General features: G+C 45.2%; 1 protein-coding gene and 1 long non-coding RNA gene across 2 annotated transcripts; one reads left to right on the forward strand and one right to left on the reverse strand.

Annotated features, from left to right (window-relative positions):
- Positions 1-28,766: 28,766 nt before the first annotated feature.
- Positions 28,767-34,318, reverse strand: ARRDC4 (arrestin domain containing 4). The gene is made up of 5 exons (XM_054272902.1): positions 33,929-34,318; positions 32,974-33,230; positions 32,152-32,314; positions 31,517-31,671; positions 28,767-31,402 (listed from the first exon to the last, which is right to left on the reverse strand). Exons 1-5 carry the CDS (start codon positions 34,002-34,004, stop codon positions 31,346-31,348), a joined length of 708 nt encoding a protein of 235 aa, XP_054128877.1. The 5' UTR covers positions 34,005-34,318; the 3' UTR covers positions 28,767-31,345.
- LOC128934953 (uncharacterized) lies at positions 31,375-35,764 on the forward strand. Its single transcript, XR_008482910.1, has 3 exons — positions 31,375-31,452; positions 33,059-33,141; positions 34,828-35,764. It is a non-coding gene; the product is annotated as an uncharacterized LOC128934953 (long non-coding RNA).
- The last annotated feature ends 35,737 nt before the right edge of the window (positions 35,765-71,501 follow it).

Consider the following 71,501-nt stretch of genomic DNA (forward strand, 5'->3'; position numbering starts at 1 on the left):
GGCATGGGGAACAGGCCAGGGGCTGTGCCCATCAGCTGGTTTTTCTGTGATAGGTGGGGGTACTTTTAATGACAGAAATTAAGTTTGCACAGCAGGTGCAGGGTAGCAAAAGGTGGAGTGCTCAGTTTATTTTATCTGTGTGAAGTCCTGTACCGAGTACAAATCAAATCCTTCTGAACTCCAGATTCTTGTGAACTAATATTTTATGCATTTTATTTCTCTACTAGAAATGATTTCTCACTGTGTGAGCATTCTTGCTCCCAGTTCCCAGCACAGCAAGGAGGGAAAGGGATGATCAGACAGGATTAGGATGAGGAGTAGCCATGTGATGAGAGCAGACCAGAGAATTTCTCCTGTGTTTAAATAAGTGGAAGTACTCCAATGGAAAGAGTTTGGGATGGCTGGCAGGAGGCATTATGGATGGCATTATGTACAGGAGGAAGTTGGAGGGTGGAAAATCTCTTATTGAGGGCATGGAGAGAAGAGGAATAATCTGTCCTCTGTGAGGAAGTGATGGGAGTTGTGTTTGGTGGCCTCTGCCAAAGGAAAGGCTTTGAAATGGAAATCTGCAGATCAGCATGACCTCCCAAAGTGGCACAAACAAGCAGCATTTTGGTCCCTTTCCTATGTGGTGGCAGCTTTCTGAGCTGGGGGAACACAGCCCTGGCCATCTCCAGCACCCCAGTGTGACAGACACGGGAAACGTGTTTATTGAAGGATCTGTCTTTTGCATGTTGTACACCCATGTATCTATTTCAGGCTAGAGCAGCTTCATTTAAACTGCCTGGGAAGATTAAATGATGTTATTCTCCTGCCATGACAAGAGGGTGACAGAGCCCTGCTTCTCTGCAGAGCGGGGCACAGCCAAGCGGAACTGGGAGCGTGTTCCTGCTCCTGCCTGGGGAGGAGCCAATCGATCCGAGAGCCCCGGGGTGCATTACAGCATGAGAAAGCAGGGATTCATTTCAGCAGCCTGATGTAAAACATGAGCATCCCCTCCTCGAGATAAATCACAAAGAGAGGTTCTGGGCCTGTCAGGTGTCACTGCACAGGCAGAGCAGGGGACTCCGTGGTGCTGAGGGGGTGGAAGAGCAGCAGAGGAACAGCTTTGGGTTTTTTAATCTTATTTTGTTGTCAGCTTCTGACCCCACAACAAATACATGCAACTCTGCATAAATAATCCATCCTCTTTTTCCAGATGGGAGCAGTAACAGTCCCTTGTGTGAGGACTAGCTGAGGGAACTAACAGAATTTTGCTTCTCCCTGTCTTTTGGCAGACTTGCGTTGCTAAATTTTGATTTTGATCAAAGTCTTGCAAAGATCATCTCTGTGCCTCCTTTTCTTGTTAGCAAACCATAATTTCCCTGCCTCACAGGAATGTTTGACAGTTCATGCATTGAAGACTGTGAGAGGCTCAGGTTTGGGGCTAAGACACATCTTTCAAATCCCTCCAGGGATGGTCACTCCAATGCTACCCTGTGCAGCCTGTTCCAATGCTTGACAACCCTTTTGGTGATTAAATTTTCCCCAATATCCAATCAAACATTTCTTGGCACAACTTGAGGCCACTTCTTCCTTCCCTCTTCACCTGGGAGAAGAGGCCAGTCCCCATCTGGCTGCAGTCTTCTTTCAGGGAGCTGTAGAGGGTGGAAAGGTGTCCCCTGAGCCTCCTTCTCTCAAGTCTAAACAAATCCTTGCCCGTCTCTGTTTCTCTTCTCTGGACATCCTCCAGCACCCTCCAGCCTTTCCTGCAATGAGGGCCCCAAAACTGAACACAGGATTCCTGGGCTGTTTCCTCTCTGCTGTGCTGCATTTTCAGGTGTCTGCTAAGTTAGTAACAAGTCTCCAGCTCCTCCTGTTTTCTGCCCAGATTTATCTCCTCATCTTCAACTAAGCTATTGATGTCATCACCTTTTTGTGGGGAGAACTGTTTAATTCCTCTGTGACCATTCTCAGGCAGGTCTGAGGTTTCTAGCACATCAATAACCCTTGTGTCTTTGCTGCCACTGTTACCAAAGCTCTGGGAAAAATTCATATTTGGCTTGAAAATCTGTCAGTTCTCCTCAGTTTTGGCAGGACCTTTAAGCCTCTCAAGCTTTGCTCTAACAACATAACAAAGTCTTTCCAGTGCAAGTTTTCACATGTGCTGAGGAAATATTTATTCTGCTGTGAAGAAACTTTGGGGCTGTGCTGATGGCTTAAGCTCCTTAAGGCATCCATACAGAGGGAAAATCAGGCCCTAAGTTATCTCTGACAGTAAATCCTGCAGATTCTCACAGCTTTTATCAGAGGTTCTCTAGACTTTCTTATATCCCCTGTTGCTTTCTGCTTACAGTTCTTTAAGGAGCAGGAACACCAAAGGCTGGCTCATACACAGTCACTTTGATGCTGGAATAAGCTCTTGCTCAGCACTGAAGGGACCCAGTTGCTCTGGGATGCTCTCTCATTTAGATGTTTGATTTGTTCTCAGGAGGAGGAGGAAGAGGGGGGTTTTTCCTTGCTGCTTCTTTCACAACCAGCTTTAACAACTTCACACCAGCCCTCTGTGTGCTTCCTCACAGGTGAACACATCAGGGTCTGACTGTCTGGGACAACTGCAAACTGGCAGAGCTTGGAGTGGGAAATATTTAGGAGTAATGAGACCTCTTTCTGTATTTCCTTACTCAGGGTCACTTCATGGCATCAGGAGAATTCTGCTTTAAAACCTGACATCCCAACTTTGCTCAGCCACTGCTGCCTTGACTAAGTAACTACCACGGGTCCACGTGAAAGCCAGTTTGTTTTGGGGGCTTGAATTCCTAAATACTCAAATCTTCCACCCAAGTGCTTACACAGAGGATTAGTTATGCTTAGTTCACTCACAAGGTTTATGTGTGCACTGTGCTAAAGGCAGGGAGAGCAAACTCTGCCACCAGAGCTGCTCTCTGACATTGGGTGCTGGGGATTCCTCACAAGGGCTTGACAATTTAACAACACTTCAGGTAGATTTACTCTCACTCTGAGCTAGAAGTTCCTCACTCTCTTATGTTCTAGAAATGCTCCTCTGGTGGGGCCTGGTGGCTGGGAAGCTGCCTCAAAGATGTAATGGGCCTCACTCATGGCCATCATTGAATTGAAAATTGTTCCTTTAAGATTCAGGCTGCAAGACTCTAATGCCACCAAGGTGTTTTTGTTGGTAGGGAAAAATCTCCCTCTTGACGTTCAGCAGTTTCTTTATGGAGTTGTTTGGTCTATAGACATGGGAGAATCCTGGCAATTTTGATCAGTTAAAGAGAATGAGTAATGCCTGGTGCTTGGTACAGTGTGTCACTCTGCACATCAATGATTATGCTTTATTTTCTATTATGTTGAATGGAGTGATTCTATTATGGACCACCATTTTCTCTTTTTACTGTGGTTTGTTTCAAGGATTCCTGCTGGAGCCCTATCTACAGAACATTTCTAAATTACAATGGACTATCTAAGACTGTTTCAGGAATACTTAATAGGCCAACTTGAATTAGCCAATCTGAAAAAGTGAATTTCTGCCTTGAGAGCTCTCTGAACATGTGCCATTCTGCTAGCAAAGGGAAAGGGCTGTCTGCTGTCAAAGTTTCAGTAGGTGTCAGTGTGGATTTTAAGCTGGATGCTCAGCCTGACTATTTAAGTCCCTTTCTTTGTGAATTTACCATGGTCCTGTTCTGTTACCAGCCTTTAGTTCAGTTTAACCTCCTGTTTCCACACCCTGATTCAAGATTGCTGCTGATAGGTGATCACTAACTGAGATAACAGCCGGGACTCAGAGGTGAGTGGTCATGAGTCTCCACAAACCCAAATATCCTGCTGGGGTAGCTGGGGGCTGTAAGAGACACACATCTGGGTGAGACACAGGCTTCACATCAGTCCTGATGTGACCTTCAAAGTCCTTATCAGGCAGGAATTGCCAGGCCTGCATGGGAAGATCAAAAGAGCTCATCTCCTTCAGCTCATCAACATTTGGGCCTGACTCTGGCTGCTGTCAGGAGCACATCAAAGATAAACAAATAATGAGAACAAATAAGCAAATAATGGCCAAGGAGAAGGATGGGCTGCCAGCAAGAAGCCATCTAATCCTCCAGAAATGATATTCCCAAAGAGCCTTCAGAGAGGACCTTGGGATGGGTTAAAGCAAACACTGTGCAAAGTAGAAGGCAGCAAGGGGTCAGTTTCTGGCAGATAAATCCTGATTTTGGGCAGTGTTTCAGCACGTTTTTTCTTTGATCATTAGTAAAATACTGAGGAATAATTAGTTTCCTGTCTGTACGGTTTCATTTTCTTATCTGCTTGAGGCACAATTGTTTGTGTGTTTTTAAGTCACAGCTGAAGATGCACTGAGCACTCAGGGTCTGGGAGGGAAAAATGCCAAAGCCTTTCTGAGCTGTTTTTAGGTGGTCTTATTTGAGTGGCATTTATCACGTAGAGAGAGCACCAGAAGATTGATATCCATTCTGGGGCAATGCAGAGGTCCCAGGAAAATGGGACAGCAAGTTCAGAAAGAGAGATACATCCTGGCCAGGGCTCTTTATATTAAATTTCTGAGCCCTGCAGAGGAGTGTGGGTTGGGCTGGGGGACCAGCAAGGTCCATCTGACAGCTGCTCACCATGAGAGTGAATCCAACCCACAGCCTGGGGTGTGCTTCCCTCTCCTCTCTGCTTCCCAGAGCTGTTGTGCCTTCCACTGGTGTCTTTTGCTCCAGAGATGGTGAATTTCAGGGCTGGTTTTGGCACTGGATCTTCTCTTTGAGGAAGGGCATTTATTTCAGTAACGGTGTGAAGCAAAGCCTTTTTGTTTGTTTGCCTGTTTAAATGAAGAAGGAGTTAAGTGCATGCTTAAGTGATTTCCTGGTGGAGGATCCAAGTTAGAGCTTGGTTATGGTAATTAAGAAGCCATTAGCAACAGAAAATTAAAAAGAGAAAGGTTTGCCATTATTTTACAGCAGCCCAGAGAAGAATGTGAGTGCCCCTCTTACTATTAAAATATTGCAGTGCTTTCCCTGGTCGTGCTTTCTTTGGGAAACATCACTTCACAGAGAGGCCTCAATGTGTGTACCTGCAAAATCTCTGGTGTGTTTGATGCTGGCACTTCTCTGAAGATGTGTTCTTCCAACACAAGCCTGAGTCAGTAACAGACAGCTCAGAGGAAAGGCTGGGCTCCAGGAACAAACAGAGCTTTTCTCTCCTCCCTTTGAGGGCTTTGGATGGCAAAAAGAAGTGTAACCTGGCTGTTCAGTGTGTTTCTGTGCCACCTTCAAAAGTCTGACGTGGAGGAGAGCAGGAGCTGTAATTGGTATTGAGTTAATTCCTGCCTTCATCCTCGCTGCCTTGCAAACTTCAAAGCAGCAAAGCTCCTCTCTTTACACCTCCCAGCATCACTCCCAGGGCTGAGCAGGGTAATTTTCACATGCAAATTCAAGAGGGGAGCTGGCCTTATCTGAGAGGGTGGACATGCAGCTTAATGGGACAACAACACCTCCTTGTCTTCCCAGAAGGGGAGCAAGGCAGCAGAAATAAGATTTCCTTTTGCTGTTGTTTTAGGGGAAAAATCCACCTTGTGCTTTGTTTTTATGCCTTGAATTATGTTGAGTGCTGGAAAAATAGAGTACAGTTTGCCATCTAGAGCTTTGTAGTACATCTTTCATAAGCTGTTGGAAGCATAATGCAGGAATCAAAGACTTGGCAAAGATACAGGTCAGCTTTACTACTCCTCTCATCCTCAGGCATTTGAAATACTCAGATGTGTGGACATTAATCTTAATATTACTGATGTAGTGGGAAAACAGGGAGCAAATTTATGGTATGTACAGTACTCACTGTTGGTTTTTTGCCATATTCTCTTTGGGACAGTAATTTCTGTCATTTGTTATTTCAAAAGCTGCCTCCTTGAATTTTGGTGGTTTTTTATTTTTTCATTGATGGAACAGCAGAAGTGTTGGGAAGCTATTCAAACCAGACAGAAGTGAGTGTCAGGGGACCAGGCAGGACAATAACTGATGTGATGATTTAGGCAGGTCACTCTGCCTCTGCTGCTAAGGCATCTAAGAAATTGACCTCTGGGTTTGAGATGCTCAGCTTCTGAAAACAGTTGTAGCTTGTGGTGGGTTTTTTTTTGTTGTTTTTGTTTTTTTTTTTTTTGGTTTTTTTTTTAGCAGTTCCACAAAGCCTGCTGGGATTTTTCAGTGCCGAAGTGTGACTCTCATGCTTTCTTTTCTTGATTCTGCCCCCAGCTGTGCTGTCTGTCTGTGGCACATTGAGCAGGTTAAGTGTGGCCTCAGGTGTGCATTGACTCTGCAGCACAAACCTGGGTGCAGGATGCTGTGTATAAACACACAAACACAGCTAAAGCTCACAAGCACTTGGGAAGTTTCATTTTCACTGCGGAGATTCCCTGCATCAGTTCCCTGTGTGGGTGATCAGACTGTGTGCTCAGGGAACCACCCCAGCACAGGGTGTTTTTGGTGAGGGTAACACTTTTCACTGAATTGACCATTTCTGAGGCTTGCTGCCCTCAGGCAGGGTGCAGGGAGTGTGTGGTGCTCCCTGATGCAGGCACACAGGCCAGCCTGGGTTGCTGCCACCTCCCTGCACCCCCACATCTCACCCAGCTGTCTGTGAGAGACACCACTGACGACCTCTGCAGAAACGGAGGCCTTAATTGCTAATTGCTGTGAGCTCTAAGTCTGATTAAAATCAGCCATTATTAAATGAAATAAACTCCATCTGTCAGTAGAGTGAGTGCCCTTCCACCAGAGACAGAGAAAGCAATTCAAAGGATCATCTTCCAGATGATATTCCTGTTTCAGGTAAGGTGCAGAACAGAGAAGTGGCTCAGTCCTAAAATCTAAGCCAGGTGTTGTGTCTCTAATGGATCAAACCCAGCTGCAGGTGCTGTGTGAAATGGGAATAAAAATCCATTCAGTGGAGTGAACCCAGTGGTGTGGGCCTCCCTCTCCAGTGTTGATAATAAATGAGAGCCAGGAACTTGCCTGGAGTCACACTATGGGTGAAACAGACTTGCAGTTTCACTCTCATTCTTGGTTTTAAGATTTAGTTTGGGATGATATTTTTCCTGGGGTTTTCATGTACCCCTGTGGGTATTTTAGCGTGAAGACAGATGTGATCTGGCTGGATGCTTTACTGCCATGGTTTTGCTCTGCTCTTTCATGCCACTCAGATCCCAAAGTCAATGTAGTACAGAGGACTTGACATTTGTTTTTGCACGTATGCACCTCCCTTCCCCATGCAGCTTTTGACTCACCCTTTGATATGCAACCAAAATGATGCAGAACTGAGGCCTAAGTATGGAGAAACCTTGGTAGTAAACCCTAAGAAAGGAAGCTTAGCAGAATTACAACAGGGCTGATAAGATAATGATGCCTGTGCTCCAAATCTCCTTTCCCTTCCTCAAACAGGAATACCCTTCTTGGGGTATTTGGGCTCTGGGTCTGAAAGGGTTGTTTGTCATCATTTCTAAATCAGCCCAGATGAATTGCTGATAAGGGTGAGCCCTGGCCAGATTTCTGATAGACCTGATTTGATAAAAAGCTCTGGATGGTAAAAAGAGAGCTCTGGAGAGCAAGAGACATCTCTGGGCAGTGATCCTGTCACCTACATCCTGTCACCTCTCTTTCTGTGGCAGTGGGAAAGCAAGGTGGAGACTTTGTAATGCAATATCCACAAAGGGGCTGTGTGGTACCTGGGGCAGGTCATATTGCTTAAATGCAATATGGATATTGTGGGTATTGCAAAGTTACTTTGGCCTTTGGTGGACTTCTGTGGAGGGAGAAGAGAAAAATCCCAACCAATGCACACAAATACCTCTTTCAGTTGTAGTTTCTGTTGCCAGGCCTATATTCCAGAGCTGAAAAATGTCATGCCTGAGATGTCCATCTCTATTTTAAAGGTTCCTCAGCCTCATTGGAGTTTTGGTGAAGTTCAGAGATAATTCAGCAGTTTCCCAGGGCTCTGAGGGAAGGCTTGGATGTTGGCAGAGAGATTGCCTGGAGGAGCTGGAGCTGCCCCTGGATCCCTGGCAGTGCCCAAGGCCAGGCTGGACAGGGCTTGGAGCCACCTGGGGCAGTGGAAGGTGTCCCTGCCCATGGCAGGGGGTGGAACAAGATGGTCTGTAAGGTCCCTCCCAACCCAAAACAGTCAGTGATTCTATAAGAAACCAAAAGCAGTGAGCTTTGGGGAGAAAATGGGGAACCAATCCTAGATTTCTTTGAGCCAGGCCTGACCAGCAGTTGGATAGATGGGAAAACAATATTTCGGAAGAATTTGGGAAAGATAATTTATCCCAAGGAGGCTTTTGGATGCTTGCTTGCAATTACAGTTGTTTTAACAAAGTGACTAGAGTTTGCTCTTTGGATTTTCATTTCCATGCCCAGAGTTTAGAGTTGCAGGTACCACCTGTTAACACTGTGCAAACAAAATATAATTGACTCCCGCAGGAATCCCTCTGAAAGGCAGCACCTTGGGATTAAAGTTGCAGAGCCATCTATCTAAAATGATGAGGCAGATTTAATTAACGTGTCTAAAAATACACAGGCTGCAATCAAGCCTTTGCTTCTGCCTGTGTCTGTTCCCTGAAGAGGAATGCACATAATTTTCAAAATCTTGGGTTCTGTCAGCCACCTGTGAGTTGAATTTATTGATGCATGAGATTATCATAAAATTAATTTGGACACTGCTGAATTATGAGGTTGAAAACAGGTTGAGAAGTAGCTGCTCGCCCAGTTTAAGCAATATGCTGTCAATAATGCTCTCTCAAGCCCGTATGCAGAGCATTAGCAGACAGCTCCAGTTACACACTGTAAATGTCTGGAGATGGGATGCACACAGCCCCTGGTGGCAGGGACACAGCTCCAGAGTGTGGAGCTGGGAATCATTGGGAATGACTTGAATGTGAGTGGCAGAAAACCACAGGCATCAAATGGATCTCACTTCTTGCCACACAGATCTTTGCTATAGAGTCAGAAAGGGGCACAGCCATGAACCTGAGGACCCTTCAGTCAGAATGTCTGTCTGTCTGTCTGTCCATTACTTAGGGTTTCAGGCTTTGTAGCCACTTTTTAATTAAAATAACTTGGGTTTTTTTACAGCTGTAGTGGGCAGTGAGGAAATGCAGTCTGCTGAGGCAGCAGTGAAGGTGTTAAAAGAAAGAACAAACAACATTTGTTACAGAGCTAACGTGGTCTGCTTAGGAGCTGTTCCCTTCTTGTGCTGGCAGGTTCTGGCATGGCTTTTTGCCAGTCCTTCACAGGCTTATTGTCACTCCCTCAAGCCTTCAGGGTGCAATAGAGGGCTGGAGTTAGATGCCCGTGGTCTGGCTGAATTATTGGCATTGCTCAGAAGCCCAGATGGGTGATTTCAGGTGACATTTTTTCCTCTGGCAGAGCTTCAGTGAGTTCAGTGACACTATCTAACCTAACCAGCAGTAATAATCCTTGGAACTGAAATAATACTCTTCACCCAGAAACTTTTGCAACACATGCATGGAAATGGAGTGGGAAAGAGAGTGCAAAGAATGGGCACAGACATCCTTGGTCAAATTTTAAAGATCCTTGTGGTGCTGCACGCAGTCCCATGGGGCTTAAAGAATTCAGGATGTGAAGCTTCTAACTCAAGCTCTCAGCAGAGCCAAGGAGATATTTCCTGATATATTTCCTTCATATTTCAAGGTTATATTACAGTCTTGAGGTTGAAAAAGCCACTTTTGAGTAGCTGAAAAATGGGGATCTGCTGGATCCAGTGGCTCTTGGAAGCAGGACTGCAGTGCACAGACCTTACATTTTCAGCTGCCTCACTGCCTGCTGATGATCTGCCCTCCTTAGCACAGCAGTGTCACAGGCTGGCAGTGTCCTGGTGGCCTCCCCAGCCATTTCTATAACTACACTTGAGCAAACAGAGGTGGGTGCCAAGGTGACTGTTCAGCTTTAAAGCCCAGCAAGATAAGATGCTTGAGAAAGCTTTAAATAAAAGGTAACCTGTGGCAATCCCTTGACAAATCATCCGTTTGTGAACTTTTACTTCCTTAATCTCCTCCGTCAGACAGGCTAAAGAAAGTCCAAGGGTAAAAGGGAACTATTCTAATTTAGACCATCAACCTCATCCCCATTAACTCCTGGGGTTGGCTGCAAAGGCCTTCTGTACGTGGGATAGCATGCGTCAGAGGGCTGGAACTCCTTCAAAATGGAGTTAAAATTAAAATGAAAAACTGTAAAATATTTCCTTCTGATAAAGGGGGGAGCAGAGAACTCTTGTGTGATGAAAATGTAAATTCATGTCTCTGCTGCTGGATTCTTTGCCATCAACAGAGGCCTGTGCTAAAATTTAAAAGTACATTTATATCTCTGTCATTGCCAGCAATTGTTTTGCTCTGTGTTTGGGATCAGTGGGATTTCTCAGGTATTTTAGGGTGCCTGCAATTATGTGAACTAATCTAATGAGGTCTGGTGAGGAGCTGCCATCCCCATTACCTGATCAGGGCTGCGCACTCGGTGCTGTGAGGCTTAATGACTTTGCACAATGTTAAATTGTGCATCCTCTTGCAGAGAGGGTTCTGGCTCTTTTTCAAGCTCTATAAATACTCTGGGAGCTGGCCTGGTTTCTTGTGGAGGGCTGTGGGCACTGGGTGTGTGTGTGTGTGAGCACACGTGTGCTCTGCAGGGAGCTCCTCCCCAGCCAGCCGAGCAGAGCAAACCACCACAGAGAGAAACATCCCCAGGCACCAGGGCTTTATTTGCTTTTTCACCTTTCCAATTGCCTCACAAAAATGTCAGGAGGCCATTACACAGCTCATCTGTCCCCCAGTGGGTGTCCTCCCCTGAGGTGGAGAGGAAAATGTTCAGAGCTGAGCTGGATGTAAGCAAGCTGAGTCTTTCAGAGAAGGGCTGGGGATGTAAAGATGGGGAAAGCAGCCGGGATTGTGACTAACAGGGTGAGCTATGAGATGTAACAGCCCTTGTGTCACCCAATCTGCCTGGGGACATGCACAAAGGACACATGGAAGGCGACTGTGACTCTGCAGGGTGATGTGATAAGATAGAAACAGCCCTTGTATGAGGGATTTACCTACTGCAGCTCTGAGGGGAAGAAATTATTGCTGCAGCTTCCAGGAAATGCACTTGATTAATTTATTTTCCTGCTTTTCCCCTCATGAGCAGGGGACTGAGAGCCAGCAACAGCTGATGGCTGAGTACCATGGGCTGGTCTGTCTGTGGGTCTTTTGGGTTTGTGGCTCTGTCTGCAGCAGCAGGGGGCACAGGGAAGCACACCAAGGTGACCACCAGCTCTCATAAATAAATTCTCAAAATTATTTTTATAGCAGTTTCTGAATAAGTCTTTTGGACTCCAAAGTAAATGCTGCTTCTGGAACTTCTCAGTGGATTTTTATTGGAGCTGGATGAGGCTGGAGGAAACAGCCCCTCTGACGTCAGGGGTTTTATATCAGGCTGCTTCCATTTTTATCCTGTGCTCCTCTGGGCATTTAAGGTATTTCCTCTACAAAGCAGATCTGCATGGAACTGCTTCATTCTCTTTTGCTCCGATTTACGGCAGATAAAAGTTCCTGCCCTGCTGCAAATCACTAGGACCTGTTTCAGTCTGATTGCAGGTATCCCTGGGGGTTATGTCAGTGGATATTTAGCTCTTTGGAGCACGAACCTTGGGCAGAAGAGGTCTCCCATAAATAAAGGAGAAGAGATGCTGAGCCTGTTGCTGGGGATGCAGGGCCATGCTCTCTGTCCCCGTGTGCTGCATCTGCTGCTCCCACCCGGGGGGCTGAGGCTGTTTGGCTGAGGCCAGACTTGTTGCATGTGTTCTCCATTCATCACAAGCCGTGCTGGGCTTGGCAGGGGCAGCCCTGGCACCTGTGCCAGGTGAGCCATTAGGGCTGGGCTGGGCTGGAGCTGCCTCCCTGCAGTCTGGAGCGCAGCAGTGGGGACAGCCTGACAGCCAGTCACCAGTGTCACCTCGTTCAGCCAGCCGCTCTTGGCTCAGAGAGAGCCTGGGCTTGTGCTCGGACCTGCAGGAGAGCAGATGGCTAATGTGGTCATCAGCCACTGTGCTGCAATCCTACAGCCAAACTTGGCTTTGCACGGGAGCAGGAGTGAAATGTGGAGTGTTAAATACAAAGCAAAGCAGAACCACTCCAGTGTAACCTGCAGTGATGGGAATTCAGGGCTGCTTTTAAGCAGCAGGGTTCCTAACTCCAGGCGTTTTCTATCTGGTTTTATTTCCCAAACCCTGCATTATCTTTTGTTGTAGTTTAATCCAGGACATCTTGTTAGGAGAAACATTATTTCCCTTTGGCAGTTTCTCTTCTTTTCCTCAACTCTCCCACATTTTTTAAGCTCACAGTGGGGACATTAATATTTATACTTGTTGGAGCTCTGTCTGCTTTTATTTCCCCCTTTCCTAATTCTTTAACTCATCATGTTCAAATAGCACTAATTAAATCTGTTCTCACTTAAAATGCAGTCCTGCCTTCAGCAGCCAAAATTACACCTGGACTTTTCTGAACTGGTCTGACCTTGGCAGGATTTCAGCAGGAATCAGTGGCTGGGGCAGAGTTGGTGTCCATAGCTCAGAGTCAGGGATTGATTCTTTGAGTTGTAGTATATATATAATATAATATATGTATACTACATTATATATATATATATAGTGTGTGTGTATATATATACACATTATATATATAATGTATATATACACACATTATATATATAATATCATGTAATGTATATTTTATGATATACATTACATGAAAACTATACTAAAAATAATAGAAGGAAAAGTTTCACCTCAGAAGGCTGGCAAAGCTAAGAATAGAAAGGAATGAATAATAAAGGTTTGTGTCTCAGACAGAGGGTCCAAGCTAACTGGGCTGTGATTGGCCATTAATTGTAAACATCCAAGATGGGCCAATCACAGATGCACCTGTTGCATCTCACAGCAGCAGATAACCATTGTTTACATTTTGTTCTTGAAGCCTCTCAGCTTCTTAGCAGGAAAAAATCCTAATGAAAGGATTTTGATGAAAAGATGTCTGCGACAGGTTCCTGTGCCAGCCTGTGGCTGGTGTGAACAGGACAGTGGGGTCACCTCTTGGGCCAGTCTCTGGTGTGGATTCTGCCCAGCCACCTGCATTCAACAAGTGCTTCCAGCTGCCTGGGGCACTTTTTCTCATGGTCTGTCCTGGGCTCCTGAGTTTCTGTGCACAGCTGGCTTTCAGAAGTGGCTGGATTTAATGGCATGGGAATTTTTTTTTACCCTCCTTCAAGAGGTTTTGGTACCAACCATTGCATTACTTCCCAAAGAAGAGCCAGAGACTGAAACTCCCCATGAGACTTCGTGGTTGCAACTGGCCCAAGATGGAGCAGCAATTTCATATGCAGAGATAGATATGCAGGTAGTAAATAGCTCTGAGAATAAAAGATACATATCCCATATAAATGTAATAGAACTAATTATTTTTATTGCTAGGACTGTGCTGTTCTATTTCTCTTGGGATAGGAGACTTGCTCAGACCCAAGAAAAACTGCTGCTGCCTCTGTGCCTGCCTCAGATTCCTGCTGCACAGATAAATACCATGGGAAAGCACTTGTAATACAAACACTTGTTTATAGGCAGACATTTAATTATCATATTACAGAATTCTGGAGACCAGCTGCCACATGAGATTTCTGGCTGGGACACTGAACATAAAATTAAAACAGTGTCACATGCCCGTGGAGCTGAAAAGCTCAGCATAGTATTTGCACATTCCCTGCGCTCTGTGAAGAGCTTCCTGGATGATATTTCTGTGCAGATTATTCACGAGGAGTTGGAGTGCTGTGAGCCTGATGACGTCTTTGTGACTGGATCAGAGAACAAATATCGTGATCTTTTCAGCATCCGCTCCTGGGAGTGATTAAATTTCTCCTCCAAGGAATCTGGGTCATTTGCCAGGACTGGGGCATCTACAGAAAGGACAGACAAAGCGGATTGGTTTTGTGCTTTTGAATCCTCAGTTTTATTGATAGTCCTGAATCTTTTGGGGAAATGCATGATAGTGCAATATGGAGAATGATGCTACATGTAAGTGTCTCTGTGTAAAGGAAAGTCTGGAAGCTCCTTCTAATCCTCATTTGGTTTGCAAGATTGAATCATTTTCTCAGGCAAGTAAGGATTGTATTTGTGACTAAGAGTCTTCAGGGCTGTGTTTTCTCTACTCATCCCTCTCTGCTTTTTCCTGCACCCACCATGGCTGTCTGCTGAGTCCCATTCCTGTCTCCAATGCTCCCTGTGCCCAAAGCAATTGTTCCCTTCCCTTCTTTTCCTGCCAGTTCAGTTTAGTCCCAGTGTCCAGGTCGAGATGTGCTTCCAGCAAGGGCTCACTAATGGTGGGGAAACTCACCAGGAGAGCCTCAGGAACTTGCAAATGTGCAGGGATTCTGAAGCAGTCAGTCATTCTCTGTCCTCTTTTGGTGCTCACCTGTCACAGTGGCTAGGGGAGTGAGATGCTCAGGTTTCTAAAATAGTGGCACTGGAAAACACAGTGATGGCAGCAAAGAAATTTCTTCCCTACAGGTAGAACCAGAAGGAGAAATCTGTTGGTTTCCTGGTCTGTTTCAGTGTGAGTTGTCAGGAAATCAGCCCACATCTTCCTACTCTGAGAACAGGAGATGAACTAGCAGGAATATTTCACTAACATATTTTTGGAACACAAAATCCCTTTTATCCTGCAGTGGAAGTGTGTCTTAAATGCCACCTGAAATATTCAAAGTGAGACTGCCTTGCCACTGTGCTGTATTCACACTGTAAATGAGGCTTTACCAAACTGCAATGCCTGAGCTTGCCAGAGACCTGAGAACATCCAAGTGCAAAACTGAAAGTGGAAAAAAGAGCAGGGGAAGGAGGATCCCACAGCTTAGGGGAGGGGTTGTGTCATTTGTTTGCTGTAGTTTTTGTAAGATCCTCCCCCCTTTATCCTGAGGTCATGAAATGTTTTTATTCCAGCAGTGTCATAGCATGAAGAAACAAAACCACAGAGTCCTGTTGCAATATAATCTGTTGGTGGAAATCATGTGTGTGTTTTGAAAGACCATAAGTTTCTTCACAGATCCCACTGATTAGTGTGTCTGAGCTGTAAGCAGAGTTCTGGGCATCTGCCCTGCATTGCCACATTGGACATGATGAAAAATGACCCATCATCCACCAGGACATAATTCATTCTGTGACATGCTGGGCAAGTGTCTTGGGGTTTTGAGGAAAACACTTTAGAGATGGGGGAGAGGGAAGGAAGATAAAAAAAGGTAGAAAATACCCCATTAAGTACCAGTGAGAGGGCTTTGGAAAAATAGTCCAGGGACAATCTTCACAGCTGCTTTTGGTGAGGTTAGAGCTGGAATATCCCTGGCACACACCCTGGCACAGCAAAAAGTTCTGCATTGGAAGCAGAAACCTCATTTCCACTGTGCTCCCTGGGGAACCCTGAGGGCTCTGAGAGAAGGGACAAGGGCTGTGGCCTCACAGGCTGTGTCAGGAGGAGGATGTGCAGCCTGTGCAGGGGTGCTGCTGTTGCCATCCCTGATGGAAGCAGAAGCCCCAGGAAGAGCTGGGTGCAGGTGGTGAGATTGGACCCTCAGGTGTCTCAGGGACAGTCTGTCCTGTGTCTTTGGGCTGCTTTATTTGAGAAGAGAAAGAGCCAGTGCTGGTGTTTCTGGGATGCTGGCTGGGAAGGAGGGGGTTCTCACTGTGCTGCTGTGGATGGTTTATTCGTCCTAGCTCTTTCCAGGAGTGAAAACATTGGACTTTCCAGAATTCAGGCTCTTACTTGCAATGACTAAGGTATTTGTCTTGCTGGGGCTGGCCAAGATACTGCCCAGAAAACCTCTTCTGGGCAGTGACCTCACAGATGTGCCTTGTGAGGAGGAAATGCTTTTTTCCCAGTCATCACCGCTGGTTCCCGTTTTGCTGTCCCTGCTGTGGGCCCTGTCTGAGCTTGTGTGAGATCTCTGATGTCCCCAGGCTGGCAGGAGCCACATGGCCACAAGGGCTGGTGGCCACCAGAGGTTCCAGCCACGTGTCCAAGAGCATGGCTGGATCAGCCACACAGGCACGGTGTGAGTGAATGAGCAACCTCAACATGTGAGGTTGGTGCAGACACTTGTGGCTTTCTGCATCTCTGAGTCTCGCTGTGGGGTTTGGTGCAATTCTGCTTCACTTTTTTTTTTTTTTTAAGGTTTTTTTTCCTCCCAAAGTCTTGAATTAGTGTAGCCTCACAAATGAAATTATTAAGGAGAACTATTTGAGACCAGCACCAAGTGGCGCAGGATCAGGGGTTCAAGTGTGCTTCCAGGAGAATCTCTTAAAATTACTCAAAATCAGAAGCTTATTTTTATTTTGACACTTTATTTAACATTGAAATTCTTGTGAGTTTTGGGTTTTTTTTAACAGAATAACTAAAACTGCTACAGAGAATTTAAGACATAATTAAGAATTTCTTTAGGGATTATATTTTGTAGCATTCAGAAGTGTTCTACAAAAGATTATGCTGCTCAGTTGTATCTAAATCCCAAACAACTTTTGGACCAAGCAATGTTATTTCAACAATTCACATATTTTCAGAAAAATCTCATCTCAGTATTTTCAGCCAGTCAGAAAAGACTTCACATCAGACCCTGTCAAATCTGGGAGATTTGCAGTCCCTCACTCTGCTCTGTCAGGTCCTTCTGTTTTCAGCTGACTGCATTTAATAATGATAATATTGAGAGCTAATGACTGGGGAAGTGTTTCTTGTTTTCCAAAGGTGTTTTTGGCACTTGGGGGATTAATCCAGCTGGGATTCTCTCTAAACCCTGTGAGCCCAAACGGGACCTCCTGGACCTCTTTGCTTTGTGCAGAGCCGTGGAATTTCCACTGTGAAATATTTGTGGCTTCTCAGCTAACCTGTGTGACTCTGACAGCATTAACAGGGCAGTTAAAGGATGTTTAAGCCACCTGAGGGTTCAGGTGGTGCAGAAGTGAAACCCCATGGGCTCCCCCATGCTGCAGCACAGAGCCATGGAGCAGCTCATGGCGATGGAAAAGCAAACAAGCTGTCAGGACATTTCTGCCCAAAGGTCACTGGCAAATGACAGACACTTAAATGCTGTTTTGTCTCTGTTCCACAAGCTGGAAAATCATAGGATTTTTTTTGGATTTTGATCAAGAGCTCTGTTTTATTCCCTCCAGTCATCAGCTTTGTGGTGTCCTGAACACTAAGATGAAGCGTAGCTGATGGTAAAGGGAGGAGAGCTCTGAGGGTTCATCTGGTTTTGGATTATTTTGGAGTTCAGCTGTTTATATACAGTGATCCTTTGGGACATGGTCTGCTTTTTCAGATGCTTTCCAACCTGAGGCTGCTGGCCCCAGGCTGGCTGGTTGCTGGGCTGGCCCTTGTGACACCCCAGCTCCCCAGGTGCAGAACAACACACAGCCAGTGAATATCTGGGTTCTCTGATCATTTGATATGAGGGCAAAGCACAGCTCTTCTGCTGGGGGCAGTTTCTGTTCCAACAGAGAGCCTTGGGTGATCCTCACCCCTCTGAGATGGGGAGAGCAATCTCCTGGCCAGCAGGATTGGGAGCAGAGTCATGGTAGCTGTGGGTTGAACATGTGGGAATGTGATCATGACGTGCAGAATTGCGAGGTCCTTACTATTATGTTCCCAACTATTTAAAATTAATATTTCCTGAACCCTTGTGCAGCCCAGTGTCCCCCCTTGAAGGGAACAATGGAGTGCCGTGTGTAATTAAAGGCTGCTGCTGTCAGTCCTCAGCCAGCAATGTACCCTATGCTCAATGTGCCTCAGTGGATGGAGACTTCACCCTGTGTTGGAGCATTGTTTGGTCATTTAATTTCATTTCTAATACTCTTTCCACTTCCATTATATCCCCTGAATAATTCCTGTATGGAGGACAGTGCAGTAAGTGACTTCTCCCTAATCTGATTTCTGATTCTTAGTGGCCTGGATAGACCAGCATTAGTTTGCTATTTCAATCTGATCCATCAGAGTCCTCTGCTGTACAGGGCTGCTCTTTTATATCACGTAGGTGGCAAAACCACAGCCTGATGCAGCTGGTGTCCAACACAGAGCCAAGCAGGTCATGTGTGTGTGGAGCAGAGAGGATTATCAGCCTCCCCCTGTGCCAAAACCAGGGCAGGGGCTGAGCACAGAGGTCTGGTGTTGACCAGAGTTGCTGAGGAGAAAAGGGGACTCTGCAGCCTGAGAACAGGGTGTGTGAGGCAATGCAATGATAACTTTATGTATCAAATCCAGACTTTGTTGTCTGGATGCTGGAAAGGTTCATTTGACCCCCTTTGTTGCCCCAGTTCTGCAGATAATGGACTGTTCTGGAGTGTAACTGGAAATAGCAATGCCCCTCAAAGCATTGGTTTAATGTGCCTGGTGGAAGGTGCAGTTCAGCCACTCATCAGTCATGGCTGCACAAGGATTGGCGTGGACTTTGGGATGGGAAGCCATTCCACCCTCCTTTATGACGTGCCACACTGCTCCTTGCTGTCCAAACCCTTCTGATGGATTCTGGACTGGAAAGAGAGAAAACAGAAAGGAGGGAGGTACAGCAGTCTTCTGAATTAAGGGACCAGCGTGTGGTAGAAAGAAGCTGCATCTGTCATTCCACTGGAAAATCCTTTCTGAGAATTGTGTGGGGTTGGGAATGCTCTGGGGATATGCCAGGCTTGTGGGCTCCCTCACTGTCTGTTGCAGTCAGATGTAGTTATGGGCTCACACCTCTGCTCCAGAGCACCTGGCTCAGGAAAAGCCCAATGGGCAAATCACTGACAGGGTAATGAGGAGAGGGTCAGGGTGGGAAGAGCTTTGGGACCAGTGATTGATTCTGGAAAAGAACTCCATGAGTCTTATGGAGTTTGACTATGTTCCTCATCCTTTTGGAGTTTCTCTTTCTCCTGGCACCCTGCCAGACACGTTCATTGCTCAAACCCAATGAGATTTCTGGACTTGGCATTGCGAGGCTGCGTGTCCAAACCCAATCTGAAATTCCACCATCCTCCCTAGCTCTCTCCACCAGCCTCAACCTGCAGGAGAGCACATGATCCTCCTCACATCTCTCAGACTGTGGTTAGCAGGGCAGGATGAAGAAAACAGCCCCTTTTTCCACAGTCCAGCATGTGACCAAAGTGACGTTTTGATTTTTTTGCCAGCAAGTAACAGCGACATGTAGTTGAGCTGATTTTTCAAGGGCTGCAATTCTCAAAGGCCTCTTGCTGCTTTGCAAACTCTTTTTGCAAAATCCCAAAGCTTTGGAAACTGCTGGGTGCGATTGCACAAATCCCAGAGCAGCATGTGCACAAGTCAGTTGTTCTGCTGCCTGTGCCACCAGTTTAGATAAACTGAGCAGCAGCTGTGCCTGCCCCCAGGCAGAGGTGGCAGTGGGAAAAGGTGCACTCTGGGACAGGCTGGATGTTCCCAGGAACTGTTCAATGTCTCTCTCTAACGTGCACCACCGTCACAGGTTTCTGCTGTCACCTTTTGCCATGGTTTAGCCCCAGCTGGCAGCAGAGTACAGCACGCCCTCTCTCTCATTCTCTCTCTCAGGTGGGGAGGAGCACCAGAAAGAAAAGTGAAACTTGTGGGTTGAGATATTACATTTTATTAATTGAAATAAAATGTAATATATTCATGCTGATTGTAATAATAGTAATTGTAAGGACAAGGAGAGAGAGAGGAATAAAATCCAACACAATTGAGCATCATTGTGCTGATCCATGCCCAGCCTGTCCCCAGGCATTTCCCAGCCCACTCCCCCCAGTTTACATGGATTCTCTGAGATTCTCTATCTAAGAATATCCCTTTGGTCACTTCTCTTCCCCCCAGTTTCTTGTGTACCTGCTCACTGGCAGAGCATGGGAAACTGAAAGTCCTTGATTCGGGGTAAGCATTTGTAAGTAACAATTAAAACATCAGGGTGTTATCTACATTATTCCCATGCTAAATCCAAAACACAGCACTGTACCAGCTAATAACATGAAAATTAACTCTATCCCAGCTAGAAACAGGGCACATTTGAGAAGGGCTGAATTTAGAATGAGGGTGAAACTACAACTGAGAGAAATGTCCCTGTGAGCTGCATCCTGCTGCTCTGGTGGTCAGAGTGCTGAGGGGGCCATTCCAGCAGGGTCAGGGTAAGCTGGTTTAAGTCACAAGCTTTCTGAGTGCCTCCTCCACTGAGGTTTCCTCCAGCTTGGCAGCTTCCAGTGTTCCTGAAATGTGCCTGATGTAGGCACAGGGTGAAATGGTTCCTTGAGTGCACAGAAACTATTGCAGCTCCTGGCCTGTCCCCTGTCTCCTCTGGTGTTAGAGAGCAGGCAGGGATTTAGGAGTCCACTGACTCCTGAATCCCCCAGGAAAACTGCTCTGATGAGTACAGATTGGAGGCTGACTGCAGGATGGATATGTATTATGAGGATTACTGTAGTGATTATGGAGTGTTTGGAGATTTTGGTATAAAGGCTTAAATATTTTATTCTTATGAAGGGTTTGAGTGTTTGGAGCTAAAAGCAGAAGTTTCTGCTCTCTGAAATAAACAGCTATGAGGTAGGTAAAGTGGGAGCAGGTTTGTGTGCTTGGTGAATTCAGCACAAAGAGCAGGATGTGATAAAGACTGATGGGTCAGTAGCATTTGGAGAGTTTTCCAGGACAAGCTTATTGGAAGTACAGAGTGATTGGCAGCTACAGCTTTGACTCTGCCTGGTGGGAAATGTTTTCTCATGCTGGTTGTGGGCACAGAGATGGGTAACCCTCTGTCCTTTCTACATCATGTTGAATCCAGCCATGGCTGAATTCCAGACAGATGTTAAAATCTTTGTCCCTTTTTTGTGCCTGTCCCTGACACCAAGAGTTTTGGGGTGGGGTGAAAATGTGCATGAATCTTGTGGTGCTCGCTAGGTCTGGAGCCAAGGTCTAAGCAGGGAGCATTCCTCCATCATATCCTGCTTTTCTTCCCCAAAACTCCTGTATCTGTTGCCTCCAGTCAGAGGTAATGAGAAGAGCATCCAGTATCCTCCAAAGCAGCATGGTCTGTTCTCCATTTCCAAACCTTTGTGGCTGTTGTTCTACTTATGGGCGGATCACAAAAATAATTACCTAAGTGAACCAGGTGCCGAAACACCGTAAGGGATCGTGTACTCCACAGAATAACAATGATTAGGTCACCCTCCTTGCTTATCTCAGGTTCCCACCCTTAAAATAAGGGCAGCAATATTTTTGCTTTTAAAAGAGCAGGATTAACTTGTTCATGTGTGAAGTATTAATCGTTGTTATTATTATTACTCATATGGATGGCGGGGAAGCACCTAATGAATTCTGGTAATGTTACAATAGACTGTGGCTGCTATTGGCATGAGTAACCCTGGATAAATGTACTGGGCTGCCTGTTTATCCTAAAGCAAACTGCACCATGTCCTTGTGGTCCCTCACTAGAGATCTCTGTGGCCATGAGGTCTGTGTGTGGTGCTGATGGTTTTGTGTTGCGTCTCCATCCTTGCCAGCCTGGCTCATTCAATGCAGTGTCTCAGATGTGCTTCTCCAAACAGGAGCTGCCCAGGGTGTTTCCTTGCTGCCCAGCAGCGGCAGGGTCTCTCCAGAGCCATTCCTTCCCTTCTGCTTTAAAAGACAGAGAGAAGGAACTCAGACTTCCAGCTGTGGATTTTGGATGCTTTCCAAAAAGCAAATCCTTTGGCTATCAGAGAATCAATGCAGAAAAACCAATTCCTTCCAAGTGTGTCCTTGATGGAGACTAAATGTTTTCTCACCCTTTTTTCTTCATAGTGTTTGTAATTACATTCCTTAAAAATCTGCCAGAAGTGCCCTGGGGTGCATGGGGTAAGAGAACGGGATGCCACGTGTGTTTTTTTGGGTAGGTTGGAGTGAGAGTTGTCTCTGCTGCTGGCTCTCAGGCAGGTGTGACACCATTCACCCCCGTCACAGCCATCACCCAGGGAAGGAGCAGCATTCCAAGTGAGCTGTCCTGCCCGGGAGCTCTGCCTAATCCTCCACGAGGCTGTGGAAGCCACACACCCCTTTCTGGTTGGGGCCACCTCTTCCCGGCTGCCGCTGGCCCGGAGCCCACACCATCCCCACAGATGCTTTTGGTGCTCACCTCTGCCTCCTCCCAGGGAATTTTCAGCCAAAGGCCACCTCTGGAAGTTGACTGTGGGGTGTGTTGTGTCACTCCCTGTGCAGCTCATGACTCAGCAGTTGTACAGGTTTCGTACCTGTCAAGGACACGCCAGAAACCACAAATGTTCCTAAGCCAGCAGCAGCAAAAGCATCTGGGAGTTTCCACTCAGCTGAAGACAACAATGTCTGCAGTAGATTTTCTTGCAAATTGGTTTCATTTCATTGCCAAGAGATGAGAGCGGGAAAAGGGGGATTCCAAGGGATGAGGGCAGGAAAGCCAACATCTGGATTACCAGAGCCCGGAAAGGCCAAGATCACCAAGAGAACAAGTGACACATCACTGTGCACTGCAGTCTGTTGAAGGGAAAGCAAGGCCATGAAACCACTGAATATTTTAGGAAAATCTCAGGCTGTGAGATCAATTAAAACACTGAGGTGCAAGAGAGCAAATTGCAAACATCTCTGCAGTTGCCAGGATGAAAATGCCATTATTCAAACAAGCACTGGCACAGGAGCAGGCCCGTGGTGTGTGAGCCGTGTCCTGGTGCCTGACCCCGGGCAGGAGGGCTGCCCTGCTCCTCCTGCAATGGTGGCTCACCAAGCAAGGGCATCTCCTGGCATCCCAGAGTGCCTCCCAGAGCCCTGCCAGCCAGAGAGCCAGGAACACGTGCCAGCCATGGCAGCATCAGCACAGCAGGGCTGGGGCACAGCCTTGATGGTTCCATTGCTCGGCTCACAGGAGCTCAGCTGGCAAGGAGAACTGTGACGGCAAGAGCACAGCAAAGCCCTGCTCCCTGCCCTCCTCTGCCACCCCCTGCCCTGGGCAGGGATGTGAGGATCCCTGTGATTTGGGTGTGAGGGCAGGGAAGGGTTGAACAGTGAGGTCTGGGGATAGAACAGCTCCTCTTTGCTCAGGGATTGGAGCTGTGATGCAGCCAAGATAACAGTGATTGGCATGCCCTTGTCTGGGAAGGAGGGAGCAGTTAGGGTGCAGTAGAAGGAGTGGGAGGAATCCCTGCCTGCTCAGGCCTGTGGGTGATGGCTGAGGCCTGGGAAAAGTGGCACCGCTGTAATGGATGGAGAGCGTGGGTGGGGGAGAGAAAGAGGGGATGGTAAACAACCCAGCCTGGTCCATCCTGGGTTTCCATCCTGCATTACATTAAAACATGCCAAGGCTGATGTTGAACTCCATGTCAGGCATTCTCTGTCATGCTTTTCCCTCCCCAAAGGAAAATGTTCTGGGCAGCATGTGTTTAACAGTGTGTGTTGCAGGCAGAGATGGAGATCCCCTTGAGCTGTTGTAGGCATGGGAACGTCTCTAAACAGCCTTGAAGTCATTTTCCCAACATGCCTGGATCCCAAGTGTGTGCCAGATCCCCATAGGACAGTTTGGGATCAAACAGGAGATTGCTGTGATTGCTGGGTGAAGCCCATCTGAGCAGAAGGGGAGGCTGAGTCCTCATGGAAATTCTCTGCTTTGGACTGGCCTGAGGCAGGGGTTGGAGTGGGGCTGAGGGAGGATTCAGCCTGTGATGTTACAAATGCATCAGGAGGTGACAGAATGGCTCAGCTGACCATGGGGGCAAAATATCTGTGCATGGCTTGAGCACTGCTCAGAGTGTTTGGTGTGGATGGCAGAAAGTTGCATTTCATAAATGACTTTAAGTAGATAAATTACTTGATGGTGCTCTAAGCACTGCTTGAGCTTTCCTACTAGCTCACACAATGCACAACCAGCAGATCCTCTCTCTCTGTCCCTGTCCTGTTGTGCCATGTTTGATAGTCAAGTGTTTCACTGATACGTTTGGGCTTCTGCCTGGAAAAAATACATCCCTGGCATCCACCCAAGACCTATTTATAGCAGGAGCTCCTAGAAGACAGTGTGACAACTTCAGAAAACAAGGAATTGCAAAATCATCCTGCAGTGAGCAGCAAATGAACCCCTGGCCACACACACCCGTGGGAGCCACGCGTGCCCAGAGCCCCAAACCCTGCTGAGGATTGGTACCGGGTGACCTCACGAAGGAAATGCTGAGAAGAATCAACAAGGACAGCTTAAGATTCCTGCAGAAAATGCCATGCCATGAGCCCATGAGGTTTTTGTTCTTCTGTCAAGTCCCATGGAAACAAACCCTGAGGACACAATGAGCTGGCTCTCCAGTGACACGGCACACACGGTGTCTGCAAAATCACCTGCACTGCAGAAATACTGATCTCTCCAGCCCCCAAGCTGCTCTTGGCTTTGCTGCACACCTTAAAAAAAGGATGTTCTGAAGAAGGCACCACCTCTGCAGTGTGACCAGGGACAGGTACCTGCACAGCTTGTTCCAATCGGGTAGATGCAATTTTTGCATTGAAAGTTGTTTCCCCTTTCATAACTCCCCAAGAGCAGATGTTTATTCTGCCCTCTCAGGAGCAGGTGGCCCTGCAGGACCATCCAGGCTTTTCTTGCCTCTGTCTTTCTGGCCATTGCAAAGGGGGTGACCTTGACCCTCCTTGGCTGAAGGGAGTTCAATGTATGATTGAGCACTGAGCCCAAATCCATGAAAAACAACAACAACGACAACAACAGAACCCCAAGGCAGAAATTACCCAACTTCCGTGTGGAGCAGAGTGTCCTGTCCAGTGTATCATCCTGCCTCCTTCCTCATCCTTCTCTGTAAACACCATTTACGTGTGGGTTTATACAATCCATGTGTTCCCTGCAGTTCTGGGATCCCTTCACTTGTTCCACCCACTGGACTAGTTGTAACAGGTACTAAATTATGGGGGTTTTGTTGCTTGCTTATTTTACACACCTGCAGTTTCCTGGTTTATATGTCCAGAGGTTTTAGCCTTTAATTTAATATTATTCATAGATTTTATTGAGTATTAGTTCACTTTGTAAAGCACCTTAATGGGCAGTGTCTGTTTAATTATATATGGCAAAACCTATAGAAACAAAGGAGAATTGACCCAATTTGTTACAGCTGGTTTACAAAGATTCCCTGAGGTGATTGAGCATTGCTTTTCCTTTTTACTGTACTCCACACATTTCCAAACTCGTGTCAGCTCAGTTCTCATCCAGCCTCTCCCTCTGAAGCAGCCTCAGCGTGGCTGCTCCTCCTCCCTGCAGCCCCAAGCCCAAACCCAACATTTGTCAGCTGGCTGAGGCAGGAGGAAGGAGATGACACACTTCTGTGGGTTGTTTTTTCCTGCTGCTACTGGAAACATGCAAAATTCTGATCACATCTATAGTGGAGATGAGATCAAGAAGAATTTTTCTACAAGTAAACCACGACTAAATGTCTCTGTATTGGTTAAAGTGCCCTCTTTATGCAGTAGGAGCTGCCACAGGCGCTGGGATGGGGTGTGCCCTTGTGGAGGTGCTCAGCACAGGCTGGCAGGGTGGTGTGTGAGCTGCAACTCTGGTTTGTGTTGCTGGAATCTGTTGGAGCATCAGCTCCTGGATGCAGCATTAATTAAACAGAATGGCCCTGCTCCAGGCCCCCGGTGGACAGGCATCCACATGGCAACTGTGAGCCTTGTCAGCAGCAAGAGATTAAGGAATTAATTGGCAGGGTTAATCTTCATGTCAGGGTTGGAAATGAATTGTTAATTTGTTTGGATGAGTGTAGAGTCCTCTCGCAGTGATGGCAGGTGGGATCACATGAAGGAAAGCCTGCAAACTGCCCTTCCTGGGGACCTCTATTTCACACCTCTGCTAACAGACATCTCCAGCTCTGTGCCCCCGACGTGTGAGACTCCCAGGTGGGGCTGGAGCAGCTCCTCGTGTCACTGCCATCCTTGCAGGTGACAGCACAGCTGCTCCAGCCCGGGATGTGGGAGAAGGTCTGGCTGCAGCTTGGGAGGGATCCCTGAATTCCAGCCTTTCTGATCTTGCTCCTGGTGCTAAGCTGTTGTCTGTTCCTTGTGTCTGTGCATGGCAGGTACTGGATTGATGGATGAGGCCACCTGCTCCAGGATCCGAGTGAGGGAGAGTTGTGCTCACACCAAAATGCCACTTTTGGGGCACAGAGTGCAGAATTGACTGGACTATGTGGACACAAACCCTCTCAGATACTTCTCTTCTCCTCCAGGACACTGCAGAAAGAGAATCTGTCAGGTCAGTCAATGCTTTTCCCTTTCTGCTTTCATTTTACACTCAGGATAGCAAAATATTTCCTTTAGTATCATTTTAATTTCTTAAGGCTACTGAATTGTTCACATCACATCAAGACATAGGAGAAAAGCACTTCAGGCCTTAATAGATTTAAATGAAATTCTAACTTTTGTCACTTGTACTCTCTTTTGTGCATTGATTAGTCTAATTAGTTCAGCAATAAGAATCACTTTCTCCTCCTGCTGGGGTCTGATAATGTTGTGACCAACACAACCTGATTCTAGACATTACATCAAACAGGACTGGCCTATACAGAGAACTGGAATCTTTCTGGGTGTGCAACAACCCTCTTTAAGACCTTGCAGTCAAAATCTTGCTTCTGTTCTCATCTCTATCAATGCCCAGTGCCTCATTTATGGGGAGGCTGATGCTGTTCCAGTGCTGTAAAAAACAGATTTTCATTGCCAGAAATCGGCTGGGTTTAGCCTACCTGCTCCAACTTTCACCCTGTCTTTAATTTTTCTCCTCACCTTACAGGCAGCCAGGTGGCTGAATGTCAGCCAAAACTAAGAAGGATCTCCTTTCTTTTGAAGGGATGGGTGTTTGGAGATTTATCAGCAGCACAGCTGAATCTGTAGCTAAGAAGGACCACGGCACGTTTCTGGCATGAACAGCCACTCCAGTCAACTCCCACCTGAGTTACCATTTTCTATTCCACATAAAACCACCCTTCAGTCTTTTGACTTAAAATTATTATTAGTAATTTGTCCTAAAATGTCAATAATGCAGTGATATTCTAGCAGAGCTTTTCTGTACTGTCATTTCCTATTAATTGCTTAGAAATAACGACAACATAATCTGGAACAAGACTGTCACCTTGTCTATGCCATATATAAAATGTTAATACTGAAAGTGGACTGGGTTCATCCTAGACCTAATTAGTTCTTTGGAGAATTTACTTTGTGCAGCAGCCTGGACTGTCCATATTGATGCTAACATATTATATAATCAGCTTTGGAACAGGCAGCAGTCTGAAGGCTGGGCTCTGTGTCCCTGTGCTAAGTCCCTACCCTGAGGAGAGCACTGAAAATCAGCAGAATTTGACTAGAAAATAGAATACAAATGACTGGGTATTGTAAGGAGTTGCAGAACAACTGATTATCTCCAAATCAACATTGTTTGCAAACTGTGCTCTCCCAACATGTTTTTATTGCTATATATATAGCAGAGATTTTACAAACTGAGTTAGATGTTCCCTTTTGCTGTCCAAAGTGGGTGGTGAAGTCGTGGAACGTGCTATTTTGATAATTTGGAACATGCCCCAGGAGCTGATTAAATGATCTCTCTTGCTCTGTGTGTTTCCATGCAAGCATCAGAAGGGTCAGGGCTGCAAACATGAGCCTGCAGGAGCTGCTCTATCTCTGCCTGGCTTTTTACTACCTGTTTAAACACCACACAGATTTTAATAGACAGTTACAGCTTGTCAACTGAAATACTCCCCTATAAAAGCAAACAGTGGCTGAAGTGGAATTGCTACTGTGAACTTAATGGTAAGACATTTAACTATCATTTAGTGAGAGAGCTTTTGAAAAAAATCTAAGACCAGTATTTGAGGTTTTGAATTTTCCTTTTCACGAATCATGACTCCTCTGGTGGTTCTGGTGCCTGAATAGGCCCAAGAAATTCCTCCCTGGCACAAGGTGCCCGGAGAAGCTGTGGCTGCCCCTGGATCCCTGGCAGTGCCCAAGGCCAGGCTGGAAAGGCTTGGAGCAATCTGGAGCTTTGGAAGGTGTCTCTGGCCATGGCAGGGGTGGGATGGGATGGGCTTTAAGGCTCCTTTCCAATCTAAACCATTCTGTGATTCCACAATCCTGAACAGCATCTTCACCTTGACTTTCCACAAAGAAATCTGCCATCTTCCCTCAAAAATGGAAACAGGAAAAAGAAATCAACTGTCTGCTGTTGTTCCTCAAACCCTTGGGAGCCAGGACCCTGATGGATTCATCACCTCACTCCTGGCTCAGGTGAGCATGGGGCAGGCACAGTTTGTCACCTCTTTCCCCACAGCAGCAGGGTCTCTGCTTCAGTCACTCTGCTCTCTGGTTCTAAGGCTGCTCTGATGTATTTATCTTTAGTTTGTTGCTCTAATCTTGTCGACAGGAAACAATGAAATAACCTCTAAGATTAATATGAGAGATGAGAGATCCAATTAGAGCTCACATCCTTCAATCCTTACGGGTAAGAGCCCCTATTACACAATAACTATGGGTGGGAGGAGGCCCTGTTTGATCAATTTGTTCCAGTTCTTGGTTATGAATAGTTCAGAGAACTAAAACAGTGACAGATGAAGGCATAATTTCCAGATCAGAAAAGAATTAGAGATCTGTAGGGTAGAATACAGGTATTTCTTGTACATAGCACCAAACCAGAGATGAACAGCACAATGTAGATTTGACACTTTTATTAACAAAGAACCCATGGGGCTCATTCATTAGTACAAAATACAATCATGTTCCTGTATGTTAAACAGCTTTTTTTATTTTGTCTCTTTTAAACTGTTTCACAGTTATCAAAACAAAGCCCCTGCATATTGAACTTATTATTGTGCAAACAGTAATTATTTTTAAGGATCAATTTCTGCACTAAGCCAAGTGCCAGAGAGCAGAACTTAATCATGTTTTCACCCCTCCTTTGAAGGGCCATGTGTGCTTCCTAAGAAACACTTAATAGTTGACTTTTTTTGCAGCAAACAATCTAAGGCCACAGTTTATCTGCAAAGAATAGAAAACAACTCAAAGATTTCAGAAAAAAAAAAAAAGCACACCTTTACCCTTCATACTGCCGTTTGCTTGACCATGATTATGCCAAGTAGCACACATCACCTATCAGGTATTACAGTCCAAAAAGCACCTAATGTTCTTTAAGCTAATATTTTGAATTATTACCATGCAAGTTATTACACAACCAAATTACTTTTCAAGTAACTATAATGGTATCTGTTTAAGGAAAAGATGCTTGTTCCCTTTCCAAATAATGTGAATGAAAATCCTGCATTGATTGTATGGGCAGGCCCTCACTTAAAGAAAAAGGCATGAGAGCTACACCTTGAGACTTAAATAATCATTTTTAGCATGTCCTTCCTAAACCATGCACTCAAATTTTGGTTAAAGCTGCATTTGCTATAGAAAACAATACTAAATATTGCAAATGAAAGGAGTAACTGCAGTTTGGAAATGTCAATCTCCACCAGTCTGTCTTTCACACTGATGCAAAAGGGATTTGAGGTGAAGTGCTAGAAATTAGACAATGTAAGGAAGTTAAACTAAAAGAAGACTAAAAATATATATCCGTGTATGTCTGTAGAAAAATCCCTGTTTAAGTGAAGACAGATTTCATAAAAAACCACTCAGACCTTATTTAAACTGCAGTTATTGATGGAATGAAGAAAACTGAATTGCTATTTTTGTAATTATCAGAAAGTACACTGTTTTACCACATGAAGCACCGGGTTTTAACCCCAAAACCTTCTGTAAGACATATGGAGTGTTTCTAGTAGTCCAAAATCCCCTGTGTTTCAGACAGGACTGTAAACGTGCATGTTGACAATGCTGTTTTCTGCTCCTGAAAGTGCTCTGTTGGTGATTGTTTACTGTTCCCAATTGATGGCTGGCAGGAAGCAAACATTCTACTTTTAAATGAAGGCAGCAGAAGGGCAAGTAAATGCTGTGCCTTCACTCTTAGCAGCAACAAACTCTCACTGTTCTAAATGACCTGAGGAAGAAAACATTAAAATATTGCACCAAAACAAAATTAACCGGCAAAAACAAACAATGAAACACACCAACAAATATAGTATGGATAGCAAATGACCAGTGCAGCCCCTGACAATAGATCTTTAGACAAAAATGCAGGAGTAATGAAAAGCTTTGTGCCATTACCAGAGGACTTTATTCCCCTGATGTCTGCTTTCACTTCAGTTATAAGCTATGTCTATTCTGGGTATATTTACACCTCTTATCTCATTCACTAACCACAGAAACCATTTAGGGTCCCTTTTAGAACCTTGAAGTATACTGGAGCTGTAACAAGACTTTTTTTGGTCTCAAATCTGACCGTAAGTAAATATCCAAAACAGAGGTAGGCTTATAAAGGCTTTTGAATAAATAAATATTGTCCTTTTTGCTAAATATACCTGCTGCTGGCAAAAGGTTTCTCCCTTGCCATGCTTCCCCTTATCATGCTATCCATAGGCTTAAGATGCAGAAGAAGAACTCACAGTAGAAGAGGTTAGAATAATTCCCTTAAGAAATCCCTTGAAAGAAAGCATAGTGCATAAGCTCATCTCAAAGTTTACTGTTTGTTCCACACTTGTGTCTTGCACTCAGGAAATGGTTGCCTTTGCAGTATTGTGTAATAGCCATTCTGTCATCCACGGTGTCCTCAGGATCATGATTAATGAGGAAATAGTACCACTTGGCAGTCGTGAGAAGGGCAGCTTCCCAGCCAATGTGACGGTAAGACTTCGCTCTGTGATGCAGCAGTGTTCCTGCTCTGGATGCAGACAGTGCCAAGCTGAAGCCCCTTGACCGCTGGAATCTTTTGGAAATGTTTTCTTACCCGACATTCTGTTCTACTACAGGAGCTCTTGACATTGCTATGTACATTCTTCCAGAGTGTTGCAAACAAAGTAGAAATTCTTTTCTCTTCAGAAGATCCACACATCTCCTGCTCGTACTTTGTGTAGTGTATCCACTTTTTGGAAAACATTCAGTATTTCATTGATGCATTTTCTTTTCAGTATTTTCAGGTAATTCTCAAGTATCCCAAGCTCAGCTGCTCCCCTGTTATCCTCTGTGCAGACTAATCCAGCAGGTTCTCTTTTATCACCAAACGTGCTCATACCTCCTTCTTCATCTTCCTTTGCCTTTCTCATACACAGACTGAAGTTTGGAAAAAGAAAACTGTTTCCTTTTTAGCTGCACTACCAGCTTAAGCAGCAGAAACATTAAGACATTCATCACAATGATGCTCATTACAAATCCTCAGAGCATGAATGAAACGGGCTGAACTTCTTCTACATCAGTTGGATGTGGATCAATCTAAGGAGAGAAGAAAGACAACAATTACTGCCTGCAATTCCTGCATTTGGGTATGTGTTTGGGTTTTTTCTGCCATCTGACAATAAAAACACCACCTGCTATTTATTTTCTTACCTCTGAATAAAGAGGTGGAGGCTGAAACCGGAACTCTTGTATGTAAGCAAAGACAGGACAACACAACTGTTCCTCACAGTCAATGGGAGGTGGATAAGCAGGAACATGTCTGGAAAACTCTTCCTCAGACACTACATCAGCATAATTTGGTGGTGCTGAAACACAAGAGATGCTTCTGTTATATTTCAAACTATTCACTCACTCACAGCAAGAACATCTGCATTACAGTATATCCAGGACCACAAAAACTGTGTTGGAAGTGCACTGAACACATAAATACTGTAACTAAAATTATGTTTTCAGTAAACTCAGGTGATTCAGCAGGAATACAGAGAGTGCTGTGCTTTTAGGATAACTCCAGCAGCAAACTTGTGTTGTATCAAAATATATTCAGTAATGAGTAGAATATTCCCACTATCAGAAGTTTGTTGTTTCAGTCAGGTGGGGTACAGAGAGACTTCAGGAAGGCTGGAGTTGGGGTAACCTCACCAATCATTTTGGATCTCAGTTTAAGAACTTTGTGAGTCAGATTTCCATTGCCTACATCCCTGGCAGTGCCCTTAAACTGGCACTGCACCCATCTGCTGCAGACAGTGCTGTGCTGGAGTAGAGACAGTTCAATATGTATTTATTACCTTCAGGCTGTTCAGGCATGGTCAATGCCAGCCAACTCATATCCATACTAAACTGGCTGGTAATGCTGGAGTTTCTGCTTGAAAATCCAATACATGGAATAGTGCCAATCACCACAGGCATTTCAATCATCAATTTCTTAGCACCAGGAATATGGATATACACCTATGTGACAACCCCCAAACAGAAGAAAAAAACATCATGAGACCCCATTGAATGCTGCTCTTAAAAGCTGCCCTACTCCCTACACTGCAAATTTAAAAATTAAGAGCTTTGTCATCCCAGATATGCTTAGCTAATACCCTGGCAGCTTTCCTTATTTTTCAGCAGTTTCATTCTTTCTGTAACTTGTTTCTAAATGACATTAAAAAGTAAAAACCATCTTGACAAACGTAATTATGCACTTGACTTACAGTCTTATCTTCCCATTTCTGGAAAGAATCACTTAAGGACCCATTCAGCTTGAAATGCTTTCCCAAAACAATTCCTGCATGTCTGAAACTAAGCTGCTTCTTCCTCAGAAACAGTTTTCCCTTTTCCACATTATTCCCACCTTTCCATCTCAGAACCTCTTTATGACCTTCAGCCTCTCATGTATGTGGTTTGTGATATTTATTTTTTGTAGAGTCATAGAATGGTTTGGGTTAGAAGGGATCTTAAAGATCATCTAGATCTAACCCCCCACCAGGGGCTGGGACACCTTTCTCTAGATTTGTATTTATTGTAGCTCCCAAGTTAAAAACCTAACAGCTACTCAGCGAATTCTTCTGTTCCCAATTGAATGCAATATCTAAAGTTTGTACATTTCAAAACCCAATACTTACAGCTAATGAATATTCTACTCTAATAATGCAGCAGTCAAGTATAGATGGGGATACAGGTGGGATTTTCAGAGTTTTCCCATTCCAGGTATCTGTACTCCCAGAGGCAATGTGGTTTCCTCGGACATTGGCAACCATCTGACGGAAGGTTTTTGTCTTCCCACTGGCCAGGTAAGTTTGTGTTTGGAAAATGGCAGCTTTTGGAACAATCAAACGAGAAGAGCAGTTCTCAATTTCTGCATAGATTGGGATGGCTTCCCCTTAGAGACAGAAAAAGTCCAATGAATAATTGGTATTTACCAACTTTCCTCTGGGAGTATCAAAGCAAGTTACACAGCACGTACATCATCTGCAGTGTTATGAGAACAATACTTGGTAAGTTTCCTCAAGCCAGTTTATTTTTTTCAGAGTGGTATCCAGGCAAAATTATAGCCACCCACTATGTTTCACACATAAACAATGATTCATTTTGAAACATTAAGCACAATATGAACAAGCTATAAAAGCTTTATTTGCAAATTACGCCCAAATCTTCCTTTTATATAGTAATAAATGAATTTCAGGATGTTTTATTTTCTCAATGTATCTCATCTTATCAAGATGAAGAAGAAGCTGCTAAAGCTCATTCTTACCAAAGTGTAAACCTACACAAATAGGATGTAAAAATCTAATTACATCCCAGTTAAGTATTTTATCCCAGATAAAAACATTTTGTTGTTCTTTACACACAAATGTACATTGATTTTCCATAAGATTATTAACAGGACTTCCTTTCAATTTATATCCCCAAGGGGAAAGGTAAGATGATTTTTGAAAAAATTGAATTCATATGGATCTTAATTTACTTCTATTAAACAGAACTATTCTTTGAACTTCAAAGTGTTGGCTTCACTGAGATGAAAAAAATCCCAACCTATTAGATGTTTAGTATTTACATTTTTAAGGTAACTACTCTTACCATTACAGTATCCCTTCCTCTCAATTTTGGCACTGAGAGACACTGGCCCAGAGGTGAAAAACCAACAGCCAACCATCTTCTCCTGACTTCTTAGAACAGGTGTCTATAAAATATAGAGTATTTTTCATTTTATGGGATAAAGCTCTCAATCACTTGCAGTTTAGTGTTATGCATATCAGTCATTGCAACCCAGCTCTAAAATCCACATGATCTGAATCCCTGAACTGCTCAGTGCAACTGTAGTTTTTGCCACCATGTGAAATGGAATCAAGGTGTGGCAATCTGAACATTTCTCTTTTGAAATCCCAGTCTGTATTTAGACTGTACAAAGTAACACAGACCAGTGTGTCTCTGCATGTGCTTTGTCTTCAAAATGAACTTTTCAAAGGTCTCATGTTTATCTCCATGTTTCTCAGTGCAGAAGAATGCAGAATTAATTTATCTGCAAACAGCTAACAGTTAAGCAGGGAATTTTTTTACTTTTCTATCTCTAAGGAAGGATAAATACATGTAGACACTGGGCTAAGGGGATGCACCTTCATTACTTGCAAGCCACAAAACCCCCCCAAAAATGCAGAGGCATGACAAAAAACATCTAATTATTCAAGGACTGTCCCACTGGATGGCATTTACACTGCCTCTAACGTTTTCATTAGAATAAACTCACAAGCACACATGTCAAGTGTCCAGGCCAGGATCAAAGCTGTTCAAAATGATTTACTGGGCAGTGACAGTCAGTCAATACAATAATGCAAATTGGTTTTGTATTTTCTTTATTATAATGAAAAAACCCTCTTGGTTTTGCACTTTTGGTGGTAGCCTTGGAATCCATTAAGATTGGCACTGCCATCCTGATGTGTCTTCTGTGCAATAACCTATGGTCTGCTTTGTCCTTACAGAATGTGGGTATGATGCCTTCAAACTCCTCACTAATGAATATAAAGACTATTCTGCTTACAGATGTCACTGCCAAAATACCCCAAGTTCTGCCTAGAATGGATTAAAATGTAAGCATGTAATGAGGGGGAAAAAAGCCTGCTCAAAACATCTCTTTTCTATGTTCACGTCATGATGTTAAAATTATCCTACCATTTTAAATAAAATAGAAATGACTCATTCATATTTAAATGAATAACCATTTAGATCCAGTTGCTATCATGAAAGTGCAAGGTATAATTTTATATTATTTTCATAATATGGGTTGAGATAAAAGAATCCAGCTCATTAGCTTCCATCTTGCCTATTTACTCATTACTTAATGCCTGATCTTTCTTATTACTCTACAGTATTTCCAGTGATTATTAAAACTCAATGCTTTAATGTGGCCAAATCTGTCACAGGGAAATAACTGAAAGGATCTCTGGAGCAGCTGCATGCACACACTTCATGGTAGAAAACGACATGCAAAATGCAGGGATATGTAACATAATGGCCAGAGCCTAAATGACAGGCTGGGCATGATTAACACTCTTCCCTAATTACTGCTCCTCAACCTACTATTATTGTAGAGTTTAGGACACTGCAGCCCTGTGAATGTAGTTGCTCTGGTAAGAGTAACTACTCTGCACACACACATTACTATTATTAAGCCTTATTTATGCATCTGAAGCCTGCCTAACTTTTTGGCAGGAGCATCTCTGCCAGCAGGGATGTAATCAATGGTATTAAAAAAGCCACTCTGTTTGCTATTCACACAACCTAAGATAATCTATTTATAGTGAAAAGCTTAGGGAGCTTATATGCTTTCAGAAATCAGAAAATGATGCTCTGGAATAACATGGGAAGGGTTATGACTGGATGTGAATGCTGCTTGGGAATGGTTTATTTATTTGCAGCTGGTTTTATAGTAGGGGGGAGGAGAAGCAGGGGACCCTCTTACCAGGAGAGCTGGTGAGCTGACATCGATATGGCTGATGACCTGCAGCTCTGTCTGCACGCTCTGGTCAGGCACAGCAGGCCTCTCCAGCACTGCTTTCACATAGTACTGGATACTGCCATACTTCCCAGTAAAGGAGGTCACCAGAGGTCTGAAACGAGCAGTCATAAAACCATTACCTTCAATTAATATTTCAGCTCCAAACATTAACACTTCCTGCATATGTAAACATTTCCCAATTTACAGCTTGTACTTTTAGGGCCTTGGGGAAGCTGAAGCAAACAAGGCCTGTCTGCGTGGTGCTTGATTAAGACAAATATATAAAGCTGATACTAAAAAAAACACAAGTCAAACTACATTAAGTTAATGTTCCACTACAAGCAGCATCCAGCACAATCCCTTCAGGTTGGATTATTGAACTTACTCTTGAGGGAGCTGAAAGCTGAACGGAAATTCGTGTCTTCCATCTAGAAGAATTAAGTTTTCCTCACCTGTAGGATAAGAATGAATAGTATGTTTTAGTTATTCCAGAAATAGAACAAAGCAGACACTTTTATAAATTATTTATGTACGAAAACACCCAGATGCAAGAAGTTTTTATTGATCCCAGTGGGTTCTGGACTGTGGCCCGTACTTTATTTATGCTGTGATGTGATTTCAATGAAAAACAAAAATCAAGGAAACATGGGAGACCTTGAGATTCAGCTCAGGACTGTAGCCAATTTCTAATCCAAAATGGCTTCTCCAAAGCATAAAGTAAATTTCTTTTCAGCAAGACAACAATTAATCTACTTTTCCAATTAACAATTAAACTAACTTCTGTGCCGAAAAATCTGCCATTTAAGGTCAGCACGAAGAAACACTATAAATACACAAGCTCCCAATTTATTCACATAGGGCCTACTGTTACACAATTGACAAGGCCTGAATCTACTTTCCCTACAGATCAGCCTGAGCTGCGTTTCACTCTTACAGAACGAAATGTCGTCGTTCTGCCTTTAATTTTTTTCCAACGCTGCCATAGTGCTGCAGTGTGTGAGTGACAGAGCTCCGCCACAGCGAGCCTCCCCTGCCGCCTTAATCCACTGAGGAGCCCGGCTGCTTTCAGGGTCTTCCACGGCAGCTTCCCTGTCCGGGGCTGCTGCTACCGCACACCCAGCGCGGCGGGGCGAACCCTCCGCACCCACACAGCGCAGGGAATCCAGCTGCGCATTTATTTTATTTTATTCTATTCCAGTCCCGCTCGGCGCTTTTCAGCCCCCACACAGGGAATCATTCGGGAGGCCGCGGGTGAGGCGGTGATCATCCCCGGGCCGAGCGCTGCGGCAGCGCTGTCCTGACGGAGCCCCGCGGCCGCTGCCCGTTCTGTTGGGTTCCTGTGCCCGTTCTGTTGGGCTCCTGCGCCCGTTCCGTCGGGTCCCGGTGCCGGTTTTCACCCGGAGCGTTCAACCCTCCGCCTCCCGCCCCTCACCGCCGGCCGCCTTCCCGCAGCCCTTCCCCGCTCCCGCAGCGCCACTCCCCCGGTGCCACCCCCGCTGCGGGAGCGGCCGGGCCCGCGCCCCCCCTCACCTTCGGGCGGGTCCCGCAGGAGGCTCTGCCGGATGTCCAGGTACCGCACCTCCGCCTCCCGCCGCGGCCCCGGCCCCGGGGCCCGCACCGCCACCCCCCACGTGCCCGCCCCGGGCACCGCGCCGGGGCTCTCGCTCCAAGCGACGCGCGCCCGGCCCGCGGCCTCCAGGCGCAGCCCGCGGAGCGGCAGCGGCCCCGCCAGCTCCAGCAGCACCTGGCCCGACACCGTGTCGCCGCTGCAGTAGCCGCCGCCGCCTCCGCCGCGCCGGGCCTCGTCCTCCAGGACCAGGGCCAGCGTCTTCACCGCGCCGCCGACCCCGGGGCCCGGCCCGGCCGCCGCCATCGCTCCCCGGCCGCGGGGGAACCGCGCCCGCCCTCGCCGAGCGCTTTAAACCCGCCCGTCTCCGCCAGCGCCCGCGGCGCTACGCCCCGCCCCCGCGCGCTGCCCATTGGCCGCCCCGCGGCCTCGCGCGCCGCCATTCGCCGCGGGCCGCCCCTGCGCCCCCGCCTCATTGGTACTCGGCGGGCGCACGCCCGGAGTGCGTCACGCTGCGTGATCGCCTCGCCGGGGCCAATCGCGTGCGGGCGAGAGCGCGTGGACAGCGCGGTGATTGGCGGGGCGGCGGCAGGTCCCCGGCGCGCGGGCCAATGGCGCGGCGCGGCCACCACGTGCACAGCCTGTGGGTAAACAGGGAGCGGGGGCGGGGCCGAGGGCGGGGCCCTCATCCCTCACGCCCCGCCGTGACGGGGCCCCGGGCGGCAGAGGCGGTTCGGGGGTCCCGTCCCTCCTTCGCCCCCTCCTCTGGTCACTGCCCGCCAGCCCGGCGCTGTGGGAAAGCCGTGTGCCCTTGGTGACCCCGAGCTGAGGGGAAACCTTGTGTCTCGGTGTCCCCCGGGTGCTGCCGTGGGAGAGAGGGAGGCACCGCGGCGCTCTGGGGCGGTCTCAGCCTCTCCCGCTGACAGCCGGACTGGCTGGGACTGTTAAATATGGAAAAAGGATGTGGTGCTGCTGTTAAATATGAAAATATGGAAAAACGATGTGGTGCTGCTGCTAAATTTGTAAAAAGGCTGTGGTGATGCTGTTCCCCCACTGCTTTCCTGGAGGTTACTTGCCGTGTGAAGCCCTTTTCCACCCCACTGAAGGGCAGGAGGTGGAGGGGTTTAGCTCTAAGCAAGCCGTCCTGGACAGCGTGAAAACCTCGTGTCCACACAAATATTACGCATTTCTGCATCTTGTAAAGCAAGAAGCGCCCTGGTTCAAGAACTTTCTCTTACAACTCCGCTTGGTACCTGGGCAGCAAAATGGGTGCACCCCTCTGCATGCTGTCCCACTGAGCACATCATCCACTGGTAACACCTGGGAGATAGAACAATGAATAAATGCCAAGTTTTGTTGTTATGTTTACAAGCAGAAGCTTAGGAAACTCCAGCGAACTGGAAGAGTGGTGAATATGTCGGAGTGGCTGGGTGGGCACGGCCAGAATCATCATTTCCACAGTGATGAGGGAATCTGTGCCCACCTCCAGCCAGCCCAAGACATGCTGCAAACTGTGAAAAACACCAATCACTTGTTTTTTGGTTTTTTTTTTAATTTTAAAAGTTTAGTGATAATAAAATGGTTATAAAAATACCAATATAATTAGAGTAATAATTATTTGGTCAATTTGGATTAGGATGATATGAGACAATAGAAACAAAGAGTTACAGATGTCCGGGTACCTTTTTCTGGGCAACATAAGCCCAAAAAAGGACTCAGGTTAACAGGGGATTAACCCTTAAAAACAATAACCTGTTGCATATTCATACACCTCACACATGATGCATAAATTCCATTCAGGTTTCTGTCTGGTCATCATCAACTTCTTCCTCCTATCGTAACTGGTGTCGTCCTGACTGAGCGAAGTGGGAAGAAGTTTGTTTCTTCTGATAAGAGAAGAAAATAAATTTTCTTTCTCTGAAAGATTTAGGTGTCCTGTGGCTGCTATCACGGTGTGATTCCTCTCTTTTAAAAAAAGTATCTTACATAGCATAGTTTCTATCTTAACATTTTGCTATAACCTAAAACTATATTTACTACACTACTTAAGAGAATTATTACAGCATCACTTTCCAACATAACACATACTATATTCATTCTAATATTTGCGAAAAGCCAATCATAAAATACGCATTTTTCACAAAACCAAAATGCTTCGATTCTGCTGGACACATACTGCAATTAAAGCTGTTCTTGGCCTCGTGGTGTTTCACGGTGGCCCAAGCTGGCAGCAGAGCATCTCCCAGGGGGTGTGTGGGGTGGGTGGTGTGCCGCCTTTTCCACGGGTGACCGAGGAGTCATTTCCTGCTCCGTCACCTGCCTGCTCCAAGCTCCTGACAGCTGCATCTTCCTGCATTCCTCCATCCCTCTGGGGCGCTGCAAAACACCCGCCTGGTGCTTCCCAGCTGACTCAGTTAATTACTGAAATTAGCAAAACTTGGCCTTGGCCATTGGCTTTTAAATAAATAGCCAATGAGCTCAATCTGGGTTTTCTCAGGACCTTGTGAAATGTAGCCTCGTATTGAGAGTTCCTTCTGTGAAAAACTTGCCAAGAGCCAGGTAGGCCTTTGGAACACTTTTTTTTGGCTACAGGTTCATGCACACATCTATGTTAATCAATAGTGACCTGGGGAAAAGGAATGTGCTTACTTATGGGGTGAAGTCATGGGCATTATTTCAACCTTTGCCATGCATTGTCCAGCTCATGATGAAAATTATGTAAAGAAAATGACTCTGTTATGATGATGGTTGTTTGAGTATCTAAAGAATTGCTGCCTGTTTGCATCCTATTGTGCATGTGAAATAATTCTTTACAGAAACTGCAAATCTTACATTGTACTTGGGAATTGTGGTGTAGAAAATTGTGCTATTTTGGTGGGTTTTTAAGTACAATTAAACTCAGACATGGCTAGCTTTGCATCAATCTTTTCCTTATATGCAATTTTCACATTTACAAGTATCAGGCTATTTTTGTAGTCAGCCAAGGGACCATGCTTGGAAGTGCAGACTGAATACTTGCTTATTTGATGAATTTCCTTAGGTACAATATGTGTGTGTGCAGACTGATTTTGAGAGTATGATGCAGAGGGAAAAAAAAGAAAATCCCACAACTCCCTTTTCCCTGCATGAATTAGATCCTGTATAAAAGTAATTAATTCTCTTATGGGTTTATGCGACCATTCAAACATTGCCTCCCTTTCATTCTTTGCAAGTGCAAATGAGCTAGATAGGGAAATGAATAAACATGGCAAATTGCTTATGAAACAAAACATTACCCAGAATTAGAGAGAGCTGGGAGGCTTCAGTAACTCCAGCAATTAGCCTGCAGAGGACACAGTTAATAGGCACATTCTGTCACAGTCAGGTGATACTTGTTCCAGATGTTTGCTTGCCTTTTAATATATCTTTTTTTCCCACCAAGAATCAAAACCCAGTGTTTGTTATAATTACCATGGAGTGATTGGTTTTCTCATCTACCCATCTTTCTGGCGTTTGAGGCGTTTTAGCTGACCCACGCAGTGACGTTGTGGCATGGATGGTGGAAGCCACCACATGAGTATTTTAGTCTCTGGCAAGCCAGAAGGAAGGAAGAGGAGATGAACACTCACAGTGTGGGTGTTTGTGTATGCCTGGTTATCTGAGTGTGGGAGTAGGTGTGACAGAGCAGGAAATATATAACATGCTTGATTTTATTTTCATTCCACTCATTTTGATGCTTTATTCAGGACTGTGTTGGAAAGAGCTGCCTGAAAAAATTAGATAATGCAAAAATTAACTTGTAAGTGTAAAGAATTCACAAAGAAAGGTTTTGTTGGAGAGTATCCACAAAGTTGTGAACAGCTCTAGCAATAATCACAGACTCATCGTGAAGGGAAAGGAAGTAGGAGAGCATCTTCCTGCAGTAGTTGGTGTTGTCCTGGCTCTGCTGGTTAATTTAGAAATGGCTGCTGTGGTCAGGTCACTGAATTTGGATGGATATTTTCTATATGCAGTAATTATATTTTAACTCATTTCAGTGCACATGTTGAAAACAGGGCTACCAGGGCTTGAACCTGCCAGAAGAGTTTTGGAAAGTGTGGAATTGATTCCAACTTTCCACAACGGGAAGGACACACAATATGTAAATAACTTTTTTTTTTATTTTGGTGGAAGATATAAGATAAGGAATGGTCTCAGTAACAGCTTCTTGTGCCAAGAAGGTTTCTGTTTTCCAAGAATCCAAGCTGTAGCTGGGAAGGAAGTGAGAAATTTGATGAGTATTTGGTGTCTTCTTCCTGCTTGAGGGGAGCTGAGACACAGCTCTGCATTGTGAGTCAGGCACCAGGAGTTTGCCAACTAAGCCTTTCTGTTCTTAATAGCCTGGCAGTTTAGAGAGTGAAGAGCTATTTGTGCTACTGGAAGAGGACTTGGGGAAGTGCTTATGAGAGCTGCTAACAGCTAATTTACAAATTGCAGTTCTTATTTGAGATTGTTGTGCTTTAGCATCCACTCAAGCATCTTTCTTAGCCAGTATCAAACACGAGGGGCAAAACCCCAGTGCCTGAGCTGCAGCTGAGTTCAGTGGAAGAGCCATGAGCCAGGATGTGTGTGGGTGAGCAAATCCTGACTTTTTTGCATGAGAGGGGGGTTTTATCCATTTACCTCATCTTTATCTGCAAAGAATTTCAGCTATCTCAGTGGCTGTGGCAGATATTAGGAAGCAGTTGGCTGAGAGCAATGTTTACCCCTGAAAGCAGATATTACAGACTCTGGAGTTCCACAAAAGCCCTCAGAATACAAGGCCTTTTGTGTTCCCAGATACCCAGAAGTCCTCATTCTGGAGTTGTTTATGGAGTCAGGACAGGGAGGCATGAGAGACAATTCCTTTCTTTCCTTAGTTCCTGGCCTTTTACCAATGAGTTCCTTTATCAGCACTGGGCCAGAACTGCAGCCCTGAGAGGAGCATGGATTCTCCTGGCCTCCCAATCAGCACAGAAGGCAACAAATGGGTGCTGGTGACACATGCTGTCATGGACAGTCTTTTATTGCTTTTATTCCATTACCAGGAATTGAAAGGTCAGCCAAATTTCTCTTAGACAATTAAGTGACATTTACAGAGAGGAGATTGAGAGCAGCCAGAGATGCTTTTCTAAGTGATGCTGCCCAGCAAGTCTGATATGTCACTACAGCCAGTGTGTAAAGCAGCAGGATGGATGTTTTTAAGGGTTGTACTGCATTTACATTGAGAAAAGCAAATTCTGAGGTACTTGCTCAGTAATCTGAGGGCTTTATCTGGGCAGGTGTTAGTTCACACAGCCCAGTCCAACAAAGCACAATTGCCTTGAAGGCCAGAAGATCAGTCTGAGTTCAAGGTTCTGTCTGGAAAATGGAAAATCACAAATGGGAGTAGGGGAGCCCATGTAGAAATCTGAGGCAGAGGAAGGACAGAGTAGGTTGCATGAGGCTGATGACAGAGAACCAAACCATCAAGGCTCGTGCACTGACTCATGGGCTCACACAGCTGCCACACATCCCATCCTTGCCTCCCAAGGGTGAGAGAGGTGTGTCCCATCCCTCAGGAGGCTGGGCTGAGGGAAAGGTGGTGGTGCAAGCTGCAGAGGGTCCTTTCTGCAGAGCCAGGACCTTCTCTGTCACCTCCTGAGGTGGCAGCACCAAGCAGGCCCACAGGATAAATGTGCCCAGTGCACCAGGATTGCATCCCAGCACGTGATGGACCATGGTGTTGTCTCATGAGCTGGTAAAGAAAACACTTGAGCAGTGACCTGTTGTTTACTTAAATATTTATATAGTGATTCAGAGTGCAGGATCTGTTACAGCTCGTTCCTGCATATAAAAGTGATCTAAATCCAGCACTCAGCTGGGCAGCAGAGGACTGCTCCAGGGTGGTTTTGGATGTTTACAGCTGCTATAGGTTTTGCAAGGAGTATGAGTAGAGAAAAATAATGGATGTGGTTAGAACATCTCTTCATCCTGCTGTCCCCTGGGGACAGAAAGATTTATTGGGGTTGTGGCTCCCTCACAATTAGAGTGGCCCTCTGGAGGGTGAGCTTCCTACAATTGTATCATGTACCCCTCTGCATTTCAGTGACTTCAAAGCAAGGTGGTCAGGAAAATTCCTATAAATATCTGACATGGAGAGAGGATACAAATTCCTGTTGTTGAATCAACTCTTAAACAGCAGCTGCATTATTCATGTGTGGATTCTGGTTTGGTGTTCCAGCTCAAGGGAATGAAGCCAGAGAAGGAAAGGGGAATTAACAGACTCGTTTGGGTTCTTAGTTATGTGCTGCTTTAGCTGGTTCCTTGTATGGGCTGTCATTTGAGGGTTTGAGGTCTTTGTGAAGTGCATTTTTGAAAAAAAAATTTAAACTGAAAAAACCTGAACTTATGATGAACCTGAACCTCATACCGGGAAACCTCACACTGAAGGGAAATGCATGCCTGGATCTGAACTCACCTTTTGGCAGAGCCTTCCTGTAAGCAGGAATGTGAGCCCTGTGGTGCCACTTCAGCCTGAGGAGTTCACACCGAGCACTGATGTGGATCATAACCCTGAGAAAACACAGGAGGCATGGCCAGAATGTCTGTAGAGATTGCTCCAAGGGAGATATTTACTGGAAGTACGTGGGTGCAGCCATCACCTTTGTGACATGGCTCAGCAGCACAGCAATTGCAGATGCAGAGGTGCTCCACATGAAGCCTTTTATTTTTTCACAATCTGGGCTGCTGTTGTTGCCCAGGTTTAGGAAAGGAATTACCTCAGCAGAAAATGGAGATAATGGGATGCTTTATGCCAAAAGGGAATGTAGAGGAAGAGCTACAATGGATGGAAAGTGGAGTCAGCAGCCTGAGATAACACAAGTGATGGACAGGACAGGGAGCAGCCTTGGATCACAGTAGAGCTTTGCTGATGGGAATGTGTGCTTTTACTTGGAACAGGGGTATTCAGCTTTTGCTGCTATTTCAGCATGATTTGAGATGTAGAATCATGGTGTGATTCTGTCCTTGTGATCCGTGTGTTGTCAGGTGCTCCAGCCTGATGTCAGATTGTGGGATATTAAGAGAGAAAGGGGTGATGTTAGGGAAGCTGTACAAATGCATTCACATACTGGACCTCACATCAAACCCACTTTCCATGGTAACTGTTGTGGAAGCCACCAGTGGTCATCTGGCTGTGAAAAGCCTGAGAGATAAGAAGGCACCATTAATACTGTTCATTTTTAGATATGCACACAATGAAGCAGCTCTTTTTACAGTTTCTTTTTCTGAAATATGAAATATTAGGCATTGTCAGAGTCAGGATATGGGGCTAGATGGACTTTTAACTGCCTGCTGCTGTGATTCTTATCTTCCTCTACAGGGTGAATTAGAATTCTTTGGATCAATGAATGTACACAAGCTTTTCTTGTATCAGAATAACATTACATATCCTCTTGTCGTTATAGCACACCAGAAGATTATTTTCAATGATAATGACAAGACCATGTCAATCACAGCACTTTTGTAGTAGGAATTTGCTTCTTATTACATCTTTCATGTGGGAAATTTTCCTCTTTCTTCAGCACGAGTTACTACTCAGAAGTTGGGAGCAAAAATGTTCCAAATTAAAAAAAAAAGAAAATGTCTCACTTTTGCTGCCACTGATGCTCTAAGTTATGCAGGCATTAACTTCTGCTGTGCCTCCATGATTATAAAAATAGCATAGGCAGAGCCTACATTTTGTTCTGCTTAAATATCTGCAGAGATCACAGCTTTTCTCTGATTGACACTATTGTTGGAAAACATTAGTATGCACTACCTGTATTTTCCCGTGTTCAAAGGACACAATCACAGAGCTCTTCATTTATTTTACTAAGAGCTCAGTAAATGCTGCACTGTTGCCATTCTGCAAGGAATGTATTTTCATGTAGAGGCATTATCATTAACAGATTCTTTTCAAATTCCAGGAAGGGTGTGATAATTTTATTTGGCATAATGAAGCCTGAGCACTTAGAAAATTTGATTGTTTTAAGGCCTGTAATTTCCCTCCACACTTCATTTTTAAACTTAATTAGGTTCACTGGAAATTTCTTCTGTTTTTACAAGTTCTTCCAGGCCCAGTGTTCCAACTTGGGCTCCATGTGTAACTCATGGGGATGCTGACTGTTGGTGTCCACAGGATCTGAAAAATGGGGAAATGGATATGACAGATGACAGGAGATAACTTTAAAGCAGCTGCACCAGGAAATTAATCACTGAGACCAAAGATCTAATTCAACCGCTGAGGGACCAACTGACTTGAGGTGACTGAAGTTGGGCAATCTGGATCCTCTTAGTGTCTCTGGAGAAAAAAGGAGGATTTTTAGATAAGTTTGAGACACTGATTGATTTAGAAATCAATCTCGCTCTAAAATTTTTAGGAAGTTATTTCACATTTTCTACTTTGAGGGATAAAACTCTGCCTGAAAGTCTGTAGGATTTTGGTGCTGAGTTGGGAAGATGCATTGAAATGGGGATGATTATCACCTCCATCATGTTTTCATTATCTTTTAGTCATTCTGTGTATTTTGCTAGAGACTGTTTGTCCTTCAAGTGAAGAACCTATTTAAAATTAATGATAATTGATTAGTTGCTTCTAAGTCTTCAGCTGTCATACTTGGCTGATGTGTAAAACTTCCCAAGAAAAATGATGTCATAACTGCAACATTGTGCACCTTGACATTAGGCATGTATTTCACTCATGACCAATTTAAAAATCAAAATAGAAACTTTGTAATAATCTCCCTTTACAGTTTGGGTTATGAGAAGCTGAGAATTCCCTTAGGCTTGATTGATAAAACATGGCATTTATCCTATTCCTAGGATGATGTTCAGCAAACTTTATGACGGAGGGAAACAGCTGGTAAAGTGGGTTCATGGAAAGGTGAAGGTAATATAGACATAAAAAACAAGAGGATAATGATTTTAAAAGGGATAATAGTTGTAATAACACCATTAACCTTTTGCTTCAAATTATTGAATGTGTGGTCTCTTCAGCAGGCTAATCAAAGGTTTGCATTAACCACGATGCAAGAGGAAGTGGCAATATACAACCTGAGGTGATTTTTTTCCCTTTTCCAATTATTCACTATCAAACCCTTCCTAAAAAAAAAGAAGGAAAAAAAGACCCTTTGACCATTGAAGACCCCTTCTGATTTTGAATTGAAGCTGACTTGCTTTCAGAAGGAACAAACTTCAGCTTCCCTCCTGCTTTGGAAGGAGTGAATTTTGCTAGGTAAAAAAAAAAAAAAAGAAAGAAAAAAAAATATAAGTTGTTATAGATACATGGAAATTAGAGGCAGATTGTGAACAGGTAGCCAAGTGTTACAGGCAGATTGTTGGTAATAGTGAGCCCTGAGCTGTTGGGGGATCACAGGGATGAATCAGCAGCAGAAGCCCCCTTGGAGCAGACCCATCTCTTCCTCAGCAGCATAGGCAGGTCCGTGCAGAGCTCTGATCTCACTGTGGCCGGGCCACTTCTGTTTAAAGAGCAAATTCAGCCTGGAACAGAGCAATTTTTATTTCCCTGTTCCATGCACATGTGGTCGAGTACCAGAGGCAGAAGTGTGCTTTGACAGTTTACTCATGTGCAAAGAGGCAAATGCATGAACGGTGGAAAATTGCCCCAGATGATGGAAAGGCTCGTGGTGACTTGATGGAATTAGTCAAGAATTTGTCTGGTTGGACAAATGTGCTCCATCATACAATTTCACAGGTGGTGGTGCTCATTGTTCACTTAAGGCATCTGAACAGAGCCCAGAGAAGCTGTGGCTGCCTCATCCCTGGAAGGGCCCAAAGCCAGGTTGGACAGAGCTTGGAGCAGCCTGGGACAGTGGAAGGTGTCCCTGCCCATGGCAAGGGGGTTGGAAGCAAGATGATCCCTAAGGATTGAACCCAAACCATTCTGTGGCTCTGTGATTGAGTGGAGAGAGAACCCCCAGTGAGAGACACCCAACATAAGATTGCCTGACTGGCCCAGGACGTGTTGTATCAATCTAATACAAAAGAAAAAAGTGTAGAAGGAAGTTTGCACCCTTCCTCACTGGCAAAACCGCATAGCATTAACAGCCCCGTTCTGTGCAATCAGAAATGATGAAAGACCTCAAGAGCAACGTGCCCTGAATTTGAATTAACCAGATTGAATTTAAAATCAACAAGCTGAAAGGGTTTGAGATAAGAAGTCAGAACATTCAGAGGAAATGAGAACTGTTCTGGGAACTAAAGGTGAGAGAAACACTAAGTCACATAAAAAATATTCAGCAAGAACAGAGGTACCTTTTCTTTTTCTGGACACCTTTTTTTAGAAGCTGTCTATAATCAGTAACCTTTCCCAGGCACTTTCCCTGGCTGTTTTTAGTAGCTGAATCCTTTGTTTCAAAACCACCCATTGATTCAGTGCCCCAAGTGGAGAAGTAATTAAGGTGTACAGAAATCTTGCCTGCTGTATGGATGTATGAGTGTAGGAGGTAGAGGCAGAGAGGTGAATGAATTTTCCAAGATATCTCTCACAACATGTGAGGCTGTGTAGAGCATCATGAAATACACGTGTGTGGAGATGTGCATCTCTCCATCAAATTTCTGTCTACTGATCTCCTCATTTCCACACACACACATGCTGATGTACATACAAGTGAGTTCCTGGAGCATAATGAACTCTTTAGGCAGTACTTTGTCAGAATATCTTTTAAAGAGTTACATCCTTTTAATGCACAGTAGTTTAAGCAAACTCTAAGGTTCTTACTCAGCAATAAACCCATTAAATCATCTTAAATACCATGTCATAATGACAATTTGATGCCACCAGATGTGGCACTAGGGATTTTTTTTTTCTTTAAAAGCTTTCCTGGAGATACAGCTTCCTGAATTTTAAATTCTCTAGCCTGTTTGCACAGCTGTTAGATCCCAGAGCTCTGCCATCTTTTTGCCTTGCATCAGTTATTCACTAAATCATGTGTGGCGTGACTACAAACTCACAGCATCTAAAACATTTAGGCTCATAACCACTTCACCCTCGTAAAGGCGGAATGGGAGAGGGTTTGGGCATTAAATTCTGAGAGCAGCATCCACTCCAGCTGTGGAGCTCCCTTGTGGGCAGATTTCAGAGACAGAGTCACTGAAATACCCTTCACACACCGCTTTTCACTAGCAACTTATCCTCTTGGATCTGTTGAATATAGAGATACTTGGCCACCTTCCTGTTTTTCCTCACCTTGTTAGCCAAAAGGCAACCAGATCCAGCACCACTTCTACCTGAGGAAGACTGGGGAAAGTGGACACTTCAGCAGGATACAATGGAATCCAAAAAAAACCTCTCACAAATAAATGTTAGTTCATTCCATGTGCATTTAAACAGTGGAATAAGTCATGGAAGGCTGTGGGAAAATTCTGAGGCAAACAACAGAAATATGTTAAATAAGGAGCAAAGGGAGGGGAGGGAAGATGATCTCCTGACCACAAAACATGGTTGTCCAGAAGAAGCTCCTACTCCAAGAGGTCTCTAATTATGATTGAGAGAAAGCAGGAGACAATCTCAGGAGCTGGCTGTGGATTTTCCTGCCAGCAGCACTGGAGCCATCACAGATGGGTCACTGGGGGGTCACTGTGTCTCTACTCCAACCTCTATGGGGGGACCATGTTGGTTTTTGTCTGTTTGGAGTTTCTGTGGGTGGGTGCTGCAGGATCTGAGATGGCCTCATTCCTGTCTTGTGTTAGACATGAATTTTCCCCTAAAAAATGCAGTAGGGAAGTCCCACCGAGATGCACTGAGAGCGTTGATGGGGATTTGAAGTGAGCTTGTGAATTTTGCACAATTAGATCATACCAGTAAGTGTGATCATGTCTGAGGTGCAAGTGTTGATTTGGGAGTGGGATTTGGAGCTGCTCTTGTGTGGGTCAAAATCAGGATTTGTGACCACAGGGGATTGTTGGGGCATTCCCTGAGGGTCAGCAAGGTGGCACAAGACACTCTAGAGCTCACAAACCTCCTCAGCCAGAGTGTGATTAGGTGTCATTGCCATCCTGATCTCTTACCAATGCTGAAAGATTATTAAATCCTGATTTAGCGTCAATTAAAAATACTCCTGAAAAGGCTGATTCAGAAAGATTGCCCTTGTCTTGCATGGAATCTTGGTTTGATTTGCTGTTCAGCTTCATGGCTGGCACATGGGTGTTTGAAGAGCTCAGTATTGAAGAGGGCATTCAATGCTCTCTAGATTATCCTCCACTGAAGTGTAATATTTGATAACATCAGTAAATACAAACCAGAAACAAAATGACAACAGCATTTGAGCATCTTGTGATAGCAAATGAGGTGGAGAAGTTAAATGGGTATAGAAGAGGATCCTCAGAGATTGGATCTCAATGTGATGCTGGTAGGAGCCCAGTTGTTACTGTGCTGATATTAATGTGTGGAGCTCTAAATCTTTTTGGGTAGTGGCTGAACAGAAAGCTTTACTCATAGCTGCTCTTGCTCAGATTGCATCGGCTGTCCTCATCTCCTACCAGCAAACAAATAAAGCTATAGCAGCAGTTTACATGGAAAAGCAATGAAGCAATTTCAGGAAAGTATTAGATGTAATTTTGGCTTTTTTTTGCTGTCACATAGCATCTAGAAAGAGGAGATGCACTGATGTGCAGAGCTGGGCATGTATTATGCAAACTCCTATCACAATGCCATTGACTGCTCATGGACCCCCATATCTCTCTGTTTCCATCTGTTGTTTTTTAAGGCTAAGTTGTTTGGAGGATGTCCAAATTCCTTTCCCTTTTCCAACTTTGGTGAAGTACCTGCCTGCCTTAGGCTCCCTGCATAGACAACAGAGAGAGGGGGAGGCTTCTCCAAAGAATGTGATGTGCCAGGGATGCTCCTTTCTCCCTTCTTCCCCTTCCCTCCTTCCTGACTGCACAGGGATTTTAGGAAGTGCTGAAATCCATCACCCCAGCCAAGCACAAGAAGGGATGGGGTGGATTTGGGCAGTGCTGCTGTCTTTAGCTGGCCCTGGATCAGCATTAAGATATCACAGGCTGTAAGGAGTAGGAGTGTGGGATCCCCAGCTGCCTGTGGCCCTTGAGTGGGCAGCAGCAGGAGCTGCTCTGTCTCAGTCTAGGCAGTAACTTGTGCCTGGTGCAGTATTTCAAGAGATAACAAGGGAATGTTGAGCTTATCCAAGAAAACAGAAATGACACAGAAGATAAATAAGCAAGGCATATAAAGCATAAATGCAATCCTATTAAAATTAAGTATGTTTTAATTTCTGAAAAGATTGATATTTTGGTGTTAGATTTACTGAACAGGAAAAGATTACAGGCATCATTAAAATAAAATGTTTTCAAGGGCCCTTTTTAAAAATTGTAGCCATGTTTGCAATTGCCATGTGCAAAATATAAAAATCAGAGAAGGGAAAAAACCCCCAGCAAGCAGTGGAAATAGCCCATTTTGTGAATTATAGGAAGAAATATACCATCTGTGATTTAGTGCAGTTCCCAAGATCCCATCTGTGATCGAAGCACAGTCCTCGGTGAAGGCTGAATCCCTGAGCTGTTCCATATAATAAAATACCTCTTTTGGAAGCTGCTTGGGCTGATGGGTTTGTTTTTCTGGAATACGGCTCTTCTAGATGAGACAGAAAACCCTAGAGGCCTAATTCTGCCTCCAGTGGCCGACTGGAGCTGATGTCAGGAGAAGCAGGAGCAAAAGGAGGTCAAAGATCTAAGAGCATTTCCTTCAGAATTTCTGTACTGCTTTTTATCAGGTCAGGTTGTTGGGTCTAAGAGGTCCAGACAGAGATTTCATAATCTCTGGAGTCAGACATTGTGGTCTCTTTGCACCAGGAGGGCTCAGCCTGCAGCTGCACCGCAGAAGCTCCAGCTATTTCCTTTTGTTACTGCTGCTCATTTCTCAGCAGAGGAGAGAGAGATCCCTCAAACTCCCTCGAGCCAAGCTTCTCATGCAGCTGCACCTCTGCCATCTTCTGATGATCATGTGCTGTCACTGTGATTCCTTAGCCTTTCTCCAAAGGTGGCCTCAGGTGTATCAGGTATTTATACAAACACCAAGTATTTAATTCCAATCCTCTATTAATTACACACACAGGTACAGACTGGCTCAGTTTCAGTTACCACTGAAATTTATATTTGAATAATAAATGCATTCACCTGTTTAATAAATGTTTATGTTTTCTCCTCTATGTAATTACATGCTGATTATACAATTACAGAAAATACTTACATATTTTGCACAATTATGCTATTACTGAAATAATGCCTGCAATAGAGCTGTGTGTGTGTGCAAGCATGTTTGGGAAATACCACCAGGGCTGGTTGTTTTGGAGTCATCCAGAGCTCGTGCAGCTCTGTGTGCTGCTGGAGCAGACTGTTACACCACAGGAGTGACTCTGGGATTGCTGTTATCACCTCTGGGTGATCTAGCTCTATTAAAAATATGTTCAGCTTTATTATAAAACACCTGTGATTTAAGGATGTTCATCCAGCCTGATTTTGTGATCCTGGTGCTGCCGGTTCTGACATACCGTCTGAGGTGCATTTGTGAGCCACTGCCCCCTTTGGCTGTGGGAGTCTGACCACTAAATCCCAGTCTGTGTTTGCCCCTGCTGGGCTTAGAACTGGCCTTTATTTAACTGTGCCTATATTTCCTTGGAGCACTTCAGGCATCTTGTGTGTGAGGAATGGGGCAGATTTGAGTCGTGATGTTGTGTTGGTGAATACAACTGCACTTGGCTCACTCTGCTCCTGGTGTTCTCATGCTTGGGGCTTCCCAGTCACTGGCTTGATACAGACAAATAAACAAACAAGTAGCAGCCTTTGATAGCATCAGCATCTGTGTTTGTGCTGATGGGGGGGGTGAAATGATTCACCCAGGCTAGCGCAGCCAGCAGCATCAGAGCTGGGAGCAGGACTCCTGCCTCCCACCTGCCTTTCCTGGGCTCAGCCAGCTGCCTGCACAGCACCATGGGGAGAAAAAAAAGTTCTGTTCAAAGCATAAATACAGCCTGGCTTTGTCTGCCCCATGCTGTACAGGTCTTGCAGCCAAAGGGTTAAAAAGAAATGAGTGCTTTCAGCATGCTCTGCGGAGTGCCCGAAGTCTGAACATGAATGACCAAATTGCTTTTTACTTTTTAAATTAAGGCCTCTGTCTGTACGCACGCAGCTCACACTGCTGTTCCATTAAATAAGAGAATTTGTTCCCACTTGTATTTTTAATAGGGTATGACCCTGCCGTTCCATCTCACAACTTTACTGACATGAGATCTTATTAAAAGCAATCCTCCCCCTCTCCTCCTTGAAGTCTGAGTTTCTGATAGTTTCATACACATTGTGTTTATTTTACATACACAGCTCTGCAGCTGCTGCTTCCTTCTCCTCCGATAAATGACAGCATAACTGTTGCATCCACTATAAAAGTAAATAAAATTAAATGGGGAAGAACAATACATCTCTGGCAGAGAATAATAACTCTTTTAAGGCACGTATCTAAACTGTACAGCCTGATCTTAATTGTGAGGATAATTCTTTGTTATTTCGAGCAACTTGGAACGCGACAGCAAATGCACGCTCTTGGCAGTACATCCCGAGAGATTTCTGTGGGAACAATGGGGGGAATTCTCCTGAACTGAAAGGAGACTGAAGCATCTTTATTAGGTTAGTAGGGCTTGTAGTGTGATGAGGAAGAGTGGAGGAGAATGCTACGATGCGTTGTTGTTTGGCTGGTTGATTGGATGGTTTGGAGGGTTTTTTAAGCTGGGGCTGGGCAGGATGAGGCTCGGTGTGGTTGTTAGAGGAGGGTGATGAGCATTAAGTGTCAGCAAGAGCCAGGAGGCCCTGGACCAGCCTCCAGCTCTGTGGCATGCTCCCAAGGAGGGACCAAGAGTGGGAGTTTTGCTCTGTCCCAGTTGATTGTCCAGGCTGGTCCATGCTGGTCTGGTCCAGCTGCTGTCTGGCCCCAATGGGCTCCCGGCCGGTGCCCTTCTGTTGTTCTCTCTCTTTGTTTCATTGTGTCTGCCATTGCTGGTGCAGCCAGCCAGCAGCAGTGTTGGTAGTTACTGGTGCTGTTTAACCATGGCTGTGGGGCTGAGGTACAACTTCAAGATGTCTGTTCAGTCCTTAGACAAAAATCCTATTGAATGTGCCTGGAATTTGTCTGCAGAGATGGGAACTGATGTCAAAGCAGGCCAAAGCAAGAGAGAGAGTAATGTGACTTCAGCTGAGTTAGGAAAAGACAATATTTGTGGTAGCATGGGAAATTTGAACTGGTTTGAGAATCATCCAGTTCCTTTTGGAATAAGGGAAACTATGCAGATGTGTCATCAGCTCTTCCAGCAGCTTGGTTAGTTCAGGAACCACATAGCTGAGACTTTGGGGAAAAGCAAGTTGCTTTTCTGGCTGGTTGTGGGAAAAAAGAGGATCTAGTAGAGTGACCTAAAGGAGGAAGAAATACTTCCAAGCAATGAAACACTGCCCTTGGTGGGGAGATAGTAAAGGATGAGAGGACAAAAAAAAATAATCCAGGTGATGACTTCAAACGTGTAGAAATCTTTAATTTGAAAGAGAGGGATAAAGCTACAAAAGGTGGGAAGTGCATTGTCTGTTTTGAAAGTAGCTGAGAAAGACCTTGGGAAAGATCAGGCTGTGCAGGAGCACTGCTCCTCTAAGGGAGTAGCAACAGTTGACAGTCAAAAGGATGAAGGAATAATAGCTATAAAAGGAACCAAAAAGATTTCCAGAACAGGTGAAATGGCACTACTGGGAGATGTCTGGAGGAGGTTAAGAGCAGCACTGGCTCCATGGTGCACTGTTTGTACCCTGCACATGGACGCAGAAAGCCTCTCTGCCCTCTGGCTGCAGGGCCAGCACTGCCACCTCTGCCTTCTCTGTCCTGCCACTGCTGTGGCACTGCAGCCTGTTCCTGCAGAGGGACCCAGAGCTGGCAGAGTGGGCATTTACAGCTCCTCACATGTCTTGAGGGCAGCCTTAAACCTTCCACACGTCGTGTTTGCCGCGCAATGGGTGTCCCTTTACCCTTGCACTGAATGAGCAGTGAGTTGTTCACTGTGGCCTCTGCCCATTTTGCTGCCCTGCTGGGCTGGGCACAGCCTGGAGACCAGGCTTGGGAGAGGCTGGGGTGAAACCTCAGCTTCCAGGAGAGGAGGAGGATGGCCCAGAGCATGTTCACGTACCTGCTCTGCAAGGCAGGCTGAGGCTGCTGTGGGTTTCTATTCCAGTGCAGCCACAGGGGTAAATAAAAGGAGCCACATTGACATGGATGCTGGCCCAGGTGGCAGCAGGGAAAGGGCAGCTCCTTGTCCTCAGCCAACCCAGAGGAGAGGCTGAGGTACCTGCCTGCCTCCCTGGCACTGTTCCAAGGAGGAGCCCGTTCTGCCAGGCTGGAGCATTTTCTCTCTGCTCTGTTGCAGTGTGGCTGTAACACAGCATCACTCAGCTCCCCTTTGGCCAGAAAATTCCAGGCACAATCCAAGGGCAACATCTGACCCTTTGAAATGATCCAAGAGGTGCCAGACATGGTATGAGAGGCAGGAGGAATCCCTAAACCTGAAGCAGCACCTTCATTTCCTAATGATGCGTTTGGTAAATGGCAACAAGGTCATTACTGGATTTTGTCTTTTCATCAGGAGGAAGATTTGGAACTTTTGGAGTATCTGGCCAAGCCATTATCATATAGATGCTCCTTGCACATGCTCCAACTTGAGACAAAATGCAAAGTTTGACATTAATATAAGCTAGAGCTCATCATTAAATAATTACATCATCAGCAAGGAGCGATCCTTTGATGAAACTGAGAATTTCTCTGGGAACTGATCAGATTTTTCTCAGTGGATTAACACTGAATTAGAACCAAGGAGGTGGTGAGGACACTGAGCAAAATACCTTGCCCTGTGAATGAGGGCAGTAAATGAGGTCTGCATTTACTTGCATAAACTCCTAACCTTCCTTGCTGCAAAGTGCCATCTAGTGTTTGCAGCCCTGGCCCAGCCAGGCAGCACCGTGACAGGCTGTGAACAGCTCAGAGAGACTGAAGGAAATGCAGATGAGCCACCAAACTGTCATTGATCCCAACCAGATGCTGATGGTCTTTAAGATATGATTATAATAACTTTGAGTGAAGTTTCTTCCTTGCATGGTGGAATAGGAGATGTTTCAACTGGGTTTAAAAATGAGCCTAAATCTCAGAAAACAGAGGGGCAGTGCTGTCAGGAAAGCAGTTGTGGATTCCATGCCCAACATATATGCCCAGTGATGTGTCAGGTTTTCAGGTGCAATGAGCATTGTGGCGTTATTGATGTTTGTGAGGGGAGTGGAATTGTGCACTACGCACAGAGGGGCAAGACAATCCCCTCCTCACAAAGTTCCTGAAAGAAGTGGGTGAATCCAGGGGCAGGAGAGCACCTGAAAGATCATCATCCACTGTGTAGGTGCATGCAAATGAGCTAATTGTTAATGCAAGTTGGTTATGTAAGGGCAAATGTACTTTGCAAGCCAAAAATCAGACCCAGCAATGGCACAGTTCAGCATCTAAAGTGCAACGTTTAGGGAGGAATGGTGCACAGAAATGTTTGAATTGGACATTTGAATTGAAAATGTAGGCAAGGTAAGAAAGTGCACAAAAATAACTCTGTGTCCACATTTGTATCTGGGGCATCTTTCTGTCCTGACTGGCTTGGAAATCTCTGCCACATCTGATCACCCCTGAAGCCACCCTGAGCACAGACCTCAAGCGCAAAGGTGGCTATTATCATCTGTTGTTATCTGCAAAGTGCTGACAGCACTTGGAAGTGCCAGAGGATTCATGCCTTGGGTTTTGCAGTGGCCAGGAGCAGAGTGTAATTAGCCCAAACACCATCCATAGAGCTCCCTGATAGAGAACAGCCCTACTGACAGGGAGCAAATTAGGTCTCTGACCTAGCAAAGCATTTAACTGTGTGCCACGTTTTTAGTACGTGTATCTCTGGATTAAGACCTGGATGATGTAACCTTTTGCTGCCTCTAATTTTTTTGATTGCAGTATGAAGCACAGCTCAGCTTGCTCGCTCAGAAATCCCTGTGTATGGTGTTAATCTGCTTTCTAAACTGAAAGGCAGGGACTTTCCTGGTGTCTGGACAAAAACCCAGGGTTTCTCCTAAGCCAAAGGATCTTTCCCATCCACCTCCTTAGATTTCCCATCCCTGTGTTCCACCACCCACAGCAGAGAAATCTGTGAATTGAGAAAAGTTGCACACAGCTGTGGTAGAGGATGCTCTGTGGTGATGTTCACACTCAAGGTGAGGTTTTCAAGTGAGAGATCATCAATTACATCCCCAGGTAATCGGTGAAAATTGTTAATTTCCTCCCCATGACATAAACCATGTGAATCTGGTTTGCAGTCAGAGTTCAATGGTAGCTTCCATTTCTAGTTTTAGCCATATCTCAATGGTGATCTCTTCTAACCAGGACTAGCTGATATGTTTTTGCAAAGCATGAATACTATAGTAATTAACAACTATTGAGTGAAAAATTATCTCAAAAATATATTGGATTTTGAATATATTGAATATAAGGAAAATGCCTTCTAATATGAATTACCCATGGCCCAGTGTTCCTGCCCCAGTCACTGATTAGAATAGTTTATCCAAATGATTATCTTTAAGACTCAAAATAATCCCACTGAACTGAGCAGTAAAAGGCAGTCCTGAGTATAAAAAAAAAAAATCTAGCATTTTATGATTTTAAAACATGGTAAGAAAACCTCCAGAATTTTAGAATTTCAGATGCAGCCGCCCAAGTGTTTGCCAACTGTGGTCGTTCTTTTCATTTTGGCTTCTCTTGGGCCTAAGATATGGCTCTAGTTTTACTCATTAAAGTTTCAGATTGTGCTTGTTTTGCTAACAACCGCTAGGGCAGGGGTTCTTAGTCTTAATTGGCACCATCTGGAAATGAGAAGGAAATTGCTCAGGATTAATGCAAAGATGAGGGAAGACCTTGCACTTTTCCACAGTTGCAAAACTTGTCCTATTTGGAATAGCCACAACTGACCTGGGACTGGCTCGCCCTTTGTTTCTGTTGGGGGCTGGAGGGGGAAGGAAATTTTCTTCCAGGGAAAAGACAATCTCCACATTGCCAGCAGAATGCCAGAAAATAATCATTTAAAGGCAGAAAGCTGCACAATTTGGGCTGCTAGCGAGCTAGGCCTTTTAATGCAAATTGAATATCTTCATTCCCAGGTTTTTTTTCCCAAACTTGCACTTCTTGTTCAGCATTTCCTCATTTTTTGGCACTGGTTTCCATAGCTGCCTGCAATCACACTCTCACACAGATGCCATTCCGTGTTCAAAGCACTGAATGCTACAGGGCATATTAGTGTTTTTATGCTTTAGATCTATCTTTATGTAACTTCAGAGCTCATTAATATATACCATTTTGTGTGATTAAAAAACAACAACCTGGCACGTGAGGAGCTTTGAAAAGGAGAGCGGATCGCAAGGAAAATGGCTTTCTTCTCATTATGCAGATTTTCAGCTAGACATGAGATGGGCCCAGTGAATCAATGGGCAAGGTACAACTTCTGCAAGATAATCATCCCCTGACTGCAGCCCAGCAGACTGCAGCTAAAAAAAGAACCAGAAAGAGAGAAATGCTATTTGAAACGTAAAGATTTTTCATGTCATTATTTTATAATAGTGGGCAGAAATGAGTTAAAATTCCCATGATGGTCTTTGAGGGCTTTTTTAAATCCCAGGAAAAGCCTTGCTCTTCTGCTGGGTGAGACGCTGAAGGCAGGACTGAGGTGTGGAGGTGCTCAGAGTGAACATCCAAGAGCACAGACCACAGAGGCGTAAATACTCAGGCTGCTGGTGAACCACAATTCCACCCAGCTACAGCTTGAAATATTGCCTCTGAGAGTGTTGTGCCAAAAAAGGATTCTGTGTGCCAGAGTGTAGTTTTTCCCTGACTGTGGTTGCTGGCTTTGGAGGGTTGAGGTGATGAGTATCTCCTCAAATAAGGGGAAAGGGATATTTTTCTGACCATCACCTTTGACTTTTTGATCTGCTTTCTGTATAATCTTTCTGAAGACAGGGAAACTGCTGGGTGCATTTGGCATCACTCAGAACACAAACATGGTCCTGAGGAGCTGGAGGATGTTTTGGTGGGAGGAGGAAGGGAGCCAGGAACAAAAATGACTGTTCCTGAGGTACCTGTAATGCTGAGGTGCATGTTCTTCAGTGGATAAAGCAGGGAGATGCTCCCCCCATCCCTTTGATGAGTCATTATACCTATGAAATGGCTTTCCAGAAAAAAAGATTTTAGGATTCATTTTAGGATGGCTGGGAATGTGCTGTTGTTGCATCTTGGGCAACAGCAATAATGGAAAATCTGATGTATAATCCACCCAACGCTCACTAAAACCTTCCAGAAATGGACAAGCAAACACATTTTCCCTGCCTTAATCCAGAGGTTGTGCTAAGGGGTGTGTGACTTGAGTAGCAATGCAGCCCCTGGCAGGCTGGGAGTGATGGGGAGCTCCATCAAACCCACAGCCACTCCGTGCATTTCCTCAGTGCTGGGCAGCTCTCACCCCTTTTCCCTTCACATCCAAAGGGATGTACTGATTATATGCAACTATGACTATGATTATATGCAAATTGTGGCTAATGTATGAAATGAAAACCCCTGCCTGATGGCACGGAGATCTGAGGCAGCCACTCCGCAATTACCGCGGATTCTGACGGGTGTTGCTCGCTCCAGCACAATACCCTGCACAGGCAATTTACTGCAGAGGTCATAAAAAAAATCTCATTAAACCCACACCGTTTAAGGCAGGTAGTTTGTGCTCAGTGCAAAGCCTCGGGGGCTGTCTGGGTGGCTGCCCAAGGGAGGAATCCCTCTCTGGTAAGCGGAGGGAGAGGCAGAGGCTGCCGAGCTCCATCTGCTCCTGCCCTGCCCAGCCGGGATGGAGCCGGCTGTGGAGAGCTCAGATGAGCTGCAGGGAGCCCAGCAAGGCTGTGGAGTAGCCAGCAGCCCGAGTTTAATGGCCATTGCTTTCCTGGGGGACGTGGCACAGGGGGATTTGCTGAGTGTTCTGCAGGATACTGGCGCGGCTCCTCCAGGTGCTGCAGGGAGCAGGCAGGGCCAGGTGGCAGCGGTGCCAATGTGCTGATGTGGCAGTGCCACCAGGCTCCTGCCAGGGCTCTGCCAGGGAGCCAGAGCTCTCCTTGAGAGTGTCATTTACTGACAGCCCCAGCTGTCCTGTCCCCTGTTTGCAAGTGGCAGAGTGTAGGAAATGGGAAGATGGAAACTTCCATAGGTACTGAAGGGTCTGATTCGCAGCCTTGGAAGAAGCTTGGATTGATGTAAAAATAAAAGTACAGAGTCATTAAGCAGAAAAATTATGAATTTCTGTTTCTATAGTTGTAAGTGAGAATTTGCCTTAAGTAAGTAAGAAACTGTTTTGAGTAAGTATAGTGTAATATGTAATTTATAGTGTAGTAATGTAATTGTACAGAGTAAGCAAAGAGTCCAGATGTTATAATAGAAGTATATGTGTGTATGTGTAAGAGTAGCCCATTGGATAAAAGCATATGCAGTGCAGCAGAATTAAGTTATAAGGTGATACGTCAGAAAAACAAAAGTGGCAACTTTCTATTGGATGACAGTGTTATTGTATAGAGTTGCCTTATAATGAAGAAACTTGTGACTACCTTGAGCTATGGCCGCCCTCTTACTCCTCTAAAATCTCACAACCTTTGAGGCTGATGTCTACCTGAGTAGTAAATCATTTTTAGCCCCACATTAGTCCCTTCCCTTTAATCAAGGCTTTGATAATAACAGCAGAGGCTCCTCACAGAGGTGGCACAACTGTGCCAGTCAGGGCGAGTCAGCTCTCCCAAGGGCACCACCGGGGTGCTCTGCCTTGGGGTGGCATCAGGGCAGCCCAGCTCCTGGCATGGGTTATCATGAGAGAGGGAGGAGCTGGTGCTCCACGGGAAGTCCTGAGCTGGTCCAGAGCTTTTAGGAAGGAACAGCCCAGAGATGATCCAGGGAAGGTTGCACATCCCTGTGACTAAAGGCTTAGCGCAGTTCAAGGGAAAATGAGTGTAACTGAGCATTGAAAGAGCCCAACAAAACCCCATCAGTTTGCTGACTTTTTTTCCCAATATAATTACAATGTATGTTTAAAATGAGTCAATCATCTCTTCCCACAACACCCTAGTTCATCCTTCCTTTCTTATTTTTTCTTTCTCCTATAAACTTTGTTTTCCATTGGGATATTATGATTTACAGAAAATATTTGATGTTGATGGGGAGACAACACCAGGGTATCAGTTTACCCAAGGTGAAATTTTTGTGTGTACAGAGAGAATTTAACCTCAAACACTCAGTTCACGTATCCATGTGTGATTTATATCGCCTCGGGCTCTGAGGCAGAGTGAACATTGACACCCTTTGATGTTGAAAGAAGCCTAGTGACTGGCCTTTGGAGAGATTTGTGATGTCTCTATCAGCCTGTCAATGGAAAACCAGGCAGCAAACCCAGGCCCCCTAAAGATTTCAAGGCCTTGTAGGCAGAGGGATTGTGTAAGCATTTTACTTCCACCGAGTGCTCGAGAGGCTGAGCATACACAGCCAGGCTAATTGAGTGCTTGCAGGGCCCTGGTCTGCAGTTGGCATCTGCACAGCTCTCTGTGACCCTTTCAACCCAGGAAAGGTGCCACTGTCACCAAAATAGGGACATTTGGCAGCTGCACACCCCTGGAGTGCTGAGGTTTCTATTGCTGCCTAGTAGGGGTGTGATAACCTATGGCTAAAGTAAGGATGAACCTGGATTATTAGAAATGGAAAACATTTTCCTGCATTTGTTGAGAGGCAGAAAAGCTTTGCCCAAAATTTCTGCTCATTTCTGTGGTAGGGGAGAAGCTTTGGATATCCCATTCCTGGAAGTGCTGGAGGCCAGGTTGGATGGGGCTTGGAGCAGCCTTGGTCTAGTGGAAGGTGTCCATGGCAGGGCAGTTGGAACCAGGTCATCTTTCAGGTCTATTTCAACCCAAACCATTCTGTGATCCTATGATTCCATGAATTCATGGACCAAAATAGTCTTGAGTAAGTTTGACAGCTCACACAGAAAAGGGAAATGCTGCAATGCACAATAAAAAGGAACCTGCACTGCACTTCCCTGGGACAGGAACAGATCGTGCACCAAGGTTTGCAGTGGGAAACAGGTGGCAAGAGGGAACAGGATGTGATGATCCTTGTGAGTCAAATTCCCAGGAAATGTGTTGAGTAACACTTTAGAAGATAGCATTCAATGCAATGCCTATAGATTGGGGAAATGGCTTGAAAACAGTAATATGTGATACAGTAAAGACAGCTGTAGGATGGTTTACACAGAATCAGGGAATGCTGGCTAGGCAGACCAGGCGCTGAGGATTACTGGGGATTATACACTCCAGATGCATCTGAAATATGATGCTGTTGCCAAAACAAAGGACCAGTGTCCCATGCTCACATTGAGGCTGAGAGCTCCTTTGAATCAAAGTGTGTCCAAGGCTGCAGCTCAACAGGACCATCCAATTCCCTGGAAACTAAACAAGGGGGAACTGGTGTGTACCACTTGCCAAACCACTCAGGAATTGCTTGTAAGGGAGAGACTGTGGCAGCCAGAGCCTGAATCTGCTTCCTGGTGGTTGAGAAAATAAACTGAAGCTGCAGGTAACTCAGAAGCAGAGAGGAGAATGAGCAAGGATCTCAATGAGAGGTGTCACTAAAAGCCTTGCTCTGATGACATCTGCTGTGACACCAGGAGAGGAATCACAGACAGATTGCTGCTTTGTGTCTGGTTAATTTGACATGCAATTGAAGTAAAAAGTTGTAAAATGCATTTTTCTGAAGCCAAATTTTGTTGGGCAGCAAGGCAAGTTGAGAAATATGGCAATAAATTTCTCTGCCACTCTGGCTGCAGCACTGAAAAACACCCACACCTACAGCATTAGCAGTGCCATGTATTGTCCTTAACTTGTTCTTGTCCCTTTGGAAAATCCAGCACAGCACCATCCTTCCCTGTGTCTTCCCTTGTGCCCTTCAAGTGAAAGGACAGTGAAGTTCCAGGCTTAAAGGCTGTGTGCAGAAAATCTGAGGCAGGAGAGCAGATATCTGCAAATTTGCCTCAGTGGGAAAGTGGAGAATAATTGTGGGTTCTGATTTTCCAGGGAGCCTCTGTGGGGAACTAATAGTCTAGACTTGTCCTTTTTGAGGCCTAATTACGTCTCTCTGTCAAGCTATAAAAACAACAGTCTGTGGCATCACAAGGGAAAATGAAAGCTATTGGCCTGTGTTCTGCATTTAATAGGATGTCAAATCTAAAGCACAGTCTGACTGGTTTTTGACTGGGGTTAGCAAAGAAAACGCAACTAATTAGGCTGTTTCTGAATCTCCCTCTCTGCCTAATGGCTGTGGACTTGCAAATTGTGACACACTGGGAGTCCCAAACTCTCTGATCAGTGCTGCTGTCTGAGGGGAGGGGTCTGTCCCACTGGTGGGACTCAGGCTCCACCTGAGCAGTGTCACAGAGTGGGGACAGTTCCCTGGGAAGTGCCTGGTGCCTTCACACCTCTCATGCTCCTGGGGAAGTGACAACGTGCTGCAGGTGAGCCAGGTTTTACAGCTTGCATTGGTGATTAATTTCCAAGCTCTTTGAGGATGAAGGAGAGTTTGGAGAGTACCTTGGGTACAAAATGCAGCCTTTATTCTCTGGGTATCACAGTCCCTATGAGATTGAGATAACACACAGTGGTCCCTAACATGAGATATGGAACTAAAAATTCACCCCAGAATACCCCAGACATCTAATGTGTGTGCTAAAGCAGTTGGTGTCTCAATCTTTTAACCTTTTTCTGCCCTTTCATGTCCTCCTTTTCCACCCTCACCCAGGTTCTGATCAGTAACTCAGCTCCCTGACTCTTGGAGCTGCCTCCTCCCTGTTTGCAGCCCATCCTAAGCCAGCACCAGAGGACAATGAGCTCTAGAAACCCTGAGACAACAGGAGGATTTGGCCTATATTTAAATGACTAATGCATTAATAATTACACCTTGGAGTCTTCTGTGTCAGGGAGTGTTAGATGATGTCCTAATGCCTTTCTTTATCTTTTGGAAGTTTGAGGGGTTCTTTTTCATGTTGCAATAATTTCTTGGAGAGAACTGCAGCAGTTACGAGTTCCTTTTACCTTTCCCTTGTCAGCTGCCCTCATTCTGAACCAACACTATGCTCAGCTGGTTCCTCATGTTTTACAGATGAACTGAAATAAAAGTGGAATTTGTCCCACTGTGAGAGAAAGGAAAGGAAAAAGAAAAAATCCAAAAAGCTGTCTAGAAGATTTTTCATGCAAGTCCCACATCCTTAGTTTTGCCATCTTTTTGACACAGAAATCTGATTGTCTTCTGCTCAGACATTCTGGGGTGCTTTTCTGGTTTTCATTCTTCTTGTCTGACTTTGGGTTAGTCAGGAAACCACCAGCTTCGCCTCACAGTCAAAAGTGAACACTGTAATTCAAACTCAAAGGACATCAGTGGGCAGGAAAAGCATGTGGCCTCAAAATGGGGATATTTTGATGTCATTTCTGCAAAGTCCTGCCGAGGGGTTTGAGTCAGGAAAGTTCAGTCAATGAGTCCATAGCAAAATGAAAGGTCTTTCCAGGAGTCAGCCTGAAAAGAAAATAAAAAGGGTGGAAAAGAGTGTAAAAGGAGAAAGACTTGCATAATCCAAAGGAGCATAGGAATCAGAGAGAAATGAGAGCACCTGGATCTCCTTGGTGACTGCCAAAATACAGTGTGACATCTCCTCAACACTCCTATGGAGATTTGAAGCCATATTTTTCCAATAGCTGCACACTAGTTTCACCCACAAATAACAGTTTCTGCAGGCACAGCTAACTGTGCTGTAAAGTGGGTCCTCCCCAGGCTGTTGCTGGAAAAGAGGCTCAGAGCACCTTGGGAGCAGTACTGGAAGCAGGAAAACCTTGTCTAGGGAGATCATTCTTCTCCAGCTTTGTAGAAAGATCCTAACTTTGATGGAGCAGCAGGTGACATAGGCCAATATCCACTGTGGCAGTGGCAAGGAAGGAAAAAGGACTTTGCCATGACTTGGAAATGTCTTTATCCTTGTGTCCATCCTCTCTTCCCAGTTGTAGAACCAATCCCACTAAAAATGAGGGTGCCAAAGCTGTGGCTTTTCTATGGATTATTCCCAATGGCCACCAGCTTTATTAGGAACATCTGGGCAGGAAGCAGTAGCTTCATTTTGGATTAACCCAGGGTATGGCCATGAAGATGCCAAGTCCTGCCTGGGCAGGGACCAGTCATGAGCTCCTTTCTGGGGCCAGCTTCCCAAAACTTACTGAGAAGCTGCCCAGAAAAGGCCTCCAGCTTTATTTTCAGAAAGATCTTAACCTAAATCCCCATTTAAGTCTTTCTGAATCTTGGTTGAGGTGGATTTGTATGTTGTGCTGAAATAATTTCCCACTCATGAGCTCAATACCCCCCAGCTGGGTATTTCTGCCTGCTGGGTGAGGATCACCTCTCTCAGTGTGAGTATTGGGTGAGTTAGGCAGCGCAGGGAGAACAAAATGAGAAATTACTGCTTCTGAGGGGATGATCAGTCTGTTTGCTGTCCCCCACCAGCTCTGTCCTTCTGCAGACATTCACCAGGGTTTCTCCAGTCAGCACCCAAAGCTTCCAGGCTGCCCCATGGCACATCCGAGCACCGAGGCAAAGATTGTGTAGAAATTTTGATCTTGACCAAGGCAGTCAGAAATTGCAGCTAAGATAGAGGCTGCTTGCAAAGGGAAGGGGGAATTATTGACCACACAGCTCCTCAAATTTAGCATTAAAAGTCATGAAACTGGAATTCTGGAGGTGGGAGGTTTTGGGGTTTTCCCCATCTGTGTGGCTTGAAACATGCTGCTCAAATAAAAGATCACTTTTGCCTTTTGATCCATGACATAAAGATGACATAAAATGTACCCCTGCGAGTCGCCATGTAAATGAATCCAAATCAAATCATGCACAGGGAGCAACAAAGCAGCCCAGCCTGCTCTCCTCTGTAATGTGGGCATTTAATTTGTGCACAGAAATCCCAGGAACTGCAAAAAAAAAAAAAATCCCAGGAACTGCAGAAAGCCAGGGCTGTTTCACACGTACATCTCCACACAAACCTCCCTACCGCAACAAATGTTTTTTTATTTTTTTTGGGAGGGGAAAAAAGGTCCTCAAATCCGTGTTTGGGCCACGGCACAGATTCCTCGGCGTACCGAACGCAAAGGCCGAGCAGAACAAAGAGATTTGCATTCTAAGTGATGCAAAGCAGCCGGCAGCGTTTGAATGTTGTGTTTGCTCTGTGATGTCTTCATCAGGCGCTCAAAGGCAGCGGCTCTGGCAGCTCGGGTCCCCTCGAGCCTGTCAAACTCCGTTTCCATGGTTTTCCTCCAGGCAGCACCATCGGCAGACAGCGCGCAAGCGGACCCCTGCAACCTGTTCTGAGCGCTGCCTCTGATGTAGGGCCCCAGAGCGGGCATCAAACCAGCAACAAGCAGCAAGAAAATAACAATTTTGCTTTTCGCAGGTGTCAGAGCGGCAAACAAAAGGCTGTTTGTAAAAGATGCAACATCCCCTTTTTGTCAGCCATGGCAGTTTAAAGTCAGCCGGGCAGCGGTCGGGCTGCGGAGGAGGTTTTGGAGGGGGTGTGCTGTGAGAGACAGAATTCAAATTGTTTCCTCTTTTCACTAAACAGGGCCTTCTCATCACCAAACTAATAGCTATTAATGGCATCCCAGTTGTTCCGTGTGAATCAATGAGGGCTATTTTCTTGAGGCAGTTATATTCTTTTCCAGACAAAGAATCAGCCTCATCCTTCTCTCACCTTGATATGCATCCTTTCATTTAGATAAAAAGTTCAGAATATTTAATATTCATATATATGAATAGAAGTCACATATACTCATAGAATCCATATTTGAGCAGTGATGCTGCTGATTCAAGAGGTGAGAAAGATGAATCCGTGATCTTTTGCCGCTGTGTGCAGGGGTGACATGGAAGCCTGTGCTAAAAGAGCAGAGGTCAGCAGAGCTGACAGCCAGCCCCAGCTGGACCAGTGCATTTGTAAATACTGGTCAGGGTGCTGCACCTCCTGGTGCCTCAGTTTCACCATGTGTGAAATTTGAATAATGATTTATTTCTTCTCTTGTGAAAGACATGAAGATGGAGTATTTGCCCAAACATGATGTAAAGCTCATGGTTACCCCTGTGGCTTTCATGACTGGAGCCAATGCAAATCCCTCAAGGGACAGTTTTCCATTAAAGAAAACTGATGGATCAGATGCTGTCCAAGTTACAAGAGAATCTGCCTTTCCCTCCCAATTATCTGATTTTATCACAGCTGCCTGGGGAGGCTCTGGGAGCCACTGGTCTCCTTGGCTCCTGCTTCCTTTGCTGTGCATCTGCCAGGGCAGGGAGAAGCCAGAAGTTGGGAGCACTGGATCCCAAGCTGCCTCTTTATTTCCTGCAGGGGAAAGGCTGAAGTGGGCAGTTGGTGTTCTAAGAATTATGGCTTTAGTGCAGGTCAGCTGGGTGTTTACAATAATAGGACACTCATCAGGAATTGCCACATCAGGGCTTTTTCCTTCCACATCCCTACACTGGAAATCAGCAAGCTGTAAGGATGGTGGTTCAGGATTCCTGGCTCTTCTGGGGCTTTGAGGTTCCTAGCTGCTCTTTGGCTTTCTAAAAAGAAGCCACAATGTTGTATTCCAGTTCCTGATTTCATGGTTCCCACTGCCTTGGAGATGCACTTTTGTTTTCTTTAATGGAAAAGGTCAGTGTGGTTTTGCCCCAAATTAGTGTGGAAAAAATAGCCAAGTCTCATAGAGAACAGAGATGCATTTTTCTGTAGATCTTTCTACCAAAGCCCTCTTGTTCATGGTTTGACTGAAATTATCCCAAGTACATTCAGCAAATGCTGTTCCTGTCCTCACAAAACTCGCCTCCTACACCTCTAGCTTTCACGGCCTGATTCAATACTCAAACTATAATTATGTGGCTCATTATTTATTGCACAGTATCTGCATGTGGAGCAGACTGAAGGCACTTGGTGTGTTTGGAGGTGCTGATAGTGCCAAGGAGCAGATACAGGGGACCCAGCCCTGCATCTGAAATCCTGCCCTGACCCTGTGATTAAATGAAGATCTGTAGAGAAAATCAAACTTAAGATTGAGAAGGTTTCCATACAGTTTGACATACTGGTTATTGTAATGGTTATAATTTTATTAGGACTTTAATTGATCTGTTAAATAAAGGCATTTTATAAATTAATAACATTTTTATTTACACCACTGATCAGCACCAGAGCAAGGCCAGGTACATCCACACTGATGGTATTAACAAATGCTGGCATTGCACATGAGCTTTCTGTGGCCTAGGAATAGTTAAACTCCTTTTCCACTGATAGAAACAACACGTTTGTTCTCAGTGCATTACTGTGCAGTGCTGGATCTGCTCTGACTTCCTCAAGAGTGCAGAGCAGAGCGAGGGCTCAGGGAAATGAGCAGTGGCTGGCATGAAGGGACGGGGTGAAGCTGCCACAGACTCTCACAGAGATTTCTTTTGATCACAGGAACTGCTCGTGACTTTTGTTCGGCGTCTCATGGCAAAAAAAAATCCTCTGGTGGAAAAAAAATTGTGTCTGTGTCACAGCAGAGTCAGGAGCTGGCAGTCCTAGTGCCTAGTCTATTTTTTTTTTTAATGAATAGTTGTGTTTGCAGGGTACTGCATGATCACACAAAGTGTGGCTTGGTATTGTTTCCCAGTTTTGAAAATGTCTGTAAGTGGTGTGGGTTAGAGCAAACAAGAGGCAAAGCAGAGCTGACTTCATTCAAGGACGGTTTGGAGCAATACTCCTGTGTAGCAGGGGAAAGGGAAAGTGTCTAGGGAATTACTGGAGAGAATTGGGAACAGTTCCTTTAAAATAAAGGCTTTTGGGGGAAAAAAAGTAATCTTCTGTGTATGGTTCAGCTCCACTGTTATTTGTGATGGGACTGAGCTGGAGGGAGGGAGGCTGATCAGGGGATGCTCATCTTGCATTCTCCCCACCACTGTGTGAACATTTTCATGAAATCAGGAGATTTACAGATGTATTTATTTTGGAATAAGAATACTTATTTCTGGTTTGGAATAAATGTCTCCAGAGCTGGACTTGACACCTTGTGCAGACAAGATTTGAGGGCTGCACTGACCTGTATGGAGAAACAGGCTGCAAGTGTGGGAGGGGAGAGCCTTACCTGGGAAGGCACTGCTTGCCCCAGCAGAATAAAACTACAGGGGAAGAAAATATTGTTATTCTGAAATGAGATTATGCACATTTTCCCCAGGAGCTGGGCAGGGAGAAGCACATTAACTTCTTGTGTGCTGGGATCCAGGTAGCACCCTTGAGCCCCATCACTAAATTATTCATTATTCTGTAGGATCACCCTCCTTTGGATGTATTCCCAGTCTCATGCACTGATTTAGCACCACCTCCATCACTATTATTTTATTTTCTATTCTTAGTTTTCAGGCTAATAGAGAAAAGGGGTTTTTTATGGGAGAGAAACAGTCTGCAGTCTTACTCTGCCAGTAAGTAGGGATTTATGATGTAAAAATTCTTTCTAGTCTGTCACATTAGTATTATTCTTTGGAATCATGGTTAGGAAAGGTGAAAAATAAAATCAGAAAGGACAAAGAAGTTAGCCCAGCACAGTGTGTGTCAGGTACCCTGAGCAGAGAAAACACACTGAATAACACACTCAGGGTGAAACACAAGTGGGAAAAAGTAATTTTATCTCAGCACTCGCTTTGGCTGACTTCTCAGTCACCAGCATATTAATGGCTCTTCCCCTAGCAACTACAGAGCTTCCAACATGCAACCATTCTTTGGTCATAAAGACAAAAAATGGAGTTTGCCAGAACAGAGCTACCCCATTCTGGGCTGCTGACAACAGTCCCAGACTGGCCATATGCTCTGCTGCTCTCACAAGTGGTACAGCAACGTTTTTGCTCCTGCTGGTGCTGATGGTGACCCTGTGGTTGTTACTGTTCCCATCCAGACCCTCTGCTCTTCCCTGGAGCTCCTGCCTGCTCTGTTTCAGGCTGTACCACAGCAATGTCACAGCTCCTGAGAGAGCAGATGCGGCTCTTGTCGCATCCCTGGTGGCACGGCCTGTCTCACTTCATTCCTTCAAATGGCTTTTGTGGGATGGCTGTGGGGCAGCTGGGGGTGGAAGGGACATGGGCAGGTCTGGCAGAGGTGGGGGACTGGCCTGTGTGCAGCAGGGGGGACAGGACCTTCCACCTTTGGGCTGGGGGCCGAGAGCAGTCCCTCTTCAGTGTGTGTGAGATCCATGAGATGGGGAGTGGAGAGTGAGGTGGGAAAGCACCAGCGGGAATGGACAGGCAATCCTCAGCTCCTACCCAGCAGGAATTCAGGGCTCTGAAGGATTTGGTAGTGGTGTCTCAGTGAGAGCCATGGGATTTGGTTTTCTCTGCATGTGTGTTAGCTGAGCCCCCCAGCACTGAAGGCTGAGCTTTCTTCACAGCACGGCTCACGAGCAGCTTCAACACCAGCTGCCTTTTAAAGGAGTGATCCCTTTTCCTCCTCCATCTCTCAGCTAGACCCCACATATTCCTCAAGCCCAGCCAAAATCTAATCGTGGAACAGGCCACGTGGGTAAAGACCTGCTGCTCTTCCACAGGGGAGCAGAGGTTGTGATGGTGGCCTCACCCCTGACTGGCATTATCACCACTAACTCTGCATTAAGTGTCCTGATGTTTAATTCCCTGGGGAAATCTGCTGACCTGGTAGTTCCTGATGCAGTGGACAAGCTCAGGTGAGCAGCAAAGCTGTGGTTGTATCAAACCACTAATTTCTACCTTTAGCTATTAGCAGTAGAGGGAAAAATTTCATTGTCCTGATTCCTTTCCAAGGAAGGCAAGAATCGACAAAATACTAGGTTCTTTCCACTATTAAATCTATTGTCTTCCCAACCCTACTCTTATCACAATTTGCTGTGCTTTCAGAGGAAGAGATTCAGTGCTACATGCTGTCTTTGGGGTAAGGATTTTTGTGTTTATCTGCACGCTCACTGCCAAGGCAGATAAGAGACTTTATTCTCTACATTATCACTATTTTTCTTCTTCCTAGGAGCCAGGCTGATTTTAGAAAGAGGGGTAAATATTTGAGCTCGTTGTGCAGACCTAAAGTGAGGCTGGGTCTTTTTATACTTATTTATAACCACTAAAACAATCAGCTTTAAGAGGCTTTTTCAGCATTTTGGGCTAAAACCTTCCCTTTTACTGATCTTTGCTTGCTCTGTTCATTATTCTGTGCTAGACTCTTCCCTCCCCTGATTGCATGTTATCACCTTCAATGGAACAGCTGTGTCATTGCTAAAGGGTGTTAATCTTCCCCTACCTAACACCTTATTGACAGCCAGAGTCACCGAGGCCCCCAGTCTTTTCTGACTTGGGTGACTTCTCAAAAAAATCTTTTTTTAAAGCTTTTTTTCATTTTGTACCAATCCCACCGCAGTCTAACCTGGACACGTAACCACAGCCTGGCACAGCCAGGGCTCAGAATGTTCTGTATCAGTTCCAGTGATTATAACCAGCAGAATATTCCCTAACAATGTCAAGGGACAAAGAGCCCCAGCTTATCAATAAGCACAATACCTATGGCACAAGGGAGCCCAGAATAGAAGCTGCTCAGGCAGGTGGGACAGCTGGCTTGAATTTTTATGTCGTGGTGGTGAAAGGCGCCACAGCTGACAGCGACAGATCCCCCGTTACATTGTGCCACCAAACAGAATGAGACGCTTCAGTTCAGTTTTTCTGATAGCTTTGTAATGGTCTGGAATTAGTCTAGAATTTGATTTTTTTTTTTCTGAATTCCCTTTCTGGGCTGCCTTGCAGTTTCCAAGGTCACCTTGACTTTTTGGAGATCTGGAGTGTTGCCCTGAGTCTGGAAAGATCCAGGGCACATTTGTGTGCT

The sequence above is a fragment of the Melozone crissalis genome, unplaced genomic scaffold, assembly GCF_028551555.1.
Source record: "Melozone crissalis strain CALT ecotype California unplaced genomic scaffold, PUWL_Pcris_2 ptg000014l_1, whole genome shotgun sequence".
NCBI classification, from domain to species: Eukaryota; Metazoa; Chordata; class Aves; order Passeriformes; family Passerellidae; genus Melozone; species Melozone crissalis.

Bases quoted from the DNA above. Each gene is read 5' to 3' on its own strand.
- ARRDC4 (XM_054272902.1), bottom strand. From the start codon at position 34,004: ATGGTTGGCTGTTGGTTTTTCACCTCTGGGCCAGTGTCTCTCAGTGCC. The intron at 31,672-32,151 runs GTAATAAATACA...CTTGTGTTTCAG, and splicing joins CATGCCTGAACAGCCTGAAG to CACCACCAAATTATGCTGAT. The intron at 31,403-31,516 runs GTAAGAAAATAA...TTCTCTCCTTAG, and splicing joins CTCCACCTCTTTATTCAGAG to ATTGATCCACATCCAACTGA.